At 39.4% G+C, this 72,089-nt stretch overlaps 1 protein-coding gene across 1 annotated transcript; it reads right to left on the bottom strand.

The window, feature by feature from the left end:
- Positions 1-26,373: 26,373 nt before the first annotated feature.
- Positions 26,374-48,237, bottom strand: KCNG4 (potassium voltage-gated channel modifier subfamily G member 4). Its single transcript, XM_052797251.1, has 3 exons — positions 47,847-48,237; positions 46,181-46,980; positions 26,374-29,634 (listed from the first exon to the last, which is right to left on the bottom strand). The coding sequence occupies exons 2-3, from the start codon at positions 46,928-46,930 to the stop codon at positions 28,849-28,851; spliced, it is 1,536 nt and encodes a 511-aa protein (XP_052653211.1). The 5' UTR covers positions 46,931-46,980; positions 47,847-48,237; the 3' UTR covers positions 26,374-28,848.
- Positions 48,238-72,089: the final 23,852 nt, after the last annotated feature.

The following is a 72,089-nucleotide window of genomic DNA, read 5'->3' as shown; positions in this document are numbered from 1 at the left end:
ATGTTTTTTCCCTCTGTTATTGAGTTAAAAGAAGTTTGGCAACTCAATCACAAATTTACAACTACATATCCTAGACTAAAATTAAGGACAGTTGAAATTTTTTCTCATTGAAATTTGAAATGTTTCCTTCCAATTCCAACTCTTTAAAGCCAGGAGAAAGGCGTCATTTGTACACGGACAGAGGTGCCACCTAGAAAACAAATGGACAACTGTGGAAGCCAGCAGGGAAGCCAGACCAGAAAAGGGGGCAATTACATGGTTGTGCAGCCACTCTGAATAACGGGGTAATTATAAAGGCTTTGCAGAATGTGTAAATCTATAACACTGGACATCTTGGGGCAGTGATAGCCAATTCCTACTCTGGCTGAATCTGATGTTGAATTCCTGTTGATGCTGGCACGACCACAGTTAGGTTAATGCTGAGCTCTTTTGCAAAATCCACCCACTGAGGAATGAATAAAACCAGCATTTGTTTGTTTGGTATCATGACAGGAAAGGGAAGGTTTTCTAACTGCAATGTCCAGGCAAATATGGGTCTACATTTAGCTTCCCAAATTACTCATTAGAATGACTTCTTCATTTCCTGCCCAAACTGTGTACCACTGCTCTCATCACACAAAAATGTGCAGTTGTCTCATCTGTTGTAGGTAGACTGTGATGTTCCTGTTTGCAACATGAATATATCTGCTTTAGTATACACTTCTTTAATTGTTAGCAACCTTAAAAGTAATGCCTGCAGTTCCTTGTAGTTGTCCATGTGCTAAAAGAGTTTTTGACAATGGACAACAAAAAAGAACTCCTCCATGTTCATCATCCTTTTCCTAATTTTGGGCCATGTTGTTAGCAATTCAGCATGATGCATAAGCAATAAATACTATTTTGTGCCTCAGATCTAGACAGCTGGTTCCCCAGATTTTGTGCAGAACTGTTTTACAACCTGTTTGTTTGGCATACAGCAGTTCCCTGCTAAATTATTCACTTTATTCTGTGGCCAACACACTGGATGCTTGTGACATGTCAAGTGAAATTCAGTCACTACATCTGATGTAAACAAACTCTCAAGACTTGTCTCTTTGAGGAATAGAGCTTCTGATAATGTGACCATCTTCTCCCAGTCTGTGCTTCGCACTCCCAAGGGAGGCATTAATAAAGTGAAGGCAAGATCCTCATCATTTAATGGTTGTGCACTCTCTACCCTTTAGCCAGCTTAGATTAGGTTGGGGTGAGAATGAGTAGGAATCGGAAAAGGAAGAGGCAGTTTGCTCACAAGAATCCACACCAGAAACCACTGAAGTAAAAGGGATCTCTCCAGTAACCCTGGTGGGATTTGGGGCTCACATGGATCGTTTTCAATAGATAGTGGGGCAGAAAGACACAATACATCTGGAGACATAAGCATCATTTTTTTTAGTAAAACATGTCTTGTTTGGGGGCAATCACATAGCTTCTGGAGTCTGACTGGATTTTTGAGTCTGCAAGCTGCTGGCACTAGACACTAACCATATCAGTTGCCTTAGTGTGGGAGACTGATTTGTTTTTTCATCCCTAGAATCAGGGGATAAGGAATGGGGTGGAGGGTGTACTCTTGTTGCCCTGCCACAGGAAGGGAAGATTGTGTGTTTAAAAAATGTCAGAATGGTACTGTAAAATTTAAGCCTTGAGATTTAGATTTCCCCAAGTTGTAAATGTGGTGTGGAAGCCACATATGTATTGTTTGTTCTACCATACAGCAAAAACTGATAGCACAAAGGAGACTGGGTATTTTTTTTCTTCTAATACTGGGGAAAAAAACATCATTTGTTTTAGTCCCTACTCTTCCTCAGGAAAAGCTTGAAGTGTCTCCAGTAGAAAAAAATACAGAAAATTGTTATCACAGACAAACTAGAAATCCCACTGGTGAAAAATAAGTACTTCTTCAAACACATCATAACTGGCAACACGAAGTGCTTCAGAGAAAAAAAAATCTGCTTTAATTATAGGCAATATCTCATATCAGCATAACATTCCTAGATTGTCTCTTTTTTGGGCCCCTTCCCTTTATCTGCAGGAGGTATGAAAACTTTTCACCATTTTCCTGAGCCTGACTGTGACAATCCATGTACTAAGTCAGATGATGGAGGAGGGTTTGTAGGAAAGATTGCAGCTGGCAGACCTGTTCCCTTTAAAGGTGCTCCTTTGAGAACCAGAGCTGGGCCAAAAGCGTGCACCCCTTGTTGCCACGCAACAGTCAGACAGAACCCCGGGTACCAAACACAGCTCATCCATCACTTCATGATTTTTCAATATCCTTTTCAAATGTGGCTACCAGACTGCACACAGTCCTCCAGTCTGCCTCAGCTGTGCTGTAAAATAACTTTTCTTACTCCTACTTATTAGTCCCACACACATACATTTAAAGATCCTGTTAGTCTTTTATGCTACCACACATCATCAGTTTCTATCTTAGTTTCAGATTGTGTCAGTGCTGTTCTGTCTCTGTTTATCATAATGCAACAAGGTCTCCTCATGTGAACTTAACAGCAGATAGGTCCTAACATTGGACTTATGTCCCTGCTAAGATAAGTAAGACTCTTACTGCAGGGAAAGCGGTTAAACATGGCTGTGAAAAAATGTCCACTGATCCAAATTTCTTCTGTTTCTGTTTCTAAGTAAGCATTTCCTATGGGAAGCTGTGTTCTTCATGCTGGATTCAGTGTGTTGTTATATCTGTGACGCGTGCTAGGAATATGTTATAGGGATATTTCCTTGCCAGATATGATGAAGACTGGGTTTTAACATCTTGATCTCTTTTCCCCTTATATCAGTAATATGAGTGGCTAATATTGAAAAGAACTAGTTCTTTCTTTATGTTGTTATAAACTGTATAAAGATGTTCAGAGCATGTGATAAATGAGAGTTACACCTGTCTGCATGTGAGAGAACATATCTAGTTCTTGGGTGTCAAAACACTGCCTATTTTTAGACTGCATTGATAGTACATGATTATTTTTAGTTCTTCGATGTAATACATTTCCATACATTTCCTTTGATAATCAGTAGTGAGTGCTTATTCATGCAGTAAAATGCATAACAATACACAATATCAAGCTATAAAAGTGTATGCAGGACTACTGCTATAATCTCCTGTTGCATGAATGTAGTATTGTCTAGCTCTGTGCAAAAATGTGAAGCCTATGCCAAGCAGAAAGTTATTGAAAGGATCACATAGTCATAGCCCATTTGGAAGAAACAACCAGCAAGTTTTAGAAGAAATGAAATTAAACTTTAACAGCACCCTAATTGCATGGCAGTAAAATTCAACTCTCATAATTTTGGTTACATTATCTTACACACACTTTTACTGTATCTTAAGCTATAGAAGAAATCTGTTAGAAGCATAACTTGAAAGGGACACGAAGAGGTCATCTTTCATTTCCCTGTTCTAAGGCTACATGGGCTAAAAAACTTCAAGCGATGTATTGTTTCAAAAACTGTGTGTGCATGCATGACTGCCAGGGGAAGCGTTAAGGTTATTTACTATAAGTTTACTACTTTCAGATGTCAAAATACATAACTTGAGCAGGGTCAGTAATGCATAGTCATATAAGTAAGAGAAAGATGGAAACTGAGAGGAGGCACATCTTGAAAATAAATTGGAACTGGAAAACAATCGTAGAAACAATGTGATAAATACTTGTGCATCAATACTCGTCGACATGTTATTTGTGCACATTGTGATTTCATTATTCAGCCAGCCATGAATAGAACTCCATCTAAAGATAGTGGTTATTTTACTGCACTTTCCATAATCAAAGGCTGTTGAAATTAAACTGGTGCATTAACTAGAGTTAATAATGTATGCTGCCTGGTTTAGTTACCACTTCTGTTCAGATCTGCACCAGTAGTATCTAGGGAACACAAACAGTAGTGGACTCAGAGCGCCTGTAATTATTACTGCAAATTACTAAATTGATCTTGCCAGAAAAAATGGAGCAAAAGTTCTCTTGTTAATTAATTTTCTCAAATGCTTTGTTAACTTGTGTGTGTACTGTGGAGATAGGCCAGATAAAGAAAAGGCAGGCACTGAAGAGATGCGCTTAGGGTGGTAAATGATGGATGAAATACTGTTAGCAATTTGGCCATTGTGTTTTTATACGTACTAATCTGAGTAATACCACAATTATTAGGTGCTGATGTCCTAAGAAAATTGGTTAAAATGTTCTAAAAATGTTTCAAAATGATGGTGATTAAAAAGGACTTATTTCTTCATTACAGTCTGCAAGTGCGGGTTCTGCTCTGGTGGCAAGGAACTTGTGGAATATTCTTGTTTGAGTTGGTTGATCTTGGAATAGAGCAGTTTCCCTTATTTGCCACTGGCTTGCAGATTACAATACAGGTTTGAAAGCAGCATCTATGGGTAATACCTGTCCTTCTGTGGGAAGCAAACTTCCTCTGCTTTGGGCCTTAGCTAGCACAGCTAACTGTAAAGGGACAAAAGCTTCACAAAGCAAGACAAGAAAGGGTCACCAGATTGTGTTGCTGACCTGCTGTTCAGTTTCTGTTCTGCTTGCAGGGTTGCCTATCTATGGACTGCTGGTATGCAGGACAGTTTGCAAGATATTGTGTTGATAAACTATGAAATCAAGCTACTGATAACATCCTGAGTATGTTTGGAAATGCCAAAGGTTCAAAGGATCTTCAGGTATCAGAAAAGATGGACTGATGAGGTTTTGGGTTTTTTTAATTGGCATTTCTTATAATCCCAATATCCACTGTGTTCAGTAATTTAACTTCTGGGGCCATAGGACAATGGGACCTTTTGGCTGGGCTATGGATGAGGCAAGTGCTGGTGGTTCGGCTGGCTCTCGAAAGGAGAAGGAAGAGGAAAAGCGATTCTTTCATCCTTTAAATCAAAGCCAATGGTAACCATTGATTTCATCAGGAAATTACTGCTACTGTGAGGAGGAACTCTAGGGTCATTACTTCCCAAAAGCTCCTTTGCTCTAGAAGGATGAAGGAGTTGCTTCATTTCACAAAGTTTCTTGCATTCAATTTTCTGCTCTGCCTTCATTTATTCAGAGTGGAGAATACTGAATGACTATCCCTGCTTTTCCATAGTGCAGTCATGCTGTCTCCTTTGGCTGACTAGGAATGGGTAAGATCACGTGAGCCCTGCCTGTTACTGTCTAGGGCAGAACCGAGGCAAGGAGCTGCCCGGGTGGATGTTGAAGCTGGTTTATGCTTGCAGCAGAGTCCTCCTCTTGGCAGAGATTTCTAGTGCTTTGTCAAACTGTTTGGTTGCATCAGTTAATTGCTTGTTACAAAGTCCTATCAGAATGATTAAAGATCGCAATGCACTTGTTAATTTGATTCTTTGAATAGTTTAGGAGAGCTCGGTTGTGCTGGGGTAACACAAAAGCAATCTTACAATGTACCTGCAGCATGCATGCCTGCCAAAGGCAAGGGTAATCAATCAGTGTGTTGCCACTACTATTGATGTAGTCTGAGATGGAGTTTGACTTGAAAGATGAAGAGGAAATTAAGCATAACAGAGTGATAATGGAATAATCAATGCTGCTTGCTGCAGACTTTGCATGTGCATTGAAAAGGATGATATTTTGTCAATGCTAGCCACAGATATATAAATGAGGTGGTAAGTCTTATCTGAAACACAAAGCTAAATAGAAGTGACTAGTGTGGTAGAGTTAACATTGGTGCTTTGCTAGCAAGAAAAACAAGAAGGATGACGTGATGTCCCAGACTTTCTCTTTCAAGGCAGCATAGATAGTTCTGGTGGTTGTCATGAAATTCCATTTTCTCAGTATTTGAATTATGATTCTGTTTTCTCTCATAAATGTTGAGTGTAAAGAAGGAATTAGCGACAAGTCATTTTCCTTTAGCACTTGAGTAGCCTGGGTTGTGAACCAGAAACGTGTTGTCATAAAAAATCTTTCTTGTTATTAAAAGACTGCTTTCAATCACAATAAAGTCATCAGTTTGGGACAAAATTTTTCTCTTCAATGGGATATTCTCTAGAAGGAGCCTTCATTCAATAGCAGAATTTGTGCTGAGTATCATGGGCCTCAGATTCATCTAGTATGAAGCCTTTTGGTCCAGAGTGTTCCTGAATACTGATCTGGGGAGGAATACATTTGTGTCTCGCCTTGGGAATCCTCTGCAGTCAATAGGATTGGTCTCTGCAGCAGGCATGTTTGCAAAATTCTGTTTGTGTAATGCCATTTTGAATTTTTTATTGTATTAATAGTTCCCATAAGGGAAAAAGAAGACTTCTGAATGTCTGATTGCTTATGGGATCTAGCATTTCTTATTTATTCTACATGCTTTTATTGATGGTTGTTGCTAGAGAGATATTCTTATCGTCGTAGGTTCCAGTGCTTTTATAGAATGTCAAGTTCTCAGGAAATGATTAAGGAAATCATTAGGGATCTTCATCTATTTCCCATCCTTCCATGTATGCAAGAGTTTCAGTGTCACTCAAACTATGTTATTTTCAGCATTCTGACTTGCTGCAAAGGCTAAGGGATGGATTTCCACACCCTGGTCTTTTTTCACAGCCACCGAGGTCCTTACTCACAGCATCTAATCCACTCTCTGAAATGTTCTTGGCTACTTTCCTCAATAATGTCAGATGATGAACCAGATAATGGGATTGCCTTATCCCAATCATATGCTTTAAAATATCTTGCGGGGTCAAAATTTCATTATTTTAATCTTCCATTGACCATTATATGAACTCTTTCAATTCACTCTGGCTTTTCTACAAAATTACATTACCTAGCAGTGGCTTGTATGAAATCATTTTTCAATATCCTCAAATAGTCAATAGCTTTTTAATAAAAGATTTTGTTCTAAAATTCCTTTTCCATGTAGTAAACTTTTATTTCTTGGCATTACCGTCCATTCAAATGCTGTGCCATTTACCTTTGTTTTTCATTTAATGTTAACTTCAGGTTAAACCCATTCACACATCAACGGCCACTTAGCTTTAAATCTGTATAGATACGTTGTGTAGAATTTTTAATTAATTGAATATACCCATAGTGAATCATAGCAGTCTTCTAATCCAGCATGACTGTAGCAGTCTGACCACCACGTGATCAATTCTATTTGTGGTTTAGATGATGAAAATCACTACATCATTGTTGGTGCTCTGAAACTGGCAGTCTTTGTCAAAACAGGAAGTTCTGAAGCAAACAGGAGAGAATTGAATTGATATTTGGGGAATCATTTGAATATGGAGGTGTCGTGGTTTAACCCCAGCCAGCAACCAAACACCACGCAGCCGCTCACTCACTCCCCCCCACCCAGTGGGATGGGGGAGAAAATCGGGAAAAGAAGCAAAACCCGTGGGTTGAGATAAGAACGGTTTAATAGGACAGAAAAGAAGAAACTAATAATGATAATGATAACACTCATAAAATGACAACAGCAATAATGAAAGGATTGGAATGTACAAATGATGCGCAGTGCAATTGCTCACCACCCGCCGACCGACACCCAGCCAGTCCCCCGAGCGGCGAATCCCTGCCCCCCACTTCCCCGTTCCTATACTGGATGGGACGTCCCATGGTATGGAATACACCGTTGGCCAGTTTGGGTCAGGTGCCCTGGCTGTGTCCTGTGCCAACTTCTTGTGCCCCTCCAGCTTTCTCACTGGCTGGGCATGAGAAGCTGAAAAATCCTTGACATTAGTCTAAACACTACTGAGCAACAACTGAAAACATCAGTGTTATCAACATTCTTCGCATACTGAACTCAAAACATAGCACCGTACCAGCTACTAGGAAGACAGTTAACTCTATCCCAGCTGAAACCAGGACAGGAGGCCAGTCACCAGTTTCAGAGATCATTTGAGTTTTAAGAGCCTTGAATGAGTAGGAATTTTTCGGAGTGCACTACAGTGAATTAGACATGCAGAGAGAAACTCAGCCTTAAGCAAGGGCTTGTCATGAAGCTCTGCTCCATCAATGTCCTTCTTAGGTTCTGTTTTCAACCCACTGTGAGTAAATTTCAGCCTCCCAGTATATGACTGTGTAGTTCTTTGAAATTCATTGCATTCAAAATTAGTATTGTTGGGGATTTTCTTCTTTTTCCTTTACTTTTGTGAAAGGTTATTTTTAAGTATATACATTTTCAAACTGGATGAAACCTAAGCCAAAACTCTGGAGTGTTTTCACCAAGTATCTGGATTTGGCCAAACACATTATTTTGTATATGAATTTAGATATTCATATAACAGATATTAGACTTGAGCTTTAGAGCTTTGAGTACATTTGGATCCTATGTTTTTGAGAGATTGTGCTTTTCCTAAACTTTTGTCTTCCTTCCAGGACATTTCAATTGAGCCAATGCCAGCACAGAGCAAGATCTGTTGTCATGATCAGCATGATCTTCTTGACCTTGGCAGCACCAGGTGATGTCTTCTGATAAGTTCTAGGTGCAGCTAGAAATGAGACTCCCTGCAGCACACAGGCAAGAGTTCACTTTCTCTCCCACAATGATCATGCTGATGTGCCCCTGCCTTGCATCAACTGAGATATTCAATCTCTTGTGATTGTGAAGGATGTGGGCTCCATACCCTTAATTTTAGCATACTTCATAGCTTCCCTCTTGAAGCATTGATGGTAGATAATAAAAAACTCACAGAGCTGGTCTAACAATCCCATATCTTTGAAATGAGCAAGAAATGAAGTACAGTAGGAATCACACTAGGTAGATGACATGCTTTAACTGAGCTGAGTCCTTGAAGAATTAGTCTGGTGATTATGGGAAGACTATAGCTGAGTGTCTTTTTAAATCAGGTAATTTTAAATTAACTCTCTTTTCCTTATCTAGTTAGTCCATTGTTCTGAATTTATGGCTCAGGTTGCTATCTGATGTTTAAAACATAGCATTTCCCAGAGCGTCTTCTGATGAGTTTAATGTAATTTGAGACCCTTTCATTCTTGAATGCTACAATTACAATGAGATTAGGAAGCAGAGTGGTTAAAATGAGTTTCCATTGCTAAAAAAGATACTGGTAGATAATTCAGAACTTTTCAAAAGAGAAAAAAATTTAAAAGACTGGAAGGCTGAAAGTAATCCATATTGAGAGACTACTTGCTGTCCAGGGCAAGCATGGACTCCAGCTTCTTTAAGCTGCAGTTGCCTTTGCTTTCTGATAATATGCCAGATGTAACATGAATGTGTCCCTGATCAAGTGTTGCTTGATAAAAATGGGTTAGAGAAAAGAAATGCAGTGAGAGCTTGCCATGTTCTACTCTGTGCAGCTCACCCTGCCTGCTAGGCAAACAGGCAGCAGAGCTATTATCATTCAGATAGCAATGAGATGTGTGATTTAGGTTTTTCAGGTCTCTGCCTTTTATACTCTCATAATAGAAATCATTAGGGATCCACTGAAATACTCCATTTGTCACAGTAAATTTAGATGACTGGTGACATCAAGTGCTGTTATGGGTCTGGGTCATGATTACTGCCAAGCAGACTCCTGTTCTGGCTGAGTGAGTATGCATTAACTCAAACAGCTAGATTATTATCCATCATGGCTGTTGAATAAGGCCCAGTTTTTCTAGCAAGAGGGTGGGTAGGAAAGTGTCCAAAAGAAGTGTCTGCCTCTTGCATCTGAGGATGAATTCAGGATCAAGTCTTCATGCTTTTGCTTGGGTAAATCAAAAGTGTTGGAGCTAATTCAGCCTTTCCAAATTGCACTTTTCTGCTTCTGCATGCTGACTGAGGCCAACTCCTATTTATGCACTGGAAGAGAGTTATTACCTATGTGCCTAAGAAAAGGAAGGGAAGAGACAGGCATCTCTGGAGCTAGACAGTGATGAGGTTGCAAGGAAACTACACTCCCAACTACAAGCATACAGAATTATCACATACTATTAAGTGTTTTTCTCTTCTGTCACACAGTTTACGTCCAATCTGTCACGGCAATCTTGCTTTAGAATTTGAGTGAATCTCAGCCTTTGACTTCCATCCTCTCCAGACAGATTTTTAGCTTGACAGCCAAAAATCAGGTAGCTTACAACATAAATTCACTGTCTTGAGTTCCAAACACTGGCTTTACAAATTGCACTTTCATTATGTAAAATAAAGCAATTTATATCCATTGACAGTAGATACAATGCTTCAGTGCACACTGTTTGGCTTGATGTATTTGATAGCTTGAAACTAGCTGCCTTCCAAATGTACAAGTGCTTGTCCTGCTGCATGATCCTTGTGTCTATAAGCACTAGCCTGCTCATCTTCCAGAATGAAGTAGGTCAGTTTTAAATTCTGAGTTTAGCCATTTTAATCCGGAACAAAATGCATGGATAGAAGAAGTTAGTTTGTTTGTCTTGCTGGTAAACCTCAGGCTTCTGTTATTATAAGACTGCTTATCAGAAATAATAAATTCATGTACTTTTTTCCTCTGAAACACTGGCAAGGTATAATTATATTATGATTTATTTTACAACCTCAAGACCAGAACCTGAAATATTTACTCAGGCAAAATTAGAAGTCAAGGAGAGTAATCAATCATTCACAACTAGGGAACTGTAATTCTTTCTATGTCCCTTTAGTAGACTGAGTACAGAATAACCCTGTTGTTAAGACCTCTGACAAATGCAAAGAATAAAAGTCAGGTTTCTTGATTTCTAATGCCCTTTCACTCTGAGCCTTATTAATGCACCTCACCCTGGGTAACAGTCATAAACAGTAGTTCAGCCTTTCTCATACCAAGGATACAAGATATTAGTGGAAATTATGATAATTTGGGACCCCAATTACCTAGCTAAATGGGAGCACTGGACAAGGCATCCTCCAACTTTACCATTTCCTTCCATGTGGATATGGTGTGTCAGTGGGATTTCTCTCACTGGTCAGACCTACTCTAAAAGCTACTAGTTGTGTAAGATTGCGTTTGGTTTTGGGGGGAGGGATGTGTTACTGGTTTTGCCCATGATATTTTTCTCTTCTCCAGGCTATGCTAGGCGTTCCTGATGGATAGCTGTCCTACTATGTTTTAAGAACCCAGGCAGTCACTACAACTTTGGATGTAAACAGAAAAACTTCTTATGGCATTGAACTGTATAGATACAAAAGCAGATTACAAATCAGCAGTGTTTTCAGAGTAAAAAACTGTCCACCAAGGAACAGTTTTATATATGGGCAAACAAGCTGATTTGAGAAAGAACAATTAGTATGTCTCTGAAAGAATTATCCCTATTTTCAAGGCTGAATTTTCAGGTAACTGTAAATCAGTATGTAGAAAATTATTTTTCATGTCTAATTTATGTTTAGTAAAAAGATCATAAAATTCTCCAGATTCTGCATTCTTTTAATTTCCAGTTGTCTCAGGAAAACTAAGAATTGTGACCATAACTCTAAGTCTTGATGTGTGTTTAGTTAACAAAACGCTTTGTTACATCACCCCAGAAGTCTTGACCTTAATAGTCAATTTTTCAGCTGCTTTATTCAAGTGAATGGTTAGCCTAGAATAATAAAATACGATGGAATCGGTGTCAAACAAAATGATTATTCAATGAAAATTTAAGTAACTGAGCAGGCAGGTAACCATACCTGAATCACAGAATGAGGTCAGCTGCCAAGTTGTAAGTCATCGCTGTTTAGTAATTTTGATAGGTGCTTCAGGTTCATTTTGTAGCCTGTTAAAAATGAGACATCATTGTTTCATCTTTCTTGTCCCTTAGAAATGAACTGCACAGAGGCAATCTCATACAGTTCATTTAAGAAATTATTAGCTGAATCTGTTAGAAGTTGGTTTTGTTTATTTCAGTAAAGTAATGCTGGTTTACATCAGCTGAGGATATGATGGATATTTCCTTGGGTTTTCCACAAATCACTGCACATACAGTATTTTGGGAATACATACCTGTGAATGTGAATAAAAATTTCTGACTGTGGTTTTTGAGATATGTTTTGTGTGGAAGGACTCTAGGCCCTACCTATCAAATATACGCAGATGCATTTTGGCCAAAATACCCTGAAAATGATGCTGTTCGTACCTTTGATTTCAAAGTGGAACATTCACTGAAATTAGAATGATGCATGTAAAATTGAATAGATCTTCTGCCTTCTGATTTGGGGTCTGTTAGGAAAGTTATTTTCCAGTGGGAAAAAAACCAACTCTGCCATTTTATTCAGGCTACAGAAGCTATTAATCCTCCAAAGTGGCTGTTTGCAAACTAACGTCTGCTAAGTTCTTCCTTACAGCTTTTTTTCAGCTTGCCTGCACAGAACATGGGTATAGATGTGCTCATCCCTTACTCTTTTACAGATGCTGCTCTGGCAAGTGTCACTGCAGCAATGTCCATCAGAAATGTCACTCAAGAGAAACATTTGCCAGATCTGCCTGCCAGCATGAGCTAAATCACCTCACTGTGGATCGAATGTAGTTCGTCCTTGCCTCTCCCTCTCTAAGAAAATCATTAGGGAGCCACAGAAGAGCTGATAACTAGCCATGAGTGACTTGCAGCAGATGCTAAATATTGTAACACTGATAACAGTTAATTTTTTACTGTGAGATCTGAAACTCTAGAAACTTTATTCATTACTGAGGAATGGTTACACTAATTTTAAGGGTCTGGTAGAGGAACTTATGGAAACAGAACAAACTAGTAAGTGAATATATGATCTGATTAATAAACATTCCATACTAGCCCTTAGCCTGGAGTATCCTGAGTTTAAAGCTAGCTCACACTCTCACATGTTTATGCAATGATGCTTAACACATGGACCTCACTTGAAACTACGAATCAGTAGGAGGGCTCCCGTGGGTTCACTGAACACTGATTTGGTTCATGTTTCTTGAGAAGAGGTACAAGGCAAGTCAGGTACCATAAGTGGGATACGTAGGAGATGGAGAGCAAACCAAAACAGAGATAAAAGGAATAGGGACTTTTAAGCTTGTTGTAATTTGCCTAATCCTGTTGAGATGAATGTTTCATGTACTTTAGTTCTGATAAGTAGTCTTAACATTTTTCTCCTGCAGATTACCACTATCTATGGCTTGTCAATCTATGCTGAGCTTCAGTCTCAAAGGATAGACGGTTGTGTGCTGCAAGACTGACAAGAAATATTAAAATTAATTAATTCAGGAAGTCAAAGTTGGTTCTTACATTTTCCTACATAGTCCAACTGAAGGGGATGTACTATGCAGACCTAAGACCCCGGTCCTGCTGCTGCCAATTTCTCAGCAGATCACTGCATCCATGTCAGAACTTCCTTGAAGGTAAAAAGTGCCTGCTACCAACTGCTGGGTCCAGACCTTGCCACAGGAAAGATCTGACCACAGAGCAGATGAGCAGGAACTTCCTAGGTGACCTTTCCAGCTGTCAGAGAGTCACTCCCACTGAGGTGCCTTTGATCCCAAGGAGAGGCAGGAACCGATGCATCGCTCTTAAGATAACTAATTTTAGCAGCTGCATCTGTTTAATTGGGACTCTCAGCAGAACATGACTGCAGAGGGAGCCCAGAGGGAAAGTAAGAGATCATTCAGGTATGAATTGCAAATGTTTTAAAGCTTCACTCTCCCCTGGATAAGTCCTCCTAGGAGCTGCGATATTTGTGCTACTGCCATTCCTGGCCAATCTCCTGCACTTGGATGGGAAGTTTCTTCCAGTGCAGGAGAATATTTAATAGAAGTATATGAGAGATCTACTTAATATGTGGCATTTCTCTGTCATACAGCACGATACTAAATATTGTCCAGAGCTACTGAAGATATTTGGACATTTCAAAGGCTATTTTAGACCATTTTCATAATTTTCTGCATGAGCTGAGTGCTAAACTTCCACATATTTTGTTGATAGCTGTCAAAGGTCCCTTAAATACTGAAAATCTCTTTAAAATGTCCAGAACCTCAGCCACCTTTGAAAATCTTAAGTATTGTGTGGGAGGCATATCAGTTGCTCTCTGTTTGTGTCTTATGTTACCAAGAACAGTACCTATCATTGTTCTCTTTTACTTGTCAGTCCTGAATGCCACTGATATTTCCAATAGAGAACTTGGGTGAAGGTGCTGCTGAAAATGTAATACTTAAGTATAAAAGGCAACCGTGATGTAGAATTGTATTAGGAGATTGGCTCTAAATTCACCATCTTTCTCATATAAAAAATTGACATTATTTAAAAATTATGCTAAATGAACATTTATCTATTTCATTGTTCTTTTGAGGAATGTGACATTACTGCCTAGTCAAGAACTGGATATAACCTTTTCCATCAGTATGTCAATAGTACATTGTTTCTACATTTAGAAAGAGAGTGCCAAAAGCTAAGACTTGAACATGCATCTGCTTTGGATTAGATTTACAGACTGTCATGGAAACACAAGAAAAGAATAAAGAGGCATTGCTTATAACCTGGAATAATTTGATTTCAGGTTTTGCATCCAAAACTCTGATTGTTATTCTCTTTTGAAAATAATTAAAGGTTGGCAGCACTCACAGTTATGTGAAAGTGACAATCCCTTGTAGTAAGGGATTTTAGGTAGAACATGATGTGTCAAACTGATCTCGTCGTTCTCTTAGAAGATGGATCCTACAGCTGATAAGTCAGTGACAAGAACTTGAAATATGCTTTATACTGTGCATTCAAGTTAAAATAAATGTTGAATCTGCCAACAGTTTTCTTTAAAATACATGTAAACACTTTTCACAGCATTTTGTTTGTCAGCGGTTTGCTGAATACCTCTTCAAACTTTGCAGCAATCTGACGTGTCAGCCTTTTCAAGTTGTGTCAAACTCTGACCACCAGTGCAACAAAAGAGTTGCTTGATTTATAGAAAAAATCATTATTATTCGTGCTAAGCTGTCAATAAAATGCACAACAATGGTGCTTCCTGATCCCTAATGTTCTGTAATACACAGTTGTTGGAAGCTGCATTCCTCTGGGAGAGGTGGGTGGGAAAGTATTGCTGTTGAGAACTTTGGCTTACCGAGACAGCAAGGGGCAAGCCAGCTTTTGAGAACCTGCAAGCTGTGAATTCTTTTTCCTGAAAACGAAACAAAGGATTGTGTCCTACTTTTCTGGAGATTAGCTTTTGTTTAATCTTCCAATCTTCTGGCATACTGAATCACTGACTACTCTAATAACAACATACTACTTAATCCTTATGAAACATGTAGTGATGATTCAGCCTAAGAAACAATTCATGTTTTACTGCTTCCAGCTAAAAGTTTATGTTAAAATTTCTGTTGTTACAGGAAAAAAAACTGAAATGTGGGTTGTTTGGGTTTTTCTCCTCTTTTTTATTTTCTTTTTTTCCAGTGAACTCTCTAATCACAGTATTCTCAGTTATTTCAGGCATCCTTATCATAGATGGTCAGTTCTTACTGGGTTTCATTTTGTACTCTCTGAGAGCAGACCAAAGGTCTACCCTTCCATTTCATCAGGAAAAAAGTAAGAAAAGAAAACCTGTTAATTACAGGTGGTGTTTATGTCTAAAGATGTGATCTAGCTTCACATAAATCAAGAATTTTAATTGTCTTGGGAAGAAAAACAGCTGTTTGGTAAAAAGCAAAAAAACCCCTATAAATAGAGAAAAATCTGCAAAATGTCATTAATATTTGTTGCTGATATGAGGAATTTTTTTTTTTTAAAAAAGGACAGTTTGAGACAAAAATGTCATAATAACAATTTCTCTTAAAGACATTTCAGCGGTATTATGCTAGTTCAAAAGATATGTATTCCTAATCTGCTACTTTCAGCTCATTTTCCACATAAAAAAATCATCCTAAGACTCCAGGTTCCACAGCAGCAATCATAAAAGCTGGCAAAAAGATAACTTTAAGTAAGTTTATAAACTGCCAGGCCAAGAGCAAAATGTCTGATCAGACTGAGATGTACGCTTCATGGACCTGCTGTGCTGCTTCATGCCTGGTATGTGATACTTAAACAGCTGAGGGGCTTTTTCAGTACATTAATATGTAACGGTCAGAGAAGTAGAGAATTGGGTCAGAATTGAGCTTTGTAACTTTTAGTCAGGAGTTGGCTTTGGTTTTCAACTGGAATTCGTGGAAAATCTTGTGTGGTACTCGCCCAGGTTTTGAATCTTCACATGTTGTCAATAATGTAATTAATGATTTTGCACTGTTCTTGAAGTAGGGAAAATCTACTTGTTAAATAGTACTAATGAACGTACTGCTTCTACTGTTAACTTTACTGCATGTTTACTGCTGTCACGTGGGAGGGCAAATAGTGACATTTTTATTGTTGGGTGCATGCCACACAAAATGCAGGCTTGACAGTACATCACAGACAAGTCAATAGAACAGTGAAAATCAGTGAGACCTGGTGCTGACAAGCTTTAGGACTACAATTAAAGCCACATTTCAAAACGTGCTTTTATGGCACTGAGACAGCTCTTCTACACTGTACGTGTTCCAGCCTAATTCCCTGTGCATGGACGTGCCTTCTTAACCTTGTCCACTGTGCTTCATTTTTCTCTTTTTAATTTGCCTCCTTCAAGTCTTCCCACTGACTCACTTACTAGCACATCCTTCTGAGATGTTTTAAAAATAGATGGCTGAAAATAAGAACATTACATAAAAATGTGGAACCACTAAGACACGTGGAAAATGTTCATAATAAATCACTCTCCTTCCTTTACCTTTTGCATCGACTGAAATCTTTTGAGCAGACATCTTAATTCTCTCTACAGGTAATACACTCAGTATACAATGTTGCTGGACATACAGACAACTAGCGATAAGTAACCCTGTGACAGACTTCGATTCAGTCATTTCAGGGGCTTAATGTGAAGGAAAAGTCTATAGGCCAGACTGGATGATCAAAATCATGGTTTTGGGCTTCCAGTTCAATCGAACCACATTTGTAGGTGTTTATCAGTGTAACATGGTACAGTACAGTAATAACCACTGTGTTCAAGAATAATCGTTTTAAGAATTTTACGCTGTACTTCAAATAGCATTGGATATTACACTACGCAGTGTAAACCCAAACCATTTAGGTTTGTTTAATTTGACAATTATAGATTAAATGAATTTAATGTAATATAAAAACATGATGAAGGAATTTAAATCTTTTAAATCTTTTAAACATGTCATTTAATCTTTTGCTAATATAAGGATGCAAGTTCATTTTCAATATTCCCTATTTTCCTATTGCTCTTATATTACTAATTTGAACTCTCTTTTGGTTTTGTGGTTAGATTTTTTAATCTGGTTTACTTGTGTTTAATTTCAACAGAGATTTATCTGCAGAGAAAAGACTGAGGTCTAAAGATCAATTCATTTTGTTATGTTTTCTTCCCACCCACCTTTTCAAGTTTCAGAGGGATAGGGAGTAATTTGTTTGCTTTTCTGTATGCTTGCACACATTGTATTTGTAAATGACAAAATACTAGCCTGATTTTTAATACTTCTGTAATTTGGTCCACTTGCTCTGATTCATTAAAAAAAAGAAGTAATTTGTTTCACCAGGAGCTCCCAGGTAGCTTTTGAGCTATTAGTTGGAGCTTCCATTCTGGAAAGGTACACATCGGTAGTCAAGTCTATTTACTTCCTTCAGTGTGAATTCATTGTGAAGGAGAGCCAGTCCTGAGACCTCTCTGTGATTGATACCTCTGAACTGTGAAGGGAGCTAGTATAAAGTCTATGACAAAACCCACTGCCTTTTTTAACAGGGGCAAAAACGCTGAAAGTGAATTTCTCAGAGAGCGAATAGCACAGCATTCTTTTGCTGCACTACATCCGGGGAAACTTACTGTGTCATATTTCCTCCCTAAGGATATTATCTTCCATGTAAAGAAGTATGTTTGGAGGAATGCCAGTTAAAGCTTTTCCCTTTCTTTTCTTCCTTTTGGTTGCTTGCAGGACTTTACAAAGAGACACAGAGCCACAGCAAGTGAAGAAACATCTCTGTGTTAATTAATCAGGCTGGGGGATTAGGGCCAGCTGGGGTCATTATAAATTGCTAAGAACAGTATGGGAAGTTGAGACAACTTGGGCTGGGTGGTGAGCATGCTGGTAGGCAGAAGGAAAAGTATCTTATTTTCTGTAGATAATTTATGCTGGAGGAAATAAGCGGGGGGGGTGTTCTCTGTCAATCTTTAAGTTAGAACTAGTTTCTCTTGCATTATTTATTGGTTGTAGGGTTTCATGTATCCCTTCTGAGTGCTGGAGGAAAGGGTTGCGTAGAAGTTCTCTACAAGGCATCTCTGCTGAGATAAACTGAGAGGTTTAATTAAGTTAGGGCTTGAATGTATTGAAGGTAGAGGGAAAGCAAGCTTGAAGTCCAGTATGCTGAGATCTGCCAATATCTTTATCTTTGTAGCTGACCAGAACTCGGGTTCCTTCAAATCCTATTTATGACATTTCTTTCTCGTAAGTACCCTAGGCTGAGTAATCTGCCTGATGCCACTCGGATAGTAGTTTGACTAGCTACTGTATTCTGGGGTCAAATCATGCTTTTGGCAATGAGATGTTCCCCTGAACTATATCAATCTATTTACTATGAATTAACCCCTACATGTACAGCTAAAGGCAAACACTGGAGACAGGAAGTTTTCTTTGGGTTGCTTGTATTATATGGAATAATTGTAACCAACTCTGAATACTCATGCTGACTCTTTTAAATCTTCTTTTTCCTTTTTTTCTACCCTTAACACTAGAATACATTCCTGCCCTCTGGGTAAACCTGAATAAAGCTTAATGTTAATTTGCAATCTTTTTGCCTTCATGCTAAGCTACCCAAGATATTTTACTGTTAATTTCACAGTTCTCAGAACCTCAAGGCAATGCAGCACCTGTAAAGTCTCAAAACTAGTGAACAATGTCTATAGTTAGGAATGAGTGCAACGGTCTACTGAGCTTAGAAATGGGCTCAGCATTACATGGCTTTCTGTTACTTTGTCATGCAAAGTATCTTGTAGATTTGTTCTAGCTCTCATTGCTTCTGCTGGGGATGGTGCAGACCAAGGCTCAAGTAAGAGGCAATTACAGAAGGGGATATGTGAAGACAAAAGCATGACAAAGATCTCTAGGTGATTCTGGCCAGGTGGTGTAAATCTGAGCATTTAGAATATGAAAGGATGCAATCGGTAACTGAGGAAGAAACTAGGAAAGCTCAGGTTGTGTTTGTTATGGTGGGCAGGAAGTGCTTTCAGTCAACTGGAAATTACTGTAGCAAGGAGCTTAGTCTGCAGAGGGAATCTGACAACTTTTAATTGAGTTGCACAAGATGCATGCTTGAAAGTAGGGGAGGGATAAGAGGGGCACGGAGGAGGAGTATGCAGCAGCTAAAGGCAGCCGTAAGAATCACTGCTGTGTCCGTTCCATGATGAAAACCTTTCAGCAAGACTTTTAGAGAGGCTAGAGTGGTATCATCACTGTCTGTGTCCGTGGTTGAACCACTTGTATACCTTGTATGTGTCCTGGAGCAATCATCCGTTGGGCAGGAAGAAAGCAGGAATACCTCGTGCTTAGTTTCCCTGTAGAGGGGAAGAGAGGCCTGGCTGCAAGGAGGGAGGTCTTGCACCAGCATTTGTTTGAAGGAAGAAGCAGCTCTAGCCCTGTTACCCATTATCTCATCTCACCTCAGAGGCAGGATGCATTGGAGAGTGCAGTTGGCAAACATAAAAAGTTGACAGCCATGAACAGCATTGTCAGTGATGTGTTTAATGTGTAGAAATACACAGTAATTTTTTATAGCATAATGGCAAATAAATAAAGTGACAGAAGTATATAGTATAAATTCCATCCTTCCAGAACAGCTTCTAGCTCTAACAGGAAAGGGAGGACCCATCTGCCTGAGCACTGAGTTAGCTGCTCCTTTACCTTGCTAAGTAGTGCAGGTACCACTAGATGGCTGTCAGACAGAGGGTGTGAGGACCTCTGGGAGAGCATCCAGGGCAGCCCAGGATTCAATGTCTGGCCTTTACAAAGTGTTTTTGAGGTGGGGTCTTAACTATCAGAAAGTTGGGGGCAGGCGGAGACTTAATCATGCTGAATTGTCTTTGTATGATGCGAATCATCACTGTTAATTATAAATGGGATGATGTTTTGGCTTGGAAAGCAACATTCAGAGGCAGGGTACTCATGGTCTGCTATGGGGTTTCGTAGGCTGGAGGCCTCTCTGTGAGCCACCAGTGTCAGGTTAAGTGAATTCTGATTTGGTAGTTCATATGTTGAAGAGACAGAGGTCCCAGAGACAAGAAGAGCTGAATCACTGGAGCATTTTCCTTTTTTCAACTTAGTAATTTGTATAACAGTATTAGAACTGTATCTTAAAGCTGTCTTGTGATAATACAAAGTGTTTGTCTCAGAAGGCAGTAACAAAATCGAGAACATTTTAAATAAGAAGGGGACCAGCACAGTGACTTGACTGTGGGGGTCCTGTTTGGCCCCTAGTCTTAGGCTCAGATCTGGCTGGAACAGAGCTGGAACGCAGCCCCTGAAGAGCGAGCACATCATCTGTCCATATGTGCTTCACTTCCTTGATGGACTGGAAGAGTGGGAGAAAATCCTGAACACTGGTGTCTTAATATTGGCTCAACACCAGAGCGATGTTCCTGCAGATTTAGTTACACTCATCTGGACATTTGGCGCATATGTTGATAAGATGCTTCTTCAATAATTTTCTTCAGTCCCTAGAAGTACACCGAGTGACTGTATTGGGAGGGAGGCCAATGCAATGTTACAAAGATACACTTCACTCCTCAGACGTGCAACTGCAGGTCACAGCTGGGGAGATATTAGCTTAAAAACTGTCTGCCATGGCACAGCGTATTTAGTGATCCTACTAAAGCCTATGAATAAAAAATGGATTGCCCCCATGCAGCACAAAAGGCATGAATGGAAAGAAAGAAAGAAAGAGGAAACTGTATCTGTGGCAGCCAGTGAGCTGTGCAAATTGGTGTAATTTCTTATGGGCAAACCCACAGGTTCCCTGAGGAAAAACCTCCATTAGGACTTGTTCCTCTAGACCTGCTTCCCTGCTATCTCATGAGACTCAGTCATGCAAATACAGTTCCTTGGGACAATTCCCATACATAAATTTTGGCAGGGTTAAGCTCTGTGCAGAGTCTTCAGCTTAAAAGCCACTTGACTTACCCACCACATCTTGGAAGAGGAAAACTTCCAAAACTAATACAAGCTTGATTATTCAGCAGAAGAGCAGTCAGGAGAAATGAGTGCTATTGCTGTCTTGTTATGTTCAGGGTGCCCTAAGATTTTTGGCTGGTTGTTCTTGCTCTCAGAATAAAATGAGAGAATCACATAAATATTTGCAGTCCTCAGTGCTGCTTTTTAGCCAGAGTTGAGCAAACAGCTATGACTATGCCAGCTTTTCTCTCAAATGAGCATGCCCTTAAGGAGCAGGCTCAGCACCTCGTTGTAGTTATAATTGGAGTGTATTCTCTCCCATGCACAGGAACACAACAATTGTCTAATAGTGGGTTACAGGTTGGCATATTCCTTGGTATTAGAGACCCTTTGGTGGCCCCTCTTCTCGCTATTGGAAACGGGGTGAATCAAGAATTGCATCCCTTTTCTTCCAGTTTCCTACCCAGAATCAGACACACTGGAAGTCTTTGAAGGTCTTATGAAACTCCCTCCCTTTTGGAAATGCAGGTGTTTGGGAGCATTCAGTGTAGCCGTTTCAGAGTGCACGGTCAGTGTTTTTAGGAAGATTGACATATATATAAAACTACAACAGGCAGTGGTAGGAGTATAGCTAAGAATGGAAATACAAAGGCTTGTGTTTGTGTCTGGGTTTGCAGTTCTTGTCAACAGGTTGCGGGGATCACAGTCCAACAAAACTTGTGAAGCCTGGAGTGTTGATCATGTTTGGTGGTAAAAGGGCCATTGATCTTTCTCTTCAGCTTTCTGATTGATTTTTTTACATTTCAGAATCACTTGATGAAGGAAGAGAATGACAGTGAACATATTGCAGCAGTGCAGAAGTGCTTACAGCCTTATTCTCAACTGTGGTAAGTTGGATTAAATCTATGGATTTTAAGAGTGATACTGATCTACACCACATCTAGACTGCTTTTCTTTTTTTCTTTGGTATCCCAAGCTCAGACACAGAAGCAGGCAGAGTGAAACATAGAGGTCTTTTCTAAAACCAGTCACAATCTATGTTACTTCAATGAAATAAAGTATAGTCAAGTATAAAATTTCACTAACGTAATATTTAGTTGCACTTCTTAGAGTTTTCAGTATACTGGGTGATTCAGACTCTAGACTTTCACAAAGCCAGAGGCACTTTGCAGCTCACCCAAATATCCGACAACCTGCAAAAATGGGCCTTTAATTTGCTGTTATTTCAACAAACAGTGATTAAAGACCAGCAAACCTGTTCTACTGACATATTTTGCTCTTTTGGGAAATAATTTGAAACTGATTTATCTTTTGTACTGTGTAGTGTTCCCTCCAATATTCTTGCTCTTGAAATGCATTTCTGTGGGTTTTGTTGGTTTGTTTGGGTTTTTTTTTTAATGCCACTTGTGTAATAACTCTGAGGAATGGACCCTTGGTTACAGTTTTATTCAGAAATGCAAAATTCTGTAGACAAAATGCGGTTTTAAATTGTGTTAGAACATTTCACAATCTCTGAACCACTTATGGCATAAATCTATTTGACCTTCAATTTCCCTTAGGTATCTTTGTATCAGTATGAAATTAGTTTAATTTGTTTAAGCACGCATACTTACACCTTAATGAGCTGATAGCATTATCTTTATCAACTCTGGAAATGACTGTACTAAATCCTGCAGTATCTTTGCTGAACTGTGTAATAATTCTTTTTTTCTTTAATTACGAGTAGCTCATAGCTCTTTTGTCCCTCTGAAGCTTTGAAATTTCCTGGTGTTTGTTGTCTTTGAGCTGAGATTATTTTTGTGAAATTCTCATATAAAAGTCTCTCAGAGTTAGAAAAGCTCTAACTAATTTGGTGTGGAACTAGGCAGTTAGGAAAGCTTCAGGATAGCTAGGTAAAAGTAAAACATCAGACTAATGAAAACTTAATAATTTGGAGAAGTAGATCCCCAAGGCATAAAGTTTTATGATTGTTACCTGCTTTGTTGTTCTGGTGAGCATATTTCAAGAACAGTGATTTGCAAGTGAAATTTTAATTAGAAAATTTTAATGGATATTTTCTTAAAAGATGATGTAAGACACTTAAAGGACAGTACAAGACCTGTTGATTGAAGGACATAAAAGCATGTCCTTTGTTTTATTAGTATTTTCTGTTCTTGAGTGCAATCCAATTATCTTTAGTATTTGTCACACGATACCTTTAAGGTTATGAATTTTAATAAGAAAATTCTTTAACGGGTTGGCTTTTTGTATAGCAAAGGAACAATTCCTGATGTGGGGTTCCAAAGTGGGCAGGTGAAAACAAAAGAAGCTGTGGAACTAGGAAAGTACTTGGTCTGTGTCCTGTCTGCGTGGGAAGTGATGTGGACCTGGATGTGGAGTTAAAGGCAAATGGTGGAACATCAGCAAATGATCATGCTGTTTGTCTGAAATGAAGTGAAACGTCATTGGATTCTCACAGAAGCGTTGTGAGGCCTTTATTGCCCTGCAAGGTCAATATAAATTGTATCTTATCTGCTTTAACTTCAGGCAGAAGAAAAATTCTGTATCACTCCATTTGCTCTTACTGAGAATAGTCACAGTTTCTTGAAAGCTGATGAAAAGAAATTATTTTGAAGAAGGCAAGATAAAACCTGTTGAGTCATAGCTAGTGTCTGAGTGACTAATATTTGGCTGAATGCTAGAACTGGCAATCAGGAAATTTTGGAATATGTTATGACTTTATTATATGCATGTATGGAGTTCTACGCTAATACATTAAGTCCTAAAGGATTTTTTTTAAACAAAATTGTCAGGTATGAAGCAGTAGACCTTTTCATTCAAGATTTTAAATTTTAAGTGTTGTTTCAGGATGATTATGTTTTATTACTTAGTTATGGTACTTATTACTGGTGATATAACAGACTATAACCTTCAGAAGAGAAACAGCTGAAGAGTCTTCTACAGCCCTTCTCTTTTAGACACATGCGTGATTTTTATAACTGGTGTAGTTATGGCAGGAATCAAGTATGGAAATAATGAAATTTGAGTTGGATTTTTACCCCTCTTGCTGGATCTACTGTAATATTCAGCTAAGGTGTTCCTTAAGCACTTCTACTTGGTGCTGATGATCCAGGCCTGGATTTTTACGTGAGTTTCCCTGGTACTATTCTGAATGCAGATCTCTCTTATAGTGAAGTAGCTTTGGGTTAGCTTTTTTCCCCCTCTGAGCTTTTCACAGAGATCAGATACTGGCTTAAAGGAACTACAAGAACATTAAACTTTGGGGAAAATAAGTTTTTGAGGACTAGCTTCTATAAGAAGTAAAATGGTACAGACAGGAGCACAGGGGGGAGGGAAATGCCTTAGTTCTTTCTCTTCATCATCTTTTCATTGTGAGTATCATTTTAGTCATCCATAAAAAAAAAATTAGAGTATTAGGTTTCATCCTAATATTGCAAATTAAGAACTGAAGCTTCCTAATAAGATCTGCACCCCACACGCAACAATCGGTTTGCCCAAACTAGTCGGGGAGTTCTGCAGACCCTGGTTGAGCTAAATGCTGGTGTCCTGCAAGGAAAGAGGAGTATTCAGCTCAGTCTCTGTGCTTCACCTGCTGGGAAAATCCAGTTTAATGCCCCATGTCAGAGGCCAGCAGAGAATCCAGTGTGCACACTGTGAGCACCTCATATATTCAAAACCTTGTCCTGTTTCTTAGGGCTTTGCCAGGTATTGTGCCGTGCCATGCCATTGCTACAGAAGCAAAATAGTTCACAGGAAGGAATTTAACACTTTCTGTAAAATGTGCTAGAATATCTAGCTATTTACCATGCTGAAACCAGTTTCCATTTAGGAAAAGTGAGTGTTATATCAGCCTTTTATCAGTTTTAACTTTAACATGTGGCTAATAATTTATTACTTGTAGAAGTAAAAACTTTCTAATGCTCCTTCAGGGAATGTGCTGTACTTTTCATTTCCTTGACCTTCCAGGTTTTCATCATTATTTATAGATCACTGCAATGTATTAAAATAATTTTCTGAACAAAAAAAAAAGGGAAAAAATCTTTCATTAGGAATAAAATCAGAGGGGGCATGCTGAGTGTAATTTCTATCAGCAGATGTGCTTAATTGTTCAAAATAACTGCAGAATACTGTTTGGGTATGTTTGAAATAAAAATATTGACCAATAAAAGTTTTAAATAATTCTGCTATGATTTTTGCATAGGATATCCAGTACGCTTAGTGAATTGTTTTGCAATTTACCTCTAAAATAATGTACTTTTCCCTCAAATGAATTTATGTGACTTAAATAATAAACCTGGTAACTTTAATTATATTATGAATACTAATGACTGGATGGAAACTTCAGATTGCCAAAGACACATGAAAGGCAAGTTTCAGGAGACCTAACAGTAGGTTGAAATAATAAAATACTGAACCTATGAAACTAATGGGAGTTCATTACTGAAATAATAGTATGTCCATCTTATGTGATGCTTCTCTACCAGAGGAACTGATGAAAATCAAAGAGGAGAAGCAGCTGGAGAATAGCCAGGAGGTAAAACGGCTGCCATGAGAATTTGAAACAATCTGCAGAATCTCTGAAGAAATGAGAGTTAGGTCAAAGCAAAGGTCTTAGCCCCTCAGTGCAATTTCAACATCATAGAAAATTTGCATTTAGCCCGTGATCAAAACCCATTCACTGTGTTTTGGTTCCAAGCCAGACCAGTAATTGGAAGGGTCCTGTATTGCGTTTTCATGTGACTCTGTCACACTGCCTGGTGTCTGTAGCTGGTTTGCAGAGCAGGGTATCTATCAACTTCCCCCCAAAAAACAGCATGGTGTGGAGTTTTGTGGGTCCCATCATTATACCATAGGAGTTGTTGCTATATCAGAGTAGCAATTGAGGGCTGAACAACATCGTTTTCCCTGGATAATGGGTGCTGTTCCTTTGCTGCTTCCAGGATTTAGATTCAGGGAAAAGGCTTTGAATTAAGAGAAGCTGGATGCCAGGCCCCTAAACTGCTCTTTTAATTAAGTCTAGTTATGAAATGATATGATCTTGGCAACAACAATATCTGCTAATTGTAACTGAGTGTTCTGAATTTGTTACTCAGTTGAGTTACACAGGAACTAAATGTTCCTCTAAACATATTTTCTCCCTCCCTAGTAACACAATGAATCATGAAGGACATTTTCTATGAAAGCTGGTGCAGCCCAGACCCAGCTATAGGAGGAGATGAAGTTAGAAACAGAAATGTATGTTGTGGTCCTGATTCTGCTGAAAGTACAAGCACTTACCTCGCTCTTGAACATTGGTGATTTTTTTGTTTGTTCGCTTTACCTCCGTGTTTCAGCACATTCTTGCATTGTGTTTTGGAAGAACTTACACAAACTTAAATGCTTGAGTGAGTCAAGGTCTGGATTGCTGTGAATTTGGGTGCATGTTATATCCACAACCCCGCCTACATCACAGAACCTGTTGGTGTTATAAGTACTTGGGCAGTAAAAGCCGCAATATTTTTCCAGCTATCTACATGTTTAGAACAATGTGGCTGGGCTAATTTTCTGTGGGACCCTGTTCAACTAACTCCTGAACTAGCAAAAAGACTGTTAATTAGAAGCAGCAAATCAGTTGCACTACCTAATTGTTTATATTTCCAAAGTGTGTGTCTGTGGGGAGAAATACCTTCTAAAAGATGTGGCTTTTCTGCATCAGGACACGTGTTCTAGCAGGCATCAGTCAGCAGGGAGCAAGCACTGTCTTTGGCTCTGCCAGGCCAGAGGGGCAGAAGTGGACTGTGCTGGGTATTGTGGCAGTGTGCAATTTTTTTTCCTAAGAAACTGGAATAACTGTAAAGAAATACAGACTCTCCCAGAGAAATGCAGGTGGCATTACCATGCATAGGACCCTGGAGAGGTCTGGGTCATGGTCGAGTTTGGGGTTGGATTTTGTCTGGTGTACCATCTAAGTAGTCCTACTGTAGAGAATTGCTGGCAAAAAATAAATGCTAATTGCGAAAAATGAAAATAAAAAATCAGATACACCTATGCATAAACCAGCAGAAATTCCATCCTTTATGTGGCAAATATAAACGCCTGTCATCTAGTGTCGACTTGTTCGGTTATGTTGGAACATCCCATATATAATCCGCTACAGTTTCTCTGGTTTAAATCATAGGGTCAATAGCAAGATAAATCCAAGAGATTAATTTGAGTCACGTGATCCAAATTGTGCCAACAACTGTGCTTTTCTGTACTTAAGCTATGCAGCACAGTGAGGATAGTATCTAAAAACCGAAACTCCCAAATGCCTGCATGAAGTTGCATAACTCTGCAAGTGACTGTGTTTGTACGTCCACGTGGGAGACCGGTCACGACGCCTGAAAGTACCCCCTGGGCTCCAAACTGCACCGTACTGTGCAAGAATGGTGCCTGCTGAAAACTGGAACTGAATGGTCCCTTCACGGAGCTTTGCTCCATCACAAAGTCATGGGGACCTTGGTAAGATTTAAGAAATGGAATAATGAAAGCTGAAAATCTGATTAAAAAATAATTTAGGCTTTGATTCATCTCAGTACTTAAATACATGCCCAACGTTCAGCGTGTCAAAGTTCTGTGGGTACCAGCAGGACTGCTTACAAACTGAGGACCTGATGTGAGCTGACACAGGCCCTCAACACACAGGGGTTTGCACAGAGCTGGCCTTCATGTCTTGGTGTTGGTTTTCACTAACTGCATTCACAGGTAAAGGTAAAAGAAATTGTAAAAGATCATCTAGACTATCCCATGAAGTAGCATTGTTGACTTCTGTGTAGTCCTATCACTTTCTTCTGGCTATACTTGGATATCCCAAAAGGGACACCTTCCATTTGCATTAGGAAATTACTCCCACTGCCTCTCCGGCAATCACTCACCTCATTCTTTACTATTTATACCTTTGGATACTCCTGAGCTATCATCTCATTTTCAATAACTAACTTTGAATAATTTTTCATCTTTCTTCCAGAGGAGCCATCACCATTCAGTGAAAAAGATAACACCAACTCTTTTTAGTATGGTCAATAAGCTTGGGTTTTTTTATTCCTCATTATTATTTTAAATAAGTATATGAAAAAGAAGTTTGAAAATTTTTGCTATCTAGTATGAAATGTTTACAGTTTGCAGACCGCAACTGCGTTTCAAGCAAATTCTCTTGCAAAGACTATGTGTTTTATACAATAGCAGTGCAATTTGTTATTTATAGATTGATTGTCTGGCTACAGGCGAACTTCAAAAGCTTTCACATACAGTGCTTTTATTTTAAGCTTATTAGTGGCTTTAGATACAGAATTCAGATTTGTATCAAGGCTTCTTCTGTATGCCTGGTAGATGAGCATTGTATAAACAACACTGGTGCGTAGCCCTGAAAGAATGCATTCTAATGCTTGGCTGAAGATATTAATTGCAAGAGCATTGGGAACTCAAAGGCAAATAAAATAACAAGAAGCTGTTTTGTTTGTTACTTGTTCAGTATTAGGTATTCAGCAAGATACACGACTGGCAGAGACAAAGTTTATTCTTATTAGTCATAGAGAAGAATTAATATATATTATTGAATAAACTCTGACTTTTGACATTCTCAAAACCTCCAGTTCCATTATGCGTTGGAGCTTGCTGTGTTGGCTTGACTGCTTATTATACCTATGCTGGCAGAAAAGAATAGCGTCATAACCTATGTTGTTGCTTGGCTTTGTCTGTTTTGTTGACGTACATACGTGTATATTTCTATTCCTGTTCTTGGGAATGCTTTACAACGAGGCTTAGTTCCCTGTGTAAATGTATTTGATTGGTGATGCTTGATCCTCCAGGATCAAGCTGTCTGTCTCATTGAAGGTGTCACTTTCACCAGAGTGATTGGCATTTTTTACTCTGTTTAGCCGAGACTGTAGTCGTTCATGTTCCTTTCTCAACTCCGAGTAGGAATGGGAGAAAGTGTGGAATATTGATGTTGCAGGAAAAGACATGATGAGAATCCCACTGAGGATGCTGCTGAGAGCCACCATCTGGCCTGGGACGCTCCGTGGTACCATATCTCCATACCCCACAGTGGTCATTGAAATGATAGCCCACCAGTAAGAAGCAGGTATGCTTGTAAATTCAAGCACCTTCCCAGATTCATTCTCGGCAAGATAGACCAAAGGAGAAAACAGAGTGACAGCCACGCATAGGAAGAGTAAAAGCAGGCCAAATTCCCGTGTGCACCTCCGAACTGTGAGGCCCAAAGTCTGCAAGCCCAAGGAGTGTCGGGCAAGGCGCATTACATACAAGATCCTCAAGGCACGTAAAACCCGTAGCACCAAACCAACCTTCTCCAAATATGTGTTGCTGCTTGGCCTGTCATCCTCCTCGTTTGAGTCATCTTCTGAGAAGATGAGGGAAACGTAATAGGGTGAAATAGCCACGAAATCAATTATATTTAGGGGTCCTTTGAAGAACTGACACTTGCTCCTTGCCTGAATGAATCGGAGGCAGAACTCCAGGGAAAACCAAGCCACACATATGGTCTCTATGACGAAGATGTAATAGCACTTCTGGGAGCACTCGCCCTGACACAAAACAAAAAGAGAATTAAATAAAAGAACAGTCTGTGAACCAGCATCCAAAAACACTAAGGAAGAAGCAATATGTATCTGCTTGAGTCACTGGTATCAGAAATAAACAAATCCCAGCTAGCAGGTAGTCATATGGCAGACATCTTTCAATGGTGTGTAGACAATAATGAGCATGTGAAATATCTGAATGAACAGATATATCTACCTGCTTATTTTTATTATGTTGTTTCTTCCAGTGTAAATGAATGAAACTCGTCTCTGTATAAAGTCTTGGCATGCAGCCTGTAAGTCCCAAATAAGTCCCACTTTCTGCTCTCAAATAGAAATTAATTTAAACTTGAGTGGTTTATAAGCCTGTACAAAAATCAGTTTATCTTCAAAAGAAAGATTAATGTTTGAATGTCGCTGTAAACTTCTGGTGCTGTTCAATGCATGGTGCTTCCACAAATGCTGTGTACTCTGGTGCAATTAAAAGTGGTTCAGAGATATTCATTAAGTCATCTGGATCCTTGGCTCAGTTATGCCATATATAAATCTTGTTTCTTTCTATACATGCAAACGTTTTAATCTAAAGGAAAATAAATATCCACCCAGTAGGTGAAACTTGCCATGAAGAATCCTCTCCCAGTGTTGAGGCCACTTGCTACAAGCAGCATTTTCTCAGGTTTGTTATCAAAGGGATTACTTTAGTTGAACTACCTTGGATTCACATTTTTTTGTTTTCCTGAGCTGAGCTTAAAAAATGAAACTTCTTTTGGCCTATTCCAGTGAAACGAAGAGGCAAATGTAAACTGACTTGTAATTATTTGGGTAAGCAAGAGACTACATTGAGCTTTGTCCTTTAGTGATGGGCAGCCACTACGTTACGTCCATCCAAAGAGCGAGCTAACAGATGGACACATCAGTTACAGGGACTGAGGTGTACATACTGCCTCCTTCATATGCACAAGTGTCTGCTTACAGTATTCCAGCTGGCAGAAAACAAACCAGGTCCTGCCACCATTTTTTGCCTCATAGAAGATAAGAAATAACAATGAAAGCAGCATGTACTGCTTAGCAGCTGGACATCTCCCCCTGAAAAGAACACATCGTTTTTAAATACTGGTGTTACTGCTTTCTTACACACCCTGTCTATCCTATTGATAAATACATTCCTGTACCTGTACAGAGAATTAATAAGTTCTTAAGAAACCTGGTCTTGTGATTGCACTAATGCTGGGTTTTTTTGCTTTTAAGCTTTGTGAATAAGTTTATTGAAGAATTCCACCTAACCGGTACTTGTATGATATTTTCACAGTGGCATGCTGCTATTTACATTAAGTTCTTGCATCGGTGCAAATATTTGGCTTACAGTTCTAATCCAAAACCAGTTCAAGTGAATTGGAGTCTTTCATGGACTTTGGCTGACTTTGAAGCAGCCTTGTGTGCTTTTCTTTGCTGAGCACATTATCAAAACACTGGCATATGAAGTGTACAGAGTTTGAATTTTTGGTGAAGATGAGAAATCTTAGCTATAACTGGGAATCAGAGAACAGGATTGGCTGGTCTCGCAACCCTTTGAAATTCCAGGCTGGACTCAGAATATGGGTTGTCACTGTATGTTCCAGAAAACCTGAATGTAGAAGGCGGTAATTTCATTTTAGATTTTTAAGCTGCTTGAAAATTAGTATTTAGCAAATAGCTCTTTCCAGCTACAACTTTGGTACCTGAAGGCTTAGCAAGGTTAAAGAGTCTTCTCCTTTTATTCTTGCTGAACAGGGATTTGCATCTCTGAGATTTTCACAACTGCAGAAGGTCAAGCAGAATTAGGGATGATGGAGGATCTGTGCAGAGAAAGAACCTCCTTTTGGGAGACCAGAGTGGCCATGTGTTATTCAGGAATAACTGCAGACCCTTTTTTCATGAAAGGCTTTTTTGTAACCTCTGTAGAATAAAGTCAGGGCTGCTGTATGCATCTTTCCTGATAGCCTGTCTGTGAAATTAAGCAATTTCGAGGAACAGTTCCTCATACAGTCTTATCCATTCCCAGCCAAATTTCACAAGCAATATTGATTAAAAACACCATAGGAAACACACACTCCAACTACTAATTAAACTTGCTACCAATGTTCAGTTACCCGCTGCATTGCAATGGGATGTTGGTTTTTTAGAGTGTCCCTTGTGATAGAATTACTGCTATTCTTGGGAGTAACAAGTCTTGCTGTTCAGGCAGTGTTTATATCATTGGCTATCTGAGGTTCCCCAGGTAAAATGGTAACATATCCCTTATGTATACGTTTTACACTGTCTAACCCTCAGAACAATTTAGCTCTGTAGCACCATTTGGGGATTATTCCTCTTTCTGCACAGTAGACTGTCAAGATCATAATTTATCTCTTAAAGTAAATATTGCAAAAGGTAATGAAGACTTGGCCCTGCTAGAGTTATGCACATAGGATCAGGTTTTAGCTCCTTTTGAAGTCATTGCCATGGCAGTGCCTAGAGTGCATTGATGTTTGCAGAGCTGTTGACTTGGCTTGATGAGATTGCTTGCAATCAGCAGTTGTGTTATGCAGTGTTCACTTTTTCTGAGTTGTAAATTACTTGTACAGTGCAGCCTGGACTCTGCACAGACCTGCCTGTGGTCATTCTAGTGGTGTGGCCTGTGAATTATTCATTGTTCCCATCAAGATTTATTTTATTTTTTATTAACTGGGCTGAATTTCCAGTACATCTCTTATTTACCATTATACATTTACAGGTGACTGGTTTAGATCATCATGTAGCTTTCACTATTCCTTCCTTGGAAAATACAAGAAAAGAAATTCTCTTTGCTGGAAGTTTTAACCATTGAGATCTAAGGTGTCTTTTGAATTGAGTGTGAAATTTCAAGGTGTAGCATTGTAAGGACTGGTTGGGAGATTTTTTTCTTCTCACCATCCTCGGTTGCCTTAGTATTCCCCATGGAAAGTTATACATATTTAGAGAAAGCAACTTGTGCAGTCAGCTTCCTAAATGCGTATTTCATTTTTCAGAAGAGCATCCTTCAAATCAAACTTTTCAGGAATGTTACTGTGCATTTTATTTTTCCTTTGTGCATAGTTGTGGATGTAAAGGATGGGGAGTGCTCCCCTGTTAGCACACTTTGTCTTTTTTTTGTACTTTGCGAAAGACATTGCAGAAATGTTTGCATATGATTCAAACCATAGTCCCTTTTTCTGCTGCAGCAAACAAAAGAGTGACAATATCACAGTTTCTGATACTGTGACTAATGCAGAGAATTCTGTGCTTCATTTTTGTCAGAAGAGACAGAAAAAGAAGGGTGTGTTTGCTCCAAACATACCTACTCTACGTGAAGGCATGCAGCAAAACCAGTCCTGTTTCTCTGGGAGGGAACTGATTTACCTGTGCAGCATAGTAGTTCTGTATGGAGTTGACTAACTCAAGCCCTCGAAATAATGCAGCTGGGCTACCATCTCACAGCAGGGCCATTTCACTCCATCATATAGTGTAGATGTACCATGATTTAGTCAGTCCATATACAACATCTGCCAGAAACTTCCAAGCCTCTTTCTCTGCCTGTCTTTATTTCTCTGTCACCAGTGTCTGGAAAGAGAGTGTAAGACCCTGGCTCTATGATATTTAATGAGAACATGCTTATTGGTTTCACACTGGGAGATAGATTTCATCCAGTGAGTTTATATGTGAATGTTTTATATACTAGGAATATTTGTATATATTATGTAATATATGTGTTATGGTTTATATGGAATATCCCTCTCTAATGTCAGTCTCTTTGAAGATTCGTGATCCTTTTGAACATCCTGTTCAAAAGCAGCGAATATTAGAATAAAAGGGAAAAAGAGGAAATAATAAGTACCAAAGCCAATTTCTGTTTCTCCCAGTATTTTTGATGATTTTTAGACCTCAGAGTGCTTTATGTTCCACTTACAACTGTTGTCCAAAGAGCAGACAGAATAACATACTGACTTCAAATACTATGTTCTTACCAAAATATGGATGCCTCTGTGTCGGTGGTAGATTTCATATTTGCTGCTGTCACCAAATTCCTGTTAGATGTTAGTTACTTTCAGTGAACTGCCAAATTGTGCCCCAAATACTCTGATCCATTAAAGGGGTTTTTTGCATAAATGTCCAATAAAGGAATTTCTGTGCCACGACAACTTCTATATATTTCCTCTTTCTGAACAAAGCAAACACATTTGGGAAATTCTAGTGATCAGTGCCTGTCAACACAAAACACAACAAACAACTCCCTCTCTTGACCTCGCCATTAACTAGAGCAGAATTCTGAGCTTTTGTTTTCAGATCTTTGAGTCAAATTTGTCACTGACTTTTCTCCTGTCTGCATTTTTGCACCTGAAGTACCATGGCGTAGCAGAACTTATAAAAGCTCCAAGCCAGTATGGTGTTGACTGTGGACATGAGGGGAAGATGAGGTTTTATTTATAACTGACCGTAAGATATTTTGGGCGGGATTTTTCAACAAAACTCTCTGACATGTTTTACACTACCATAGCGTCAATCAGTACTCAAACTATCATCAACTCTGACAGGAGAACAGTTATCACAAAGCCAGTGGTGAGTGAGTATCTAACTCTTTATACTTTATTCATCCTGCAGATTTACTTTTGAACAATGCAAGAATTTATCAGGATTTATGGATCTTGTCTCTAGCTGAAAATCTACAACATATGATATAAAACGTGTGCCTGGTATTGATCTTTCTTACATATGGAAAGAGCATTTGGCTCACCAATGAAGGAAACAATATTTTGTATGTAAAAAGTTATATACTGAGCCTGATGCCTGAAATATTGAGTGATTTCTTAAATTTATCAACCACCTGAAAGAAGCAAAGTGGTTGTTTCAAACTTCTGTACCACCAGAGATAATAAGCAATTCATGCTTCCTTTTCATTATTGCCTTCGGCTGTACAAGGCAATGGCTCATTTTCTGGGTTCTCTTATGTGGTGGAATGTTTATAGTGTTACAGGAAAATTCCTCATTTTAGGATACTTCTATTAACTTCTCTTTAGATATGAAAAAATAGGCTCATAATATAAGAATGGCAGCACTGAGTCCAGTTAGCCCAGTGCCCTATTCCAACACCCTGAGAAAAGAGATGCCCAAGGCAAATCTCCTGGCTTCTATTTTCCACTCCAGAGCTTCCTGAGCTGAAGGTGGTGTTAGTGTAAGAAAACTGAATTGCTTTTCTACAAAGTTTGGCCATCCTTTTGTCTGCTGCCTGTTGCATGAAGACTCACCTCTTTGCTTTGAACTTAGGTTCCCAGTAGTTTCATCTGATGCCCCTAAGTTCTGTCACTGGAAGGGACGCTGGCTACTTGATTGTCATTTACTCATTTCCTGCCATTTGCAATTTTGTAGACCTCTGTTGCAGCTGCTGTCGTAGCTTGTTCTATGCCGAGGAATTCTGCCTGCCTTAGTTCTTGTGTGAAGTTGTTCCATCCTTGTTGCCTTTCTCTGGCCCTTTTCCTTTTTGAGGTGGAAGGGACTGAGACTGCAGTTTTAAAAGTGTGGGTGAGCTGTAGGTTACATAGTCAAATTTATATCCAGTTTATGATCAAGAATTCAATAAATTTTACTTTTTCATTGTGCACTCTTTAAAAAAGTTTAAGCAAGTTGGATCTATGTAGGGACAATGCTTAGAATGTGATATTTCTGTAGTGAGAAATTGTGTGACTCTGGAAGGTGTTACTGCAGCTTTCTTGGAGTAACTTTTTTCAAAAGGATCTGAGCTTCAGGAATTCAGCACCTCCAAGGCCAGGACTGGCTGGGGTAGTGTATGGCAGCCAAATCTCAGACCTCAATTGCACAGGTGAGTTTACAGAAAAGAAACTTACTCACTAACAGTGAATTCAAGCTAAATGAACTTGAGATACGTGCCACTCATAAGATAAATAAGATAAACTTGCTGACCAAGCGCCTTCTTAGTTTACCAGGAAACATTAGTTAAAGTGTAATGATATCTAGGATAATAAACAAAGTCAGATCTCGGAGTTATGCTGCACTAACCTATCTTACAAGAGATATAAATCTCATCTAGTGAAAACAGTATCTTTAAATGCATCAATAATTGTAACAATGCCCACAGAGACTGAATCAGAATTTCCCCTGAGGAATATATATCTTGTCTATCCACAGTGGTTTTCAGATGCAATTCACTTTGTTACATTTTCTAGACAAGGAAAAAATTTATTATTTCTGGATAAGTGGATGAGAACACCAAGGAACTATTCTTATGCCTTCAGGGTGTGCTCTGTGCTGATAATTTGTATCCCACTTGGTTGAACTCTGAGACACACTGTAATTAAAATATGATCTGGAAAACTTGTTCTGAATCATTACCTGATCTGCCAATTAATTTACCTCTGCCAAAGATTTACCCCAATACCTTTTGCAGTGGATATTTACCTTTTAGTCCATTGTAAGGTGTTTTTCCATAAATGCTGAAGCAAACACAAAACAGAGTGATAATCTGTGTTTTGCAAATCACACACTTTGGTGTGCTCCTCTTACAAAACTGTTTGAGGATTCTAAACATTTGAACCTGAGTCTGTGTGGCCTGTTAGCAGCTGAAGGCTGTGTTGCACATTGACAGAAAGGTTGTCAGGTTTTACCTCTGGTCCGCTCACCAGTATCAACTGGAACAGATCTTTCTAATCCTCTGCAGAGCACTGTGGAAATCAGTGGCACAATTTTGATGGCAAGGTAGTGGTGGACTGCTTACCAGCAGGCTAGCAAAGTTTGGCACTTTTCTGGAAAGGGGTGTCAGATCCCCACCTACTCTATATTGTGGCCATGGACTCTTCATGTTTTGTTACTGATTCTTAAAAACAAAAAAAACCCAAACCAAATCTTTTTGAAGCAATTTCTGGAGTGTAAAAAAGGGAACTGAAACTATCTGAAAACATCAGAGGGAGACATGCAAAGTTTCTCTTCATCTGAGGAAAAATGGGGAAAGAAATCCTGTTATTCCCGTTATATTAGAAGTGCAGCACTGCAGCTGTATTGGGATAGGAGTTGGATAGGTACCAACTTTCTGCCCTTGGTGTGACTGACTCTAAGTGGAATTTCATTGGCAACAATCTGAACCTGTTTTCCATGGTGTGTAATTTGGGATTTCACACAATCTATAAATAGGGTGGAGTCTGAGATGCAGGACAGGCAAACCTGCAGCATTTCTCATGATCTTCTTTCTATGCTTGCCAGTTAACACTGTTCATGATTATGTTAGTGATTTTAAGTGTTTCTTGTGTCAAATCTATTTCAAATGGCGAAAGTTGCACCAATGCTTGTAGAATACTTTGCTAATAGGTGCTGCTAGTTCAGTATATGGATTATATCAGAATCATGTCATCCCTACAGATATTAATATTTTCAAAGCTTTAGAGTGGAAATCAACATGTACATCAGCAATATGTATATAAGTTGCTTATACACCATACTTACGAGAAAGACAACTAATATTATTTATGAAGCCAAGTTGGTAAAAGTCCTTGAACCCAGCTAGAAGTCATGACTGAACCGCTGTAAGCAAACACTGTTATTCCCAGGGTAAATTTAAGGAAACCAGCTGGCTCATCATCATAAAACAAATGAGCGATGGACAGAAAGGATCTGAAACCTCTTCCCACCTAGATCCACCCTAGATGCAGTAGTGATTGCTTCCAAGTAAAGGCCGGTTTGGTGTTCAGTCACCCATACTAAACAGTCTCAAAACAAAGCAGGGAAGGAACTCACAAAGCAATATTCTTGACTCTTCTTGATTCAGACTCCTGTTGGAATTCTAAAGGAGACTTTCTTTAAACATAGGACCCGGACCTGCTTAGCACTCTGCAGTCAAAGGATAGGCTGCCAGAACATCATCTCTCACACCAGAAACGTGCCTGGCTCTGTGGCTGATGCAAGGTCACAATTCACATCTGCTAAACCTACCCTGGCAGGTCCAGATTTTGTTTGGCACGTTCAAGTACAGCCAGTTACTGCTCAGATCCTTCCCTCTGATCCAGACAGTGTTTTGTGGGCAGAGGCCCATGTCCACTGAAGTGGTAGCAGATGGGATCAGTCTGTATTGTGGCTATTGACCTGCCTTCTGCCTGCTCGTGCTATCCAACACTTAGTAGAGAGGCTTATCTCAGCACGACTGCTCTTCTTGCAGTCTGGCCTTTTGGCCCACTCAGAGAAAAAACATTCAGCCCTCTATGTGGAGGATTTAGAAGCAAAACTCGCAGGAATTTTCCTCTCTAAGCCCAAGGTTGACATTTCCTGGACAGGGTGCTGTTTTCCAGCCTTTTGCGCTTCTCAGGGTTTTATACGTGGGCAGTGCATCCTGGTCTACGGCTTCTCCCTGGGCAATTCCCTCTGTGGAAAAAAATGCGAGCTAACGTGATAGTGCAAAAACAAGCTTCGGTCCTTGCTCTTCCCTGCCCACAAATCCAAGGCGGTGGGTCTGCAGGGTGAGGCTACAAGTCTAGAGAGTGGTTAGGCAGGAGCAGAGGCAGACCAAGACCTCAGCGTAGGGAACCGAGATACCTAACTGGCTCCTGGCTGTTCTTATCCCAGTCTGCAGTAGGAAATGAACAGATGCAGGGGAGAAATCCCTTTTGGCTGTAAAATGATGACTCAGTTAGGAAGTGTTGTGCCAGTCTAAGTTCCCTGCGTACCTGGAGCTGTGGGATCCAGCTGCAGTGCAGCAGGTACTGCTGAATCACTGCGACCGCATTGCTGCTATTATTTGAATAATTAAACCATGCTCTGCTGAATCACATCATGGTTAGGGAGAATTTGAAAACCCTATGTTATGGATCACTTCAGTACTTGGATTTATGGTTACAGACTGATGCAATAAAATCAAAAGGTTTACAGCCTGCTGAGAAAGAGACTGTAACCTGATTTACAGAATGATGAGCTTGTTAAAGGAGTGCTGTGTATTCTGATCACAGAACGACTTCCCACTCACTTTGCTTTATGGGAAAGAAGCCTGGACTCGTGAAAACAATTGCTACAGCTAATACATTTGAGGAAACTAAACAAATATGGGGATTATATTAATGTGGACAGTAGAAAGAACATAGAAGGAAATTATTATCTCTGTATCCAACACATAATTATCTCCTCTGGGGAAGAAGTGTAACTAAAATATTTCAATTAACTTTTTAGCTTGGGTCCTTATTCTGCAAACACCGTGAGAATCAGTCTGAAGAATCTGAATTTGATTTAAACCAATTGGTGACCCCAGAGTGTTTGTGTTAGTAGAAAGATATGGAAGTATTATCTTCTTCCTTCTTGTTTTTCTAGTAAGAAATTTAACAGACTTCATTTTGTAACTGTGAAGAACAATATAGTCAAAATGACAAGGTCTGGGACTTAGAAGGATGACTTTCAATTTCCAGTTTTGCTGCTGGTCAAATCATTTGCACTGTTACAGTTTCTTCTCTGCTTCTTTCCTCACTGCATTGTAAGTTCTTTGGAGCAGAAACTACTTGTTATTGTACCTGTGTAGTACAGGGTGTACAGCGGGGTCCCAAATGTCGTTGAATCTGTTATAAGGAAAATACTACTGCTAATAGGAGATGCTGACACTGTGGGAATAAACACAAAATATGCAGTTCATAGCCCTGAAGCTGCAATGAAATTAGCAATTAGATTTGTTTAGAATTAAAATACCAGATTGTGAATTCGACTGCAGCAGTAGACTGAGGAGTCCTCAAAGATTTCCATCATATTCAAAGAGGAATTTCTAAAGCACATACAAATTTGGATTGTTATTTATTTTTAATACTTGTTGCATTATTGCTACAAACTTGGAGGATGCATTGATTTCAAATAGCATTTTCCAAAGATAGAGTGCCTCCCTCAGAGGAATTACCCATCTTCCCAAAGAAGGCATTTATTAAGTAATCATCTGTGCTTGAGATGAGTCAAGTGAGGAAAGTGAACAGGATTTTTTCCTGTTGTAAGTATTACAAACTTGAAAGCAGCAAAAGGGAAAAGAAAGCGTGATTCCCAGTGAGGAACACATGTGCTGGCACATTGAATAGCAGTTGATTGACTGCCCGTTGCAGAGCAGCTAGAACAGCTGGGTGTCCCCCCAGGATAGCGTGCAAAGCCGGGAGACTTAGTGCTGTTGGGATACAGCCAAAACTGGACGAACATAAGGCAAACTAATAATGTCTAATTGTGCTTTCTGAACATCGGACCTTGTACTGGCAGAGCCAGCTTTTGAAAACCATGCAGAATCCATTTACTCACTGGAGTGTCCAGACTTTCTAAAGAAAATGGTTTTCTGTGGCAGCGAGGGTAAGCTGAGACACAGATGTTCAGCAGCATCTACCCCCCGCTGGTGCCCCTCTTTGGTTATGTAGAGCAGGGCTTAAGTAATATGAACTTCATCAATGTTGTACATATTAGATTTAATGCTGAAATATGCAATTCTGTTTGCGGATGCTTGGAAAACAGTTACTTATAATGTGGAACTATGAAATCAGAGTCTTAATGGTGCAATTTCAAGGTCAAAGCTTTTGACGTTACTGAACAGATACGCAAACCTCAGAACAGGCAGATCCCATAAAGCAATAATTTCTCTATATATCACAATCGCAGGCTTGAATATTCTGTTTTCTGTTGTTTCACGCCTTCTTATTTTATATCTTTCTTCAATTGTTATTAATTTAACTAATCCAATCCATGAAGCAAGTAAGTTCGCTGGATTCTACTGTGCTGAGTACACCTAGCAGACTGGGAGTTTTTTGGTGCTTCAGTGAAGCACATTTTCCTACTTTGAAATGCTGCAATACTTTCATCGCTGATCAAAATGATTAGAAGAAATCAGAATTGTACTAGATGACTAGATAATTTAGGAGCGAGTGAGTGTCCCCAGTAAGCGTCCTGATAAGAACCCAGAAAAATGTACTGAGCAGATGCGATAAAACTAATGCACATCCAGCTTTATTTTGTTCCAAGTAATTGCAAGTCATATGTATATGCCAATATATTTATAGATAGGCATGTACACATACACCTGTATAGTTTTACAGTTTTGAATGAGCATTAGAAGTGGTTCTGAATGTCAGGATTTCATTAATCCTTTTGCAATAGAGTAAGTCATTCTGTGCCATGCTTTGTGTGATGTATGCTTGTGTTAGAAGGTAAGTTTGAACACCAAGTTCCTCTGAAATACCCCTGCTTTTCAGGTAGATTCTGAATAGTGCCCCACTTCATTAGTAGTACTCTGTACTAGTCATTGAAAAAGATATTTTTCAGCAGGAATTATTTTGCCCTGGCTAATAATCAGTTAGAAAATTCTTTTTTGATCAACATTTAGGACCCCGTATTTAAAAGCTATAAAAATGGTAGCCAGCAGTATCTCTCAAAATCTGGCTGTCATATTCAATTTACCAAAGGTGATTGCTTCTAACAGTTGGCCAAATTACACTTTGATGAAGAGTCTCATCTTTGCAGACTATGTGAGTAGCAGAACTAGGTTTACACTCCTCTCATTGACACTCTCCATATGGATTATTATCTCCTCCAGTCACTCCCAAGTTCTTTGGGTTCTCCTTTAATAAGTGCACTAGAGGTATTTAGTGTTATCTGCAGGTTATGGGCAGGGTTGGAGCTTTACATTTTAATGCTTTTGTAATAGATTTAATAGCTTCAATACTGAGGATATACCTCTTGCAAGCATATCTTCACATTCTGAACTGGCTAGATACAAGTCAATGGGAATTTTTATAATTAACACATTCAGCTGTGGCAATGGTAACCCTGATCAAACAAATATCTTGTTTGTTTTTCTTTCTCTTCACAGTAAGACCAATAAATTGTTTTTTCCCCTGTAAAGTAAGTTTATTCCACTTTTAAAGAAAATGTGTTTCTCAGCTGTTTCCTCTAGTGTACAAGCCAAATATGCTGGTGTTAGTATCATACAGACAACATCAGCAACATCAAACATTGCAAAACATGTCAGGGCCTCTAGAATAATAGTGTAGAATGAAAAAATCATTTCAAAATGGTTCTCTGTATTAGGTACTGGGTTTTTTTCCTCTGTGCATGTTTTCTGGATTCTCAGTGCAACCAGAGCCTAAAAATTTACTCTTTTAAAAGGAATTAGATTTTCACATAATCAAATGACCCCAGGAACGGGAGCTTTAAAAAAATGAATATTCTAAGTTTCAAGATAAAATCATTAGATCTGACAATACTGATTGCAGCTTATGTTGGTTATGTTTCATTAGGTTATATACAATACATAAAGCAATCACAAGTTTCTCAAGGTCAGTTAAGAGCAAATACAAAAATAGTAGTAACAAGGTCTGACTACTCACTGATCACCAGAGAAGAGAGGGAGAACAGAGAATAGACATTTCCTTCTCTCTTAAACCACACTTACATATGACATCACGTAAGTGTGATTTGTTGGGAGCCGTCTACACCGGGAGAAAATTATTTGGTTGTTACCGGTGCTGAGGGACAGGGTATGGAAATGTCTGAGGTTTCTTTTCCTTCTCTCCCCCCCTGACCTTAATTTGCTTGTCTTCCTGAAGAAAAGACCTTGCTCTATCCTTTCTGCTGAGTCATTTCTCTAGAGGACGCCAATTAGGGACTCATTAAAAGAAATATCTCTTCCTAAGGAAAATCCCAAAAGTGCTTCAAAGCAGTCTCCCTGTCCAAGCTCTTCTGCAGTGGTTTTATTCTGTAGTTCTCTGGTGTAATCATGTTTTTTTCTTTGGGTTAGATGTGCTGAGCAGTGACTATTTCAGTTATACCTCTTGGCTCCTGACTGTAACTCCTATGTGGGACTGGGACTCTCCGGCTAGCTGTTCAGATCAATAATAAACAGAGTTCCTCACCTCAAATATGCTTTTTTTCTATCTCAACATACACACGTGCCTTGATTACTACATTTTGGTGATACTACATTTGCTTCCTTACTGAAGACAGTTTGGTCTCCATAAAGAACAGATGCAAATATCCTAGATAAGGATGTATTGCCATTGGAGGATGTGACATTTCAGTTGTTTTATGCCCAAATAACATAATTTCTTACTAATGAGTCCTCTTTCCTTAGCATCATGTATGATAAATTCTTTTGTATATCCGTTTCATGGTCAGAGTTAAACTTGAGATCACTAGAGCTATACATTTACTGCTCTAGAGTTTTCCTGAACTTTTGGCCTCCTCCACCCGGCGCTGTTTGCTTGGGGTTGGGATTCACAGCAGGTGCTTATGTGATATATAGTTACAGAATTGTTTGCCCATCTATCTGTGTTTTTCTTTCATATCTCTAACGACGAGGTTCCTAAATGTGATTTGACATATTCTAGAGTGTGTGCATGGTATCAATTATAATAACTCGTTCTTTATTTTACTTTTGGCTGTATTGCTATCTTTAGGCTAACCCTCCCCTCCCTTTTCTGCTGCCCATAGAGATGGCTCCTTCCCTCCCCTCTGGTTGCCAGGGTGACTGGGCTTCCCTGATGCAGATGCTCTTGCCTTGGCTCCTTGCCATCCCTCTCCCAGAGACTGGAGTTTTCACTTTCCCTCGAATGGTGAGGAGTCCTGTTTGCTCTTCTGCCTGCCCGGGCAGCTATCCTCCCTTCTAAGCAGACCTGGTTTAGCAACTGCTAAAAGGACAAGTGATTTCATGTGCCTGCAGGGTGGGATCAGCCAAGCCTCTGAGAGAAGTGGAAGTCACCTTGTATTATTTTTCCTTTTTTTTTTTTTTTTTTTTGACTCTGATCCTTCTCCTTGAGCTGGAGTCCAGCCAGTTCTCACTCTCTTAATGTGGCTGTGATGATGAGAAAAAGGACCCTAGGGTGGTACCTATGCAGCAGAGGTAAAGCCTTTTTTATTTGTATTTCAGAATGGAAAAATTCAATTTCCAGTGTTAGTGACATTGGAAAATGGATCCTTGCAGTACTTGTAAGCACATTTACCGTAGACATTTTGCCAAGCTTTAACTCAGAAATTAATAAAACTCAGGACAGGGCATCTTTGAATTCAGGTGTGGAATTACAGGTTGTTCAGAAACTTTATTGAAGGGATTTGACTGTTTTCTGTCACTCAGCAAACAGATATCGTGTGATCTTTATGTTCAGCCCCCAAATCCAAAATTTCAGATTCTGCATGCCTGTCCCAGGTTGCTGGTAAATGTGGCCCCATCTTGGAATCACTTTCAGAGGTCAGCCAGTGAACAATTTTGAGTTACGAATCAACGTAGAGTTGCAATTTGCCTGGGTATGACTCAGCCGCAACCATGAAGTAGTATTTTTAGTCAGTTAAGTTCTCTGAGTTATTTGTCCAGTTCTAGCTAAAATGCTCTTTTGGGATCCCAGTAAGAAAATCTTAGGTGTTGCAGGCTAAGAGTTTAGGGATGGAAATTTAGGGAATTTTCCATCCCTAGCCATGGAAAAACTACTATCTAGTACTTCATATTCTCTGCTTTTCCACAAGGCATGAGTATTTTGTCTCGTATATTCCCCTATGTTTTCTCTGGCATAATTTTAAATGATTCAAATAATAGGACTTTTAATACTCTGTTCTGTGCTTCTGGGACACAATGACAAAGTGCATTAGACTGGTGCTGTAAGTGTAAATTATGTAAAGTTTCCAAATATTTGGACAAATGTGGTCCTTTGCTCAAGTTCATCCTTCATCCTCTCTGCACTTTAAACATTCCATCTTTTGAGTTTGTTTCAATCCAGTTTGCTTGTTTTTAAAGTAATGATATATACGCAAATCTCTAAGGAGTAATGTCGACTGTGTTTTATAGGAAATCCAGGAACAGCAGCTACACCGCAGCTACCAGATATAATTGTAACCCTCAACATGCTTCCCTTTCTAACATATGGTTAATTATTTTTAAAACACACAACACAGAACATCTAGCTGAGCTCTGAAACATTATGTGCTTGTTCTTTTGCATGAAAAGTATTTATAAAAGCTTTTTCTGCAGTGGTTGGGATATTACAGTAAAATGCATCGGGCTACTTCCATTAACAAAGTTAGTAGGAAGCACTTGCTACAGCAGAGTTTGTAATGTTTTTACATCTAGCTGTAAGAAGGATGTTCTATATTTAAAGCACTTCCTTGGAAGAAGCATTGGAACAGTGTTACAGTTTTTTCCTGCCAAAAGTAATAGCTGTGGAAGGCTGCAAGAGCACCAGACTTATTACTGAAAGGTAATAGTCTTCCTATGCAAATGTAAGTTAATATTCAAGGGGTTAAATGGAACAGGGAATGATCTTAAATTTCAACCTTCTGTGCAGTCCTTAGTTTTATTCAGAGACATCAATATCATGATATATCTTCACCACAACTGTGCTGCTGTGACTTACTGCCTGAGCAATAAAATATACACAGATTTTTGTATTTGCATGCCATGCTGTGCTATAAATGTAAAAATTACTTTATTTGTCAATATACAATACTCTGAGGAACGTCTTACCTTATAGCAGTGGTTGGGGCAGGGTGTTGTTTTGACGTGGATTTCCTCAACACTTTCAGAAGGGCAGTTTGCAAATAAAGTGCAGGATTTATTAAAGACATTAGTCAGGGTTATTTGATGAATTTGGGCATTACTACATCTGAAATAACTTTGGATTGTTACTTTCCTCTGTTTTATTATTAGGATAACAAATCTTTATAATGCTGAAATATTCACAACAATGTTATAGAGAAGATCCTTCATGTATGATATAGGCTTGATTTATTTGCCCTGAATTAATGTGGGTGACTTACTTGAAAAAGGTTGAAATGCAGTTAGTAGTTCTGCTAGTATTTGGCATTACTCCTACAATATGTACATATATATATGGGCAAACACCAAATTCTATTAGCTTAGAATTATGATCTTTGGAAGCGCATCTTTTAAGTAGCAGTATCTGCGAAAATACTTCATCTGTCTCTCATCCTTTAATCTTTATGCAACTATTGAAATGTAACATTATAGCATTATAAAAACTAATTAATATTTCTTCCTCTTTAAAGATTTGACTGCATTATCACAAGGGAAGATACCTGGCTGTTTTAAAAGTAAAGGTGTCAGAGGAAAATATTTCTTTAGCTGATGTGTCCAAATGAAAGATTGCTTGTAACTAGAGAGTAAAGCACGTTGAAGAGAAAACTACGCAATGTCAGTTTGAGAGTCTCAGTGCTAACAAGTTAATATAACTTACGCTAGCAACTGCTTCTTAAGAAGGAAAACCAATGCTGTATTAGAGAGCTCCAATATCTATTCTGTCCAGAACATCTTTCCTGTATTTTAGCTAACAATTAGTAAAATATTTTGTTCACATTATTCTTAATTGCATATCACTTTAAAAATGGTAGAACTAATTTAAGCCATTGTTGCATTTTCTGTTATAGACCATTTCATTACCAGCAACAGTTTTGAACCTCATCGCTATGGTTTTTCTGTATCTTTTTTATCTTTTTAATGATGTATGCCTAGCAAGACAGACAAATTTCTTTCTTTTAATTCTGTAGTTTGACCAGTTAAAAAGGACTTACTTACCCTGTCTTCTTCAGCTCTTAAGTCTGGCATTGTGCTAACACAAAGGCTTATAGCTGTGGTGGCCACAAAGAGAATGGAGAGACAAGCAAAGACTTTGCCTGGGAGTCCTGACTGGGGATTTTCTACCATATCTCTGAGTCTGTTCATAAACTGTCCAAATTTGGTTTTCTCATCCAAGACACATGTAGCTTCTTTGCTCCTCCGAAGCTCCTCTTCTTTGCGTACCTCGGCCAACTCCTGCAGTTTTTGAAATAGTTTTCGAAAGCAGCAGTTCTCCAGGTTGGATTCCTCAATCCCCCAGTATCTTAGCTCCTCCTGAAAAGACAAGGCACACATGTCGCTTAAGAGCATCAGCTTCCCTGCTGCTAGAAAGCTGACAATCATCCCAAAAGCATTGGGGTTCCTGTCAAAGAAGAACTCGTGGGTGTCTTCATCGTAATCATCACACAGCTGAATTATTTCTTCGTAGCTGCTGCAAAACTTAAGTTTGCTCAGTCTAGTCAGGGGAAATTCATCTAAAGTACTCCAAGGTAGCAGGTACTTGATGCCTCCAACATTTATCATGATCTCTGTCTTTAGATCGACTGCAGAGACTTGATCAGGATGGTAAATCCTCCTGGCTCTTTGGTAATGGACCCCTTTGACAGAAGGGGTTTCAACGGAGACAGGAAAGAAGTGGGTCAAGGAATTACAAGAAGTGTAGCTAACGTTACTATAGTCTTGGTCACTGCCTCTGGAGAGAATAGGCATCTCTAAGAGTTCTCACTGGGACATCCGAAATGGCATCAGAGCAGGGTTATCTGTCAGCCAAAAGATACAGGAAGGAGGAGAAAACATAGTAGAGGTTATTGCAAGAGAAAAGGTGTTTCAGGCTACTTTCCTAAATCACAAAATTAATGAGTGACTGTTTTGTAAGTAAAAGTCACCTCTGTGCTCCTTCCTGAAATCTGCAGCCTGTAAATGCGATTTGCTTTGCAGCCTCATTGGTTGTCTGGCAACACACAGACACAGAGGAGAGCTAAAGCCTCATTCATAATTATCGCAAGGGGTCAGATGCCTGCAAATCCAAATGTGAACAGATCGGTCTCTTCTCTGAGCAGATCTCGGTCATCGTTCTATCGTTGTGTTTTCCGGTGGTTGTCGCTTTGCTTTCTTATTTCTATAAACCCTTAAATACATGCTAACTCAACTAAGCTGCTTAATACTTATTAGAGTTAGAGTGGTCAATTACCTGCCATCAGCTGGATGCAAAGTTCCTAATTGCTTTAACTTGAATGCTCGGATTGCAATTCCTCTTCCTTTCACTGCACGCCTGTTTTGCCTGCCTCTCAGGGGTAATGCAAGGATTAGCTAGTAGCTGTTTGTAAAATGCCTTAAGAGGTAAAGTGCTGTGTAAATGACAACTATTCTTATCAACCCGGTCTTATGTCACTGCAAATTACTGAGAAGATATAGGGAACATTTGCCCACCCTGGAGAAAACAGAAAGCAAAGTATTTTACCGGCTCGGGGGGGAAAGCAATTGAAAGATGCCCCTGCTTCACTTCCTCCTTTCAGGAGCAAACCCCTGGTTTTGTTCATAATGTCTAAAGATTCAAAGGCATCACTTATTACCCCAAGTCAGTGAACTGCAAAAATTGCAAGGAAACTTCCCCGAAGTTACTTACCACCGTGCCACGGGCTGCTGCCCGGTGCCTGGCTTCCCCGCAGGTGAAGTACACATGCCGCAACTGATCAGCTGTCCTCTGAGTTACAATCCAGCAGAAAGACCTGGGGATATTTTACAGTATTGATTACATGAAAAATCACTATAGCACTCTGGAGATCGCAGTCTCTTTCCTCTTTCACTTTCTGTCCTTCCTTCCTGGAAAGGGAAAATATTCATATGTGTTCATGTAATATATGTTGTACTAATAGATCCTTTGCAAAGGAGACAGTGTCCTAAGTGGCAGCTCCTCTTCTGGACTCCTGGGGCTTCCTGGAGAAATATGCTGAGTGAGAGCTGGTGGATCCTGCCCTCTCCCTGTCTATCCTCTGTTTCCCTTGGGACTGTCAGTGTGGTCCTGGAAGAGGAGGGGAAAGGGAAGGGGGAAGGGCTTAGAAATAATCTCTCCAGCATCCCTCCGTCTATTCAGCAGGCAGCAGGCAGCAACTGGGTAAGAACATGGAGTACAAGGACAGTCTCCGACTAATGAGGTTTAATAATAAGTAAATTCTGGCAAACCTACTTAATAAAACAATTTCAATGTCTATTAACTCCTTCGGTTGTAGTCATACCACAGTTGCTTGCTCTGGAGACACCAGTCAAATTCCTCAGGAGCAGTTTCCATGTCCTGCATCCCTCTTGAAACTGGGATTTGCTCTTAAGTATCCCTAGACAGAGAGGGAAGTTTGTTGGGTCCATGGATGCTGGACCTCAGCATTCCTTTGGCTATTAGGGAAGTGCTTTCCTCCCATAAAAGAAAGGGTCTCTGGCTTGCAAAGAATAGGTGCTGAGCACTCTCTTTTCCAGATCTGCAGTGCTCTTCCAACAGCCAGGAACTTTTTCCTTTCTTCCTTACAAAAGATGGGAAACCAAACATAGTCCTTTTCTCACTTGTCTCATACATGGCTGTGGTGGGGGTGAGCTTGCTGTAATGCTTGTGGATTCTGTACTGCCAGCAGGTCTTGGACTGCCTCAGTCTAAAATTGGGATGACATGGATTTGACCCCTATTCTGCTTGCTTGGCCTCAGTCAGAGGGTTCAAGAAACCTACGATCAGATCCTATTGACAAGTACCCTCTGTGGTACTCCCAAATGCAGTAAGAAATGCCTTAGCTTATGTTCATACCCAGTGTGACTGAAAGCACTGAACCTGAATCCTATTACTAGAGAGGTATGTGAATGTGTAGGATTTACATGTCCCACTGTGAGTATGAAGGTCATGTGGAGAAGCGTTTATGAGCTTGGATCACAGAGCTACTTTTCTGCCATTTGCACGTGGGTACAAGGTGCAGGTGGTACCCTTTGCTTGCACTGTGCTACTTACCCGTGTAAGGGTCCCTCGTGGGACTTGTGCACTGCTGAGCTGACGCACCTCGGAAGCAGATGCTGCAGCTGTTTATCAGTGCTGAGCAATGCTATGGCACAGCCTAGGATGGGAAGCTTTGCTAATTGGACTTTTTGGCACATCTCTCTTGGCCCACGTGGTGCCCAGAAGATTAACTTCTTATCAGACTTCACCACTGGGGTTTTCACTCAAGTTCTAATTATGCCATCCACAGAGAAAGACCAGACAGATGCCTGAAGGCAACTGAGTTCTGGGAGCATAGCTCAAAATCACTTAAATCCTACCACCTTTGTGCAAGATGCAGTTTGCTCTGCCTATCAGTCTTTCTTATGGATTATTTTTGTAAAGAAAAAGCAAACCTGTTCTAATTAACTTTGGATGGATTGTTTCACAAAAGGATAAAACCAATTAGCATTTCCTACTTACCTTGTGAAGCCCTTGTGTGGTGTTGCTAAATGTTATATTTCTGAAACCAGCTGGCAGGAAGATGAGTAAATCCAAAACAATGAGCAAATATTGTACATAATTAAGTAATTTGAGTGTTACACTTATTTATCAAGAAATACATATATTTTAACATTTAAGACTTCGCCTCCAGTACGAGGCACCCTAATATTTGCTTTTTGGGGATCTGTGGCAGTGTCTGTAGCTAGATCAGGACCTCGTTGCCAGCTAGAACCTTACAAGTTTCTGTCAGTCAGTCCTTAAGAGTCATCTGTCTTCATAAATGAAACAGAGTAAGGATAGAAATATTTTTATCTCCATTTTATTAACAGGATATGAAGGTACAGAAAAGAGAACTACTTTATTTGGTGTCTGAGGAAGCCAGGCCCTGAAGCCAGCTCTGCGGACCTTAAATGTGTAACTTACCCCCAAAGCTGTCCTTCCACTTTGGCCAGTGTCTGCCTTCTGTTCTTCTGGACCCTACTACCACGTCTGTATGAGATCCTCCTTAGTAGTGGAGTATCTAGAACTATTAATGCTGACACCACAAATTGAAATCTCTCCCCAGGTAGGAAAGGCATGTTTCCTGGCTCAAGTCGAACCTCTGCTGACATGTTTTTTTCACTTTTTTTTGTTTTTCATAACTACTGCTCTAGTCTTCCTGTTAAATTCCCTTTGGATTTGCCCTATTCAGTAGGAAGTTCATAATCTTTATTCTCTTTTCTTGTTCTCTATTTCTCTTACAGTTCCTGGTATTGCACTCTCCTTGCTCCTTAGCGATCTGGTCGCATCAACTTCTTTTACATGCCCTTTATGCCTTAAATGCAGTTTCCATATGCTTCGTTTATTTATTGACATGAATGACATTCCTGTCTCCTCCCTATTGTTTCCTCCCTTTTGTTGTTTTGCCATTCTACTGTAATTTGTTTTAGACTTGCCTCTCACATCCCCTTTGTACAAGGGCAACGTGCTACTGCTAAGAAAGCTGAGCAGAAGAGGTAGTTCTTACTCAGATGGCTCCAGGGGCAAAGCAATTACACACTGTGGTACAGCTCTCTCAGCGAGACTAAGCCTAGCCGTATGTAAACTAAGGTTAAAGCCTCAATCATCTAGGCTGTATGGTAATTGATGGTGTAACTCTTACTGAACTCAAATTCAAATGCACACAGCGGAGTTCTACTAGGCTGGCTTGAAACCTTGTGGGTATGATGGTGCAGTTATCATCATGTACCTGTGACGTGCAGAGGAGAATCTGGTAAGAGACATCCATTACAGTGAGCAGATTTTTCTTAGTTCAATAATGAAATCATTTGCAGGGCTAGTATTAAGGTATTGATAATAGTTAAATGCTGTAGAAAAAGGGAAAGCCAGTGAATGTCACTGGCTTTAATAGCTTGCTTACCTGTGATTTCATCTGTATTTTGTTCTCTGCACCTATGCCAGAATCCTGTATCAAGCAGCAGATATATACAGAACATAGATATACAGAAGCAGCAAGCACTTTTTTCACCCAGCACATAATAAAACTGCAGAACTTATTGGCACATGATGTTGTGGTGGCCAAAAGTGTAAGGTATTCGGAAAAGGAGTGAGCAAATTTATGCAAAGAAGGTCCACCAGGCAGATCCAACGTCTGGCACAGAAAATCAGTAACCCACATATTGCTGGGCAGCAGGGAGATATTTTAGTGGAAATACCACAACGTATATGCTTGCCCTGTTCTGGTTTTTCCTAGATTTTTGATAGATGATGTACATGGGGGCTGCACAGACCCTGACCCTATGGAGATGTTCTTATGCTGAGAAACCCAAGGAGGGTGGCTTGGGCTCTACTAGGTTGGTCCTGCATTTCTGGGTTGATCATGCACTACTTACCTGGCAGTATTTCTCTGTCAGAACAGCAAAAAAGAGCTGAAGACAAAACTCTGATTATATATGTATGTGTATGTATATACATTCAAGACTAATGATGTCTGTATATAATGGGCAATCTCACAAAGGGGTAGACTGTACTCAAATTGTATGTGCTTGCAGGTCTTCCAATCATTCTGCAGGGAGCAGGCATGTAATTTAATAAAGGCACTGTTGTCAATCTTCCTTCCTTCCCAACTGGGCTTTTTGTAATGCTTAAATATAATACAAAGGTAATTACTTTGCCTGGCATCTATAACAGAAGACGCATTTCAGGCTTTTAAAGTCAGAGAGAAAACAAAAGTGTAAATCAAAATAATTATTTAAGGAAATATGAATGCGCTGAAAAAGAGGAGAAAAAAAAAGAATGAAAGAAATTAATTTTAAAAACCTGTACTGTCTTCATTCATTGGCTTAGAAATTAGCCCAGTGCTGAATCTTCAGTTGGTGCAATTTCATCACAAAATTATTGGATGCTGTTTCTTTATCAATTGAGTATACGGCCTTTGTCTGTGAGGGCTAATTCTTTTCTAAGCCTCAGCCAATGTGTAGTCCTGGCGTCTCCCACGTTCTTTATGTTTGTGCCATGTGAACTCTTACCATAAATAATTTTTCATTTATTTGCAAAATAATTGACATGGGATTGAAAAGAGCATTTTAACACTCAAAAATTAGTTTAAATGCTTCCATTGTGTTCACAGGTGGTTAACACTTCTGGAGGTAATTGGATTTAGATAGTCTTGTTACATGGAAATTCCACATCTTTTCAGATCCTTATATTACTCATTGGGCATAAAGAATAGCTTAGCCTTCTTTTCTTAGTTTAATTATGACATTATATATGGCAAGGTAAACTTTCAGGATTTATGCCAACATTTTATTCAGTCCAACAACGTTAGCTTCATGTTCCTGTTTATTTCCTCATAATTTGTCTTTATGGAGCAATAGAAATACCCTTTCTTGCCAAATGCCTAGTTTGTATGGATAATTAAATTGACAGTAAAGGGCTAGATTCACCTCTTCATTATTCAAGTCTTACCGAGTTGCAGCATTATTGATTCCAGTAGAATAATGCTGCAATTGCCCAGGAATATGTGGTAAATCAGGCAATGGGTACCCTTGATTTGTTAAGCACTTTTATAATACATTGCTAGTTCATCCCAGCCCTTAGAAACCCCAGTTGTGATCCATGCTCCCGATGTGCCACAAACTGTCTTAGAAGACTGAGTCACATATTGTTGGCAGTGTTTTATTCCTTATTTCCATTCCTGTCTTTGTAGAAGTTGTTTCTTTTTTCTCTGTTGAGTTTGATGAAAGCCAAACAGGGCCACTTCTCAGTAGGCAAAATGCCACTAAAGCTAATGGACTATTCAGAGCATTTCTTTGCTATGTAAATGTAAAATAAGGTTCATGATATGTAACGCACAAATTTCTGTGTCCTTTCACTCTTCTCCATGCATGAAGACTGAGTCTAGGAATTAACTTCAGATAAGTTTCCCCAATTTTTCTGTTCTAATTTCCTCTGGACTTTCTAGAAAATTATACCTGTTAATGGACAGTACCCAAGGAAACTAATTTCAAATGGATAAACATTTCTATGTCAGTCCAAATGAATTTTGCATAAGGGCTGAATCACTTAGGTTTCAAAGGGTTTAGGGGATTAAAATGTTGTGTGTCATGGGCAGAGGAAACAGAGAGCTTGAATGCCACGGCTTAGAGCTGAGTGCTATTATCTCTCCACAGAGCAGGAGACTGATTAAATGAGATATGCCCAGGTAATGTGAGAGTCATGCTTTAGTGGAAGACAATGTCAAGTCTTTCATAACCTGATCTGTAGAATAATTCCCTCCTGATTGCTATTCTGGTGATCAGTCTCACTCTGAGCACCACACACAACTTAAGCATTTCAGGAAGAAGTTTTTCTACCAGCTCTGAGCACTGGTCCATTGGGAGGTGCCAAAACTTTTTAGGGGAAACACATGCAACCTTCCTTTCCTGGAGTCCAAACCAAAGGGGACATCTGTCTAACTGCATGCACACCAGAAAAAAGTTTGGTCTGCATTTTTGACCTCACTGAGAGCCTAGCAACTGAGGGAATTAAAACAGAGTCCCTGGTGATAATCAGCATGACGCTGTTGCTGGTAAATAGAAGTTTCCTTCAAGAGTGCAAACTTCCATTTTCTCTTCTACTCTGCAGGCAGAGTTGGACTGTGCATTTTGATGTTTCTATCAAAGTTGAAACCATCTCGACAATGTAAAACCTTTGGTGAGATAAAAATTGGAAACGATATAAATATTTTTCTTACCAAGTGCTTTTCATTTCAAAAGTCCAAAGCATTTATGAATCACACCATTTTCATGACTGATATTAAAAGAGTCATTTCAGTGATCCACCTCAGAATCACCGAAATACCACAAATACCCAATATATAGCATTGGGTACATCTATACAGATATAACTTCTACTATTTCCGAAGACCCTCTAAAACCTGATATTTGACTGCCATTTGAGTGCCAAGGTTGGGGTTTTTTTACCATTTTCATGCATTTCTACAGTTGGTAACAAGACACACAATGAAGAAAGAGAAAGCTTTGCTTCGAAGAGAAGCTATCTGAAGGGTATCTGCACATTGATAGGTAACAGAGAAATTGTATCTGTGCCACCATGTGTTAGGGAAAAACAACACCCATTGCAGAATTTGAAGAGGGAAATGGGCAGAAGAAGGTGTTGTGAATTTGCTAGGAAGAAAAACCGAAGAAACACTTAACCAGATGTTTCAAGTAGCATGAAAACTGTTGTTGCGTGCTGAGGAGAATGCTTACGCAGGGTATACATATGTCTGTAAGTACCATTGATTATGGAGATCACAGGGTAGTGAGTATCTCTCTGTATACATAGGCACACACCTGACTTACCGTGCACGCTAAAATGTCTGCCACCAGGTGAAGCAAAACTGAAAGAGAAAAGGTAATATTGTGGTTACAATCCGGAAGTTCTTTGTTTATCTCTCACCGTTGTAAAAATCTTTGTCATGCCAGGCATATCACTTAATATCTCTGTGCCTTGGTTTCCTAGTCATAAATCAAATAAATATAACTACCGTGGTCTTGTAAGGAGAATGCTGTTTATGATACTAAGCTATGACAGCAAGCTCCCATTCAGGGAGAAGGACAGGAGGTATTAAAAAGCTGATCTTCAACTAACTATGCTGGAGAAAACTGTTTTAATAGGTGGATGAGTTACTAGTAAGACTGATTATCTAAAGTTACATAGCTCAAGAATAAAATACAGCAATGCTTTCAGTTTTCAAATAGAAACAGTGTTAAAATTACATTAGCTACTGTGACGAACTGCCAGATTAAAATGTGAATTGCTAAGCAGGTGAGGTGGGTTTGAATACTGAATGTTGTTGATTTTTTTCCCTCTCCTGTTAGGAATTATTTCTAGAATCATTTAAAACTAGTGAAGGAAGGTCTGAGAATTTTTCTATAGTTGTTACTGGTAAGATTGATTACTTCATCTTGTTTTTTCTAATACCATATAGTTCAAACGAATTACCATACAAATACAGTTCTCCATTTATGATGCATTAAATATCAAAATAAAAGAATCATTCCAATTATAATTCTTCCCAAGCCTTGAGACCTTGTGTTAAAAAGCAATATACATAAAAGACGTTGTTGTGCATACAGTCCCACCCAGTTATTAAAAAGTTCCCTTAACTCTTCTTAATAACTTAGCTAGTTCCTCATTGAGATTTGTATCTATTTTAATCAATGAAATGTTAGCCTCATTCAGGCTAAAACACAAAGGTACTATGATTTGATCATACTAGTATGAAACTAGTAGACTATCTGCTTGCATCGCGGTCTCTGCAAACCCGTGGGAAGATCCCCATCCACTGGGCTCAGAATAGCTGTTTCACTTTTCCCTTTGAGAGGAAAGGAGAGAATTTTTCCTCCTCATGCTTGTTCTGGGAGTTCCACATCTGCTTTGGGGACAACTTTATTAGGCTGACACTGAACACTTTTTAAAAGCCCACCATCAGGTGAGAAACCAAGCTCTTCCCTCAAACCCTCTCATCAGACCCATCTTTCAGTCCATCTGACAACACCTACTCTTCAGGTTCATATTTCAAAAGTGAATTCAGAGCTGCAGAGCCGTTTTCAAAAGTAAGCCCTTGGTTTGCACTTTCCTCCCTACAAACTTTTTCCCTGTTTGTTTTGAAATTCACATTAGCAGCCCAGGGAGAGACCCCTTTCAGCATACAGGGCTGCAAGGCTTCAGCACTGAAAAGCTTCAGTACTGCAAAACCTATAGGATTGCTCAAGTTCCTGTCCTGCTGTCAATAGGTAAGTATTTTCCACTTTTCTCTGATCTCTGGCTGCTTCATCAGCCCTTCATGTAGAGGAACTTTGGGATTGCTTTAAGGTACACTAGAGAGCTGGCTTGGCATGCAATGGCCAAGGATTAGGAAGGTGTAAGTGCTCCTTGTGAGCTTCCCAGCCTGAAGCTGACATTCTGGGCCATTACCTTTTGCAAACTGATCACTCTGTTCTCAATCTGTATTCCCTACCTCCTCCTATCCTACAAAGTCAGGAGGAGTTATCTGCTGTGAGTGCTGAAAGACTGGAGGGGAAAAATAATCAGAAAGTGTTTCATTCACTATAATTTTAAAATTATCAGCATACTGATTCGGAAAAGGTATGACTCTCAGTGGCTGGGCAACAAATGGATATGTGAATCACATTTATAACCCAGCTTTTGTTGTAAACACTACAAAGATGCATTAATTAATGATAAAATCAAGGGAAATGTCTGGCAGGATAGATAGACAGAGACGGAGCTAGAGAGATTAGAGAAAATGGTAGGCATTAATAAAATTAGGCTGAACCTGAGGAAAAACAGACTAATATGTCCACTACAGGGGACTAATCGAAAGCAAACCAGCCTTGAAGTAGGAAGAGAGATGAATGCAATGAAAAGCAAGTGTCTGGAAAGCAGAAATGCTGTTTAGTTTTATAATATGATTGGGTAAAAAAAAGCAAAACATATAATTACTCCATTCATGTATTCCGTTCACCAAACTAATCAAAAGATGCTTGTAGAGATATTTAAAAAGATGATGCTATGGATCGTGGATTAAATGGAAGTAGTGTTAAGTTTTCAGTTCCTGTAGCTTTGGATTTCATTGTTTGAAGATTTGCAGATTTGAAAGGAGTGGGGTTGGCAAAGTCATTTAAAGACAAGAAAGTTTTGTCTTATGAAAGAAAGGGAAAAAAAAAAAGAACTTAAAATATTATCAGTGACATGACAACCATCCACAGTTGTTGAATGGGTGTTAACATAAAGCGAAAGGAAATACTGCTTTGAATGATTTAGGTTAAGACACAAAATTTCAGTCTGAATGCTTGGGCTAGAAAATAGAAAATGTCTTAAATAAAAGGGTCAGTTAGGCTCCTGAAGGAAGGGGAGCTTTTCCAGCGAAGCTGCTCATCTGCCTAGAAGTTTTGTCCTGCCAGGTGTTAGCGGCCAGCAGCTGGTCCGGATGAGTGCAAGCCCTTGATGTAAGCAGGAGAGAAAGTTGTTTGAGAGAATGATTTTTACCCTTGGGTCAAGTAAGGGCAAGATGCACTGCTGTAAACTGTAAAAGTAATGGTCCTGAAGGGCCGGTCAGACAGAGAGGAGGTGTTGGAAAATACCAGTATCCCCCAGTCCTTCACTGAGATGCCTCCTGAAGCTGTGATGAGAGGAGGTAGCTGCGTAGAAGCCGGCTGCACGTGTTGGGTACTGTTGGGTATTCCCCCAGTATTGGACCTCCTCGTGCTGTGGAGAGGTAAGTCGTGTGGGAACTCAAACACCCCCTACTCTCTATTAAGCAGTACAAATACCAGTCAAAGTATTTTCACATTCACTGCTCTCATTTGTGCTTTAAAACCTCTTACATGGAGCTTAAATGACAGATACTCCTGTTTCTGCAGTGCTTTCTTCCTAGTCCCTTTCAATAATTCATATTCAAGTACACCTCATTCCTGTGCTCCTTTTCATTGCTCCTTTGATAATTAAACAGGACATGGAAGGTATGTGAGATGCTGAGATATTACTGTGGCTCAAAATACACCTGACGTTTGAGTGAGGTAACTTAATTACCACTTGGTCTCTTACTGCTTGCTTGGGAAATAACCAGGCAGTTGTGTTGCACATAAATGTATGGCAGCAAGCGAGAGAGAAAAGAGAATTTGAAGGCTCATTGTGGCTGTAATATTTCTTCATATATTGAAGTCAGAATTCCTGTAGTTCATTTTAACCATTTCATGTCAAAAAACACAACAAACATGTCTCCATGCACCCCTTTTCTTGTGATAAGCAGAAATTGTCATCAGATTTAGTTGAAGGGTTTTTACCCTCAGTAAAAATTCCTTGATTTAGACGTGGGCTGCAGAAACTTTAAGTCCCTGGTAATTTTACATTAGTGCATACATTTTCTTCACAGACTGTGCCCAGGATGAATTCTGTCTCCAAGATGTCGCTGTTCAGAACTTCCCTTTTTAACAGCGTTGTAAAAGGACTTAAGTAAACGGCAGCACTTGGCATAGATCCATCTCACTTACAAAGGAGACTAATTTGAAATGTATTCATTCCAGACTATTTATTTGGATAGCAGAAAACAAGAGACTTAGAGGGTCATAGAGATCTCAGAAAGGCTGACTCTCTCCTGTTGCTTGTCCTTCTCTACTGGGTATATAGCTGGCTGAAACAGACTGTCTTTCAACTTTAATGACCTCAAATAGATAACTAAACTCAATGGATGAGTCCAGGCTTTGTGCGTGGGTGATGATTTTCCTTCTAGCAATATTTAATCTGCTGAAGGGATTAGAAATAGGAAAAGATTTTGATTAGAATGAAACAACCCAAATTGTCATAAGCTCATAAAGTAATAGACTCAGCAGAAGTATCAGTAAGCTTTCCCTCATATCATTCTTGACGGGCTCCTTCAACTCCGTGGTTCCTAATCATATACCTAATGAGTTTTCATAACCTTCCACACTCTGATTGCTGCTGGGGTTTGTTCGTGCTGCCATTTTGTACTACTACTGCAGTAATTGTCCTTTTCAGAGGAACTTTCACCAGCCTGTTTTCCTCTCAGGAGTCATCTCAGTGTATCAGTCCATGTCGATGGATCCAGGCAGTATAGCGCATCTTTATTCATCAGGTGACAGTGTAGTGTATTATTGCTTGTATTCTCCTCTGAGCCCTGCTGATCACATGCTACTGCAAAAGATTGTAAAATCAATGCAGATGCTTACTTCTTTCATCTGTAAACACATCAGCAGATAAGGACAGGGAGAGTACTTGAGGTGATGTGACCTAAACACAAGTTTAGCGGGGGGCATCAGTTGAAAGCACAGTCTACTCTGTACAATGACTAAGGAAAAAATTGTGCTGCTTTACTCAGCACCTCCGATTCCCTACTTGAACTCAGAGGCAGAACTGCTGCTGGTACTGACGATGCTGCTCTTCTCCAGCTTTGGGGAAGCAACCCTGCTAGCAGAAAAGCAGCTAAATCATCTCCCTTTTTGTGCATTGTCAACAGAATTGGTCACTAAGTTCAGGCAGAGTTTGGTGATGAATGAGAGCTAAAAGGGACCCAAGGGCATGGAGGTCATAGCTGGGACTGCAAGTTCTTCGTTACCAGTGATATGAGAAGGAAAAAAACTAAAGCTGATTGGAAAAAACAAAAGTGGTATAATGTTCTCCCGGTTTTAGGATGACATCTTAATTTTAAGAAACAGCTTTGTGAAGCTTCATATTCCAACATATTTTGGCTGGCTGCAGGGCTTTGGAAGGACTAGTAGATTCCAGATTCACATTCTGGTAGGGTTGATAATTATTTTACTGGTACAGAAGTGTTGTTATTTTCACATAAACTGATATTGTCTCATAATTTATATTCCAACTCAAAGCAAGAATTGTTTCAGGGTATTGGAATACAATGATCTCTGCAGTGCGTCCACCTTGCCATGTACTTTCTCTGATGTTTTTGCTATATTATGGCTCTCATTTCCAGCAAACCCCAATGTTTTGTTACATGGATATTGTCTGGAAATCAATGCTGGCTCTCTGGTATCTGAGACAAGATTGTTTCTGCTATTACTTGGTCATTAGTGGCGTTGCAGCAGAGCTTAAGAATCCAAGAAAAAGACTTGAACACCCTCTTGTTTGGTAAAAATACAGGACAAACAGATGGTTGTTGTCTCAGAAAGCTCACCCTTGAAATAGATGCAACAGACTAAGCCAGGCACTGCGGGTTTGTTTGGACTTCAGTATCATATGAAAGCATTTACCATTTTCAAGGGAAAATTAGGTCTCTGGTTTCACTGACTCCTGAGTGAATTCCCATAATTGTCATTAACTGGCCAGTTGCCTGATATATATAATTTAAGGGCCAAATCCTGTTCACCTCTGTCCCAGGGTTATTCTGTTCATTTCAGTCATACTGGGTGTTGTCCTGTTAATTGTGAGTAGAGAATGTTCATATGGACGTGACAAGAAAAATCTGTCAGCACTTGTTCGAGAAAAAGATGGACCATATGTTTTCAGGCCGAGGCCAACACTGAATGTTTTAGACTACAAAAAGTAATGCTGAGCTGTAGATCATATGTGGAAAAGTCTGTAGAGAAGAAGTGTTAGTATCATTCATATCTTTATTTTAAATTCACTTGAGACAGTAGAAGAGTCTTTGGCTGATATTAGCAGATGTTAAGCTAGTGAGTCCTTTGAATTGTAGTCCCTTCCAGAATCTATTTACAATGGACTTAATTGGCTAACGGTTATATGTTTGAACTTCATCTTTTAATAATAAAATCCACTGATAATTCTTTGCTTTTCTGAAGTTTTTTCCTGTTAGATTCACACCATGTATCTCTCCTAGGGTGTCTTTGTAGTAAGAGCAGATTGCAGTTATGTAGTCAGAAGCTACACACCTTCATAAAAGATTGAGTAGTCTTCAAAATACCTTGTTTTAAAAAGATTTTAATTTTATTACATTTACAACTCTAATACAAAATTTTGTGCAACACTTAGTGTTTGTTCGATAAGTGTTTTAATTTTATGTTCCCAGTGTATGGAAGCTGGAGTGAAGTTGTTATAAGGGGCAAACTCTTCTGGTTGGAGGAGCAATATGGAGATAAAAGCATTCCCATTTCCTTGTATTCCCATTAAATTCAAGTTTTTGAAATCAGTTTTTAATTAGTGATCCCAAGCATGCCCAGAATACAGAATGCTGATTTACTAATGGCCTTTTTAGTGTTGTTAGCATAGCAAAGTGCTTGTGACCATCTCACCCAGCCCCAGTGCCCTGCATGTTCCTGAATCAAGACTGTCTTTATCATGCCCTTTATAGGACGAGGCTGTGGGGGACATGTCACAATAGCAGCAAATTTTTTCCTTCTTTTCTCTAGATGTACTTGGCTGCAGTTAAGTTTATTTAGGCTGACTTAAAGACAAAAATAAAACCTATCCATCCTTTTGATTTTACTAAGAGTTATATCATCTTTTAGTATGAACATAGGCTCTTCAAAAATACAGTCTCATGACTAACTCATTTTCATTCATGAGAAAGCCCCCAAAAGTGCCAGTTGCCTTATTATTAATATTTTCATGACATTACTCAAAAAAATTTCCAAAGCAAGTTTTTTTTTATTATGTTCGATCATTTTTATGCAGAAAACGTAACCTCCTCAGTTAGTTGCCTTGCAGTTCAATACATAATTGGCAGGAAGGTGATTTTATTGCTGTTCCTTGTAGCATTTGTTTCAAATAAAGACAAGAGGAAAAAAAGCTGGATTCATTTGTGGATAGATTAGCTTTGAGAGTACATGAAGCTATTGCCCTAGTTTCATCTTCTTAAAGCAGTTACCTGCTATGCTGTTTATTTGTCCTATCGGGTGGGTTCAGGAAAACCTAATTTTAATCCTTCAGTGCTTAATCTATGCCATATTTTTCCTTTGTTACCTGCGGATATCAAATAACATGTTTGGGCTTAACCTCATTTTTGCTTCTTGAGGCTGCTGCTCCCCCAGGCATGCACTTACATGAAGATCAGACCCTTTGTGCTTTGGTAGACTGATGATGTTTCTTCTCTCCGTAGAACTAAAGCCTTTGGGAGATGATCTATCTCTCAGTATGTGTCTGCACAAGACCTAGTGCATAAGGGGCTACTTCTACTAGGAAACTCTAGGAGCTCCTCAACAAAGAAATAATAAAAAAATAAGTTTTGGAGGAAACTCTGTAATATTTATGAGAAGAGGGGGACTCGGTACCTCTGAACTTGTCCAAGACAGCAGTACAATAAACCAATTAAAGCAATATACAGTGACTTTGATCCAAACAACCTAAAGCAATCAGGTATTAGGGACGTTTGCTTTTGATATATATAGAAAAATGCGTGATAAAATTTGGTGCAGCAGCACTCATCCTGCAGTCCAAAATTATGTTATTGTGTAAGTTGCAATTTGCTTCTCCCACATCAAACTCTCTCCATAATGGAGCAGGAAATACTGGGTTTACGCTAGTGACACCAGTATTTGTTTTTTACACTAGTGTTCACTGCTGAATTTTTCCCTTCTTTATGCTGGTAGGTAGTGTGCTCATTTTAAGGAATTCATGCTGCATGAATAAATGAACTGCAGTCTGATCAGAGATTGAACTCTCATGCAAACTAGCTACAGAATGATACATTCTTCATTTAAGAAAGCCAGTTTCACAGATCTTGTAAAAGGCAAGATCTTGTAAAACTTCTATTTCATATTGTTCTGCCAGATCAATGTTTGTGTTGTAGTCATGCTGGGTATGGAAATGATGGGGATTAAAAATATTTTTTTTTTTCTCAGCCTGCTTCAGTGAATAAACTTTCAGTGCCTTTGATACCCTGGCATTTAGAATTTAGTTTTTTAAGGGACATCGATGCTTTACTACCTATATGAATAAGGAATAAGTCCACTCATGTATTTGAAATTGCAGAGTCTGACTCATGCTGGAAGTAAAAAGAAGGCACATATTGAAGAATAGTGAACCATGACTTTTTGCTTGGATATTTCTGGATCTTGGGTATTAATTTCTTGGTCACTTCTATCTGGGAGTATTTCAGATGGTGTTGTCTATAGCTGATTAACATGACCTTTAATTTTTCCATATTCATTTGTCTTCTTACCTAGACAGAAATGTAGACACATGATTTCTGCCAGTTTCTGACTTTGTCTGACACCTTGCACAGGGGAGCAAGTTATATTGTGACTTTTTGGAATAATTTCCAGTTGTAACTTCATTTCTGCAACTGATTTTATCCCCTCAAGAACAAAGCTATTGTATTCCATGGGATTACACTAGCTAAGAGAGATTTAAGAGAGTAGAAAATCAGGCCAGGGATGTTGAAATGTATTTATTGTATTGACACATTTTGATTAAATTGTATATTTAATGTTCTTTTAAAAATTGTTCACTTGTGCAAAATAATGTTATTGCAAAACAAATGGAATCATCACATTTGTGACTGAACCTTTATTGTCTGTATCTCTGCCTTTAGTGCTGTCATTGATAGCATCTAAAGAGGATGCTACTGTCAATCTTTTTCATTGCTTCATCCTTTTGCAGTTTGGTTCCACTGTTGCTAATCTTACTGTTTTAAGGAAAAGTTGTTTCTTACTTACCTGTTATTAAAGTTGTTCTGGGTCATTTGACCCATGACAGACGCCCTACTCTTTCAGAGGGGGAAAGTTGGGCTCCTAAAATGACCTAATCCAGTGATTTATCCAGCAGGAACCAAGTGGGAATATTTCCAAAGCGTTTGGGAGGCAATCAGCCACTGAGCCACAGCAGCTATCCACACTTGGGTTATGCCAGCTGTGGATAGGTACCTTCTCTGGCAAGAGTTAGCTCTTGTCTCTCTGGCAGACAACAAGAGGAGAGAAGGCCAGAAATTTGGGGTCACCTCAGACACCTGTTAAAAAATTCTATGCTGTAAATTTGTCATTTTTGTTTGGAATCAGTAGATTCCAAAGAGGAATTAAAGAGGATTAGTTTTCTTCATTGGCAAGTCTTGGTTTTGCTCAGTTTCTGGAACTGTTCTCTGACATTTTGTGAAGGAAAATACCTCTCTTCCCAAAGGCTGTTTATCCTCCTTTTAATATACAGTCCTGCTGCTCTCAAATATCTTATTAATGGTTTAATCAAACAGCAGTGGTTTGATTAAGGTCTTCTCTTGGGTCATCATTCAAAGTAGTGACTCAGTCATGGAAAGAACCGTTCCAGGAGAGGAGGTTTAGAAGTCTGTCGTCAAAGAGCCCATCTCTTCAGTGGTATCATGTTTGTTTTGAAATCGGCCTGTTTGGTGGTGTTTGCCCAGCAGATGATCTTGCTCTTCTGCCTTGCCCTTGCATCCCTCCTGCCTGCCTTTGTGCCCCCCAACAGTGCTGCAACCTGAGGCTGGCTCTTCCTTCACACCCTGTCAGTGCGACAGCATCGCGAGGTGTCGGGTCACGGCCGCTTGGTTTGCAGGAGAGTAGCACTGGGTTTTGGTAGCAGTCACAAAATATATCCAAAGAAGACGTATAAGGCAGCATATTGTTAGGAATGAAAGTATTTTTCCTGCATTGGCAACGATCAGTTATTTACTGAGAGAGGAATATGACAAATAGTCATATTTATGTCATTTCAAAAGCATTTTATTTTCATGCAGTGTATATGCAGAAGATGATGTATAAAGAACATTTCCTCACAACCGTTTTTGTATGGATCACTTTCATGCATGTTTTATAAGAATTGTTGTTTACTTCTACTGTGTAATGCTGCATAACTTTATTTTCTTAATTCTTATTACTTGTGTTGAACATATTTATGTGTGTAAATAAATATATATATGCATACCCACTGTAGGATATAGACATGTCACAAATTATGAATGACAAATCATACCTGATTTTGAGAAATTTAGGAGGCAAAATCATTTCTCTGGCTCCTTTAAGAAATCTTTGGGCTCTCACTAGACAGGAATGGGGAGTTTTTTCTTTAACATTTCTGCAGGACTGACTTGCAAAATGCAGAAATCATTTTCTGCATAACATTTCAGTGTTATAATTTCCTGTAAAGAGATTTAACATACTCCACAACACTTTCTATTTCAATACAATTATTTTGAGAGAATTAATGCTCTTTTATTAGCTGGAGAAATCAAGGGGAAGTTATTTAAATGGCTGATGGATCATTCACACCAGCTTCTCTGGTGCTAACAATCAAAAGGGCTGTACTGACTGTGGACTCGGAGCTCACAAGCAGCAGATTTCAGGCTCAGTCCTAATTTTGTCCTTTCAACTTCCATGGTCAATGAAGAGTTCAAAGTTCCTTGCAAAATTATGTCTGAACTTGACTAGTTTAGATGAGCTAGCAAAACACCAGCCACTGCAATTGGTGAGGCTATGGCTTATGGCTAATATTAATGTCTCATTCACTAATTGTCTTATGAAACAGGCAGATTAAGCAATCATATGGCCACACAGATGCAGAGCGCTGTCATGTGGGTGACATTGGCAGATTGTACTCATATTAAGCATTTTGTCTAATGAAAGGTGAGGAAAGAGAGTTGTGTAACATGGCTCCTCACACCTTGTGTTTTCCTGTGTTAAGTATCTCTGGGGCAGAGCGTGGAGAGGTTTTGAAAATTGCGGAGAAAGTCCTAGTGAACAAACTGACCATAAAAGCTAAAGCTTGTCTTTGATAGAAAAGGAAGTAAAGAGAGATTGCTGTCTAGAAATGAAATTCTTCCAGTCTAAGTATGGGTCTGTTATCACAGGATCTGAGTATCTCGCCAGCTTTAATGCAAGTACTTTTGCAATCTCAGGAGGAGTAAGGAACTCTTATTCCCATTTTTTCCGTAGAGGATAGAGGTGCAGCGATTGCACCTTTCCTTGCCTACTGGGGTGATCTATGGTGCACTCCAGGATCCTCATCCCCTCACTATCCAGACCACAAACCCTGTGTAGAACATGTTGTACCTCCTGCCCATGCAGGTTTCCTTCCTCAGGAGCCATGGCACGAGGAGTAGTCCCCCACATTGCAATATCTTGCTGCACTGTGGGATCACAGTGCAGCCACAGGGAATACCTGGATCAAGGAATGTGGAAGTGCTCCTGCAGTCCGTGCAATAGGCAGAGCCAGAGTAAGAAAGGATGATACTGATACTGAAAATGAGACTGGGGCGGGTGGATGGTAGATAATGGAATTACAATCCTAAAAATCCACAGTCAGTTTCCATCCCCGTTTGGAGGTAGCTGCCCTCTGTAGCTACTTAAGTTCTTAAGTCTCCTGAGGAGCCCAGTGCTTTGCTTCTGCTTCTTCACCCCATGCCCAAGTCCAATAGGGACCCAGAAATGAGATGCGCCTTTCACATGTCTCTCTGCAGAGCATTTCTGGCTTCAAAACATGCACATGACCCATCCAGTTCAAACCCATCACAAAGTGTAAGGGTGGGAATCACTTTTTTTTAATGCAAAGGGTGAGAATCACTTCTTCCCCCTCTGTTTTTTTTTGTGTTGTTGTTTATACTAATTAGCTGTGTTGAGAAACAAAGCCATTTTCAGTGGTTCAGGTTCCTGCCGTCATGTTTCAGTAGGGTCAGAGCTGAACGTGCGGCCGCTTGCCACAATCAGAGTTGCTTTTCAGGATACTACTTATCCCATCAGCTTTTTCAAAGATCAGTCTGTTGTTTGGCAAAAGCTGATTTCCTGCCTACGCCCTACTGGTCAGAGCAAAATCAATTCCAGCAGACCTAATTAAGCAAAAGAACAAAAAGCTTCACGTAGGCATGAATAGTGTTCACTCTGGTACAAAGGTCAGTCTTCCCTCCTTGCCACAGCTCTTTGCTCACACTGAGAGCATGGGTGCTCCGATGCAATATGGGTGCAAATGTGAAGCACATGGCACCACAGGGCTGTGCAGAGGAAAAACAATCACCATATTCAAAGTTACTGTGTCAATATGCATATTTTATACATTTTATAATGTTGTATAAATTTTGTACTCTAAACATTTCATAAAATACATGAGTTTTAAAATTGCTGAATATTTAGATTTAAAAGCTTGTAATAAAAATACCAAGAACCATATAAAATCTTAAAAATGAAATGATCTCTGAAATTTCATAACTCAGGGCAATGTGATCCCAGTGAGTTCAAATTCTAAGAACTGTATTTCTAAACCATTCTGGAAAATGGTTTACTCTTGATTAATTCTTCCCTATGAGCTCTGAATTCTTGTTGCTGATTGCAGCATAATGAGTAATAGTACAAATTTTTGGTATGGCAATAAAATGACCTGGTGCTGTGGTTGCAGCTGTATCAAGGTGAATAAAACCTTGAAGATCTAAAGCATTAAAGTACCTCATATACCCCAGGATTATAGAAAAGAGAATGGGAGAAAGAAATAAGGAATAAAAAATTGTATTCAAATGCCTAATGTTGGAGCAAAGGCTTTCAAATGCAACCTATATATTAATTCAGCATCAGCCACATGACTGGAAATGAAAGAAATGCTCCATTTGTTTTGACTGCTTTGGGTTTGCATTTGAAAGTAAAACTGCCAAGGTTAAACTAGCCTTTTATTTGCTTGGCTTTTTTGTGTCTTTGTGTTTTCAGAGTTGGATAAACTTTACTACTTTAGTTTTAATAACATATCTGGAAGATGTTTGCTCATGTGTTTTCTATATTCAGCATACCGACATCAACATCTTTTCATGGATTTGTGGATAATTCTGGTTCATGTGTTTCTGGAAAACATAAAGGCTGACCAGTAAAAATCAAGTGTGAGAGGCGATCTGGATGTCTCAGTTAATAAGTATCTAAAGAGAAGAGGTGGTTTGGGACTCAAACTGGTGGTTCTTAAAACATATCTCATAAAGTAAGTGTTCCCTGTTAAAACGTCACCCATCAAGACTTGAGAATATCCTTCTTGGTTGAGAGAGGGCCAGTTCCCTTCATAAGCAAGTAATCCCTGGTCTGAAACCCCGCAAGTTATCTGAAGCCTGGTTTGAAGCCTGCTCCTGGGACACGGCAGTCACCAGTGTCTGGCTTGGAAATTCCCATCGAGGAGGGCTTTCTATATCTGGGTTCTCCAGTAGTATCTGTTTTTAATGCCTTGTCTCACATCTCTCTCCCCCCTCTACTTTGTGTGAATAAGTTGTTAAAAAAGAAGGGAAACTATCTCACCTTAGGATCTGTAGCTTTATATTTTCAATAGGTCTGCCCTCTAGTCAAACCCAAATGTGACTGGGCCGTTGCCTGTTTGTGAGTTTAACTAATGCCTTCCGTCCCCACATTTGGATATTCCAAGAAAGAAAAGTATGTGTTGTTAATAAAATACAGCAAGCCTCTGGCATGTGACTATATGACCCTGAAGTTTGAAGAGCTCTAGAATCAAATCTGGGTCTAAATTTTAAATCTAACCCTTAAGGTCTGTAAAATGACCTGATCCTGACCCTTGGTTCTCTGTGTGCCACTGAACAGTGAGAAAGGTAATTTCTTATTGTCATGCCTTTGCAATATATTCATCTCTATTTCACAGGGAATGCTTTATCACCGTTCGACTAAAGCTGTTATTTCTCAAATACTCACCTCTGTTTGCTGAACACACATTTTTTTCTGTTTAGCTTTTTATATATGTTTTTCATATATGTTAGAACTCTCTTTTTTTTTTCTCTCTTTTTTGGTGAATGTAGAAGTATCCAGGCCAGCAGGGTGGAAGAATTTAAATATTTAGTATCATGAATATTTTAATATCTTCGGGATTATATTTGAGTCTGAAAAGAATGAAAAGGAACATGTACTTCTGCCCATCTCTCAGACTGTCACGAGCCCGGGTCCAGCAGCTACAGACTTGCTTAGCAAAATAATCACAACATTTTAGAGATTATACTACTAGGTGATGTTTGTTTAACTGTAAGGAGTTTTAGTCATGCAAGCCTTAGCGTGTAAGATTATGTGACAATGTACATGTCACGTATGTGAATGCATTACAAATATGTGTATTTTTTAAAGCATAAGCCCAGTAAAGCCAACAGAAAACTTTTATTGACTTCAGGACCACTGAGAAACTGGAGGTGACTTTGTGGTGCTTCTTGGATGGGTTTTCTTGACCAGAGCATGGTCTCACTTTGTACTTGTGTTCCTGCCATTTCCCACCCTGCTGCCCAAAATGTGTGGAAGAAGATATTTCACCTTCCAGACCTCCTTCCCACCACAGTTAGCAGAAGCCTAGGGCTTCACTAGGTTGAAGAGACACTTTTTGGTGTGCTCCTCTTGCCCCATCCCTACCAGGGACCTCTGTGGAGATGCTCTGAGCATGTTGTGATCACTGCAGGTGTGAGCCAGCACCTCCAGGACCCGGCACTGTGCCCACGTTATCCAGCACTGATCAAAACAAAAAACATTTTCAGGAATTTTAGAACATTCCCAGTGGTTTTTATTGTGTAGCTTTTGTAGCTGTCTGTCTTTAAGACTCAGGACAAATTGGTCACAGGTTTTAAATTTTAAAACAAATTCAATAACTTCTTTAATAAAAAAAGTGTCATCTGGTACATTATCATTTTGAGGGCTAGAAGCAAGTTAATTGCTGTGTAGTCCACTAGAAAATTTTATAATCTCTGCTCATCTAAAGCTGTTGTTCAATCCAAGAAGGACTGCAATAAGAAGATACTTCAGAGAGAGGTTGTTGTTCCAAGTGTGGCTATTAGTCAAGCTGCCATCCTCTTAAGTGGGGTTTTCTAAGTGTTCAGAGAAGTAAACTTTACTGGTGCATTTATTATGATTTCTAGTGCTCAGAGATTTCTAATGATGCTAGTAGTCTCAGGAACAGCAGAAGAGTGAGCAAGGCAGAAGTTAATTAATTAAATTACTCTGACAAGTTCATCAAACTGCTACAACTGTCATATCTCTTTTACAGTAAGCGAAATAATGAAACCTAGTTTCTGGTCTGAATTCAGAGTTCTGAGCAGCACTGCAGTCCATTTACATGGTAGCTTTAATACTCAGCCTTTGCAATAACTTAAGAATATGTTTTAATTCTTAGTGCTAATTTTCATTTGAAATCAGGGGAAGGGCTTACATTTTTAACCCTTATTGTCCGCTTAAGATAAGATCTGTAAAGGAGAAAGGAACAGCAGATGTACAAGCAAACTCTAGCTGTATAAGCAGGGAACAAGACAACCTGTGACTGCACTGTTAAGTACTAAAACTGCTCAGTTACAGCCTGTCTTTACAGGGCAGTGAGCCATCTTCAGGTTACTTGTTAACTTCTGCTGACCCATATTGTCTGTGGAGCTGATCTCTAGATTGGTTTTCTGTATACCTGACACTGGCAACAGAGTGCTCATTAAGCAAAAAGAAACAAAACCTTACCTTTCTCTGTGTCTGACATGTTCTTCTGACAGTTCTCTGCCATAATTAAATATAAAAGCATTTGTTTCAATGACGAGGAATTACAAGGGTGCCCAGGCATTCATTTGCAGTTCAGTATATCCACAGGCAACACTTACTGTAGTTTTTGAATGAAGGATTCATGTGACTACAGCTTACTCTGAGGTGTATAATTACATCTGTTACCTGATTATGCCACCCTCTTACCTGTCAACAGGCTTCTGCAGAGCATGATTCAGCCAACACTTTCCCTCTCAAATACATGGTATTCTTGCAGCATACTAGAATGTAAGTACTTACAATACAGAGTAGTTGACTGTCTCTCAGCATTAGTACTATTTCAAGCATCCATACTGCTCTGTGCTTAGTAAGTCTATTCTGAAGGACCAGCTGAGAAACTTCAGCTTACTCCATTAACAGAACTGTGAACTACCTGACTCTATACCTCTGTGTGTACATGAATACCAGGGAGAGTTTTATAACCAAAGGGGTCTGTAGCATCTACTCTGATCTGTGTAACAGGGTCACAAAACTGATTCCACTGGTCTTGTGTCAATCCCACGCAAAGCATTCATTCCTCTCGCTGCAATTTTGCTCAGTGGTTAGTTTTCTTACTGCTATAAACCTCCCATTGGATTTTGTTCTGTCTATTCATGCATTATATCAAGAGTAAATAATGAAATTGTAAAACAGAAAGGATGAAGCAGGTAGATCCAGAGTACATTGTCTGCTCCGGTGATGTGCTCCAAATAAAAAAAATAATTGTTTCTTTTTTTTTTCCTCTCCTTCTTTGGACATCTTTCTAAAATAAGTGACATAATAGAGCAAAACAAAATACCTAGATTATAATTTCAACCTAATGTGAGTACCTCAGAGGGAGAGAACAAGAGGAATGTGATAAATTTTGAAACACCAGCAGTCTGGCAAGTATGCAGATCATAAACTACACACTGGCAAAAAATACACATGCTGGGGAAAAATGTGCAGGTACTGTAGTTGTTTTCATTAGGATGGAGGACAGTGTGACTGTGGAGGTTTATAAACATCAGGTTTATTTGTGGATTGGAATAAGTAGGAGGTAAGTCTTATGGTAAAGCATTTTCAGTTCAGACTGTCCCACAGACCTCTGAGTACCTGACAGTTTGCTTTTACCACAACCATTTTTGTTACGAAACCGAGGGAGGAGGTACTTAATGCTGCACTTCACATTAATTATTTCCTTGAGGAACACAGGAATAGTTAACACAACCTGTATGTCCACTGTTGCTGGGTGAGACTCTCCTTGGGAGAAATACTGTTGCCTTTGAGCAGTTGCAGAATCATCTATGCCTAGAGGGACTGCAGAAATCTTCCATCTATACTTAACACAGAGTAATAAAAAGTAGGGAGGGAAGGAAGTTCTAGAGGCCACATAAGCCTGATCCTAAAGCAGGCTTAAACCATTTCTATCCCATTTCTAACAGATACTTGCCTAAGTTGATCCTCTGCTGTCCATTCCCCCTCTCTTGCCATAATGGCAAATTGAGAACATCCCATGTTGATCCATTCCTGTGCTGCCGGTGCTGAACTCTCTCTAACAACAGACAGATAGTTGGGGTTTTTCTAGTTTTCAAACCTCCTTCTGCAATTCAAGCCCACTCTTTCTTGCCCATCGCCAGTGGATATGGAGAACTGCAAAGAGAAGAGCAGTCAACAAAATCATCTTGGGTAGCTTAAGGCTACCATCTCATGAGGTGGCTCAACTTTGCAAGGCAGGACTGTGTTTGTTGTTGATGCTCCTTATTGCTGTCTTTCACCTTGAGATGTTATAACTTCTTTTAGTGTCTAGACTAAACATTCCCAGTTCCACTCTTTTTTCCTAAGTGATGTTTTCCAGCTCTCCCGTCAGCTTTATTGCTCTCCCCTTTATTTCAGGAGACATGCTATAATATTCTTTACACCCCTGGGCTACAGATGCCAAAATAGTTCAGATTGTAAAGGCGGGAACTTGTGGCATTGTGCAGCAGCTTGCATAGCACTCTGACTGGGGGTCCACAACCACAAA

This window comes from Harpia harpyja, chromosome 9 (assembly GCF_026419915.1).
Source record: "Harpia harpyja isolate bHarHar1 chromosome 9, bHarHar1 primary haplotype, whole genome shotgun sequence".
Classification (NCBI taxonomy): Eukaryota; Metazoa; Chordata; class Aves; order Accipitriformes; family Accipitridae; genus Harpia; species Harpia harpyja.
Note: the sequence above shows the minus strand (reverse complement) of the source record. Positions and strands in the feature narration are given on the sequence as shown.

Excerpts from the sequence above, each read along its gene's own strand:
- KCNG4 (XM_052797251.1), bottom strand. The coding sequence starts at position 46,930 with ATGCCTATTCTCTCCAGAGGCAGTGACCAAGACTATAGTAACGTTAGC. Across the intron at positions 29,635-46,180 it reads TAAGAGCTGAAGAAGACAGG|GGCGAGTGCTCCCAGAAGTG; the intron begins GTAAGTAAGTCC and ends GTTTTGTGTCAG.